At 37.6% G+C, this 72089-nt stretch overlaps 1 pseudogene; it reads left to right on the top strand.

Moving 5' to 3' along the window:
• Positions 1-26226: 26226 nt before the first annotated feature.
• LOC149148971 (pescadillo homolog pseudogene) lies at positions 26227-52569 on the top strand (annotated as a pseudogene).
• Positions 52570-72089: the final 19520 nt, after the last annotated feature.

The raw sequence follows: 72089 nt of genomic DNA, 5'->3' as shown, positions 1-72089 counted from the left end.
TTTAATAAAGTTTCACATGTATCCAATGAAATACCAAGCACCAATGCTTTCTTTATGAACTCCTGAGTAAACTCCTAAATAGTCTGCCCTTTACCTTGCCTCAAGTGTTACCAAGCAATAACAACTTGATGCATGTATCCTAAAGGATATAATTGTTTCCTAAGAGCTTTTAAAAACTTAGACCATGAAGAGATGACTTTACTTTTCCGCTTTACATCTATTTGAGTTTTACTTTCCCACCAAATTAAAGTTGTTCCCCCCATTCTAAGTGTAGCTAACTGAATTTTTGTTTTATCATCATAAATGTTCTGAATACGACTATTATGAAACTGACTCACAAAAAGATAGAAAATATAGATGAACACCTTAGAAATAAGCCTCTTCGAGGGGGAAACCTCCTTTACATTATACAAATGAACAATTCTTGGATGATACAAATGACAAGACCTCCTTTCTATATATATGAGTCTAAGGGGTCATAATATAATCAAAGCCGACATAACATAATAACATAAGGGCACAATAATAATAATAATGGGCTTCTATGGGGCACAATAGTAACAATATGGGGACTACATGGGTACAACAATATAATAAGGGGGTTGTACTAATAACAATAAGGGGTTACACTAGTAGTATAGGGGCCTAACATGCCCCTATCCTTTAAAAAGTGTTGTCCTCAACGCTTGAGTAGTTCTTGATGATTCTGTATAAAATTCTTGTCCTCCCATGTGGAACCTTCAGCAGGTAAGTTCTTCCACTTGATGAGATAGTCTGGAGTTGATCGATTTCGTAGCCATCAGGTTTTTGGTTTGGTGACTGCTCCAGGTTCCAATATGATTTTTCCTTCCTCTTCAAGTTCTGGCAATATTGTTTCAATTGGGATCTTCTGCAACTTTTGAATGAGTGGCCACACTTCTTCATCCTTCTTCCATTCATCCCTTTCTTCATTTATCCAATCTGGTTGGATAATAGAAATAACACAAAACAATGCTTCCACATCCTCATCCTTTCTTGAGAGTGCATCTGCAACAAAATTTTGCTTCCCTTTTTTATAGATGATGTGAAAGTCATAACCCAACATATTTGTGACCCATTTTTTCTATTCTTCTAAAGATAATATTTGTTCTAAAAGGTATTTAAGACTATCATGATCCATTTTTACCTTGAAGTGTCTTCCCATTGGGTAAGGTTGCCATTTCTTAAGTGCATGTAGTATTGCCAACATTTCCTTCTCATAAAAAGCTTGCTTGAGATGTAGCCGTAAAAATACATCAAAACATTTTTCACTGCGATGTTGATCTACCTGTTGTTTCATTCGATTCTTCACCAAAGTGGCATTATCCTTTACAAGTTGGAGAACTTGTTGTTGATGCTCGATGTGATCTTTCACCGCTTGAACCTTTTTATTCTTGATATGTCCTTCTATATTTAGAGTTTTAGGAGTGGTAATTTCTTCCAATGTTTTATAAGATATGGTAAGATTCATTTCTTGATGCTTGATGTGATCTTTCACTTCTTGAACATTTTGCTTCTTGATATGTCCTTCTATCTTGATAGTTTGAGGAGTGGTAATTCCGGCCAATGCATTACAAGATATGGTTGGATTCATTTCTTCTTTCTCGATGTGATATTTCACTTCTTGAACCTTTTTCTTCTTGATATGTCCTTCTATCTTGAGAGTTTGAGGAGTGGTAATTCTTGCCAATGCTTTACAAGATATGGTCAGATTCATTTCTTCTTTCTCTAGGGTTGGGTCCTGGCGTATATCCTCTTCTTTTGATGTTTCTTGATCTTTTTCTTCCTCCTCTTCATACTTTGTGTAAAATAATTTCTTCTCAACACACTTATGACCTTTAGTGCATTTGCTATCACAATTGTAACAAATCCCTCTTTCTCTTTTTTCTTCCAATTGTTGTGGTGTAACCTTGTGGGTTGTGGAAAGCTAGGAGAAACAAAAATTCCATCTTTATAGTTGTGAGGGGTAGAATTCCTTGTTGCCATAATTTTGCTTTCCACTTTGTAACAAAGCCCTTTGTTTCTTTTTTCTTCCAATTGTTGTGGCGTTGCTCTAAAGAAGGTGTTGCTCTTTGTATTCTCATAATGTGCTATAATTTCCTCCGCGAAAATTGACCACGTAACAAGTTTTTTTATGAGAACAAAGCCATTTATACCATAAAAATTGATCTTGTTCTAAATATGAAGATGCAATACATACCTTTTGTAATAGTGGTACACCATGTAGATCAAAATATTTCTCCATCTGTAGTATCCAATTTACCGGATCCTTGCCATCAAACTTCCTCATCTCACTTTTTCTTGATTTTAGAATCTCTATCTCGAAACGACTATAACTCTGTACTTTCGAATCTTTAAGTTCTGAAATTGCGACCTACAGTAGCCCTCTACGTCCTCTTTCCAATTCCACTAGTCTGATCGAATTTAGATTCTCCAAGAAATAATATGCACAATCTCCCAAGATGACCTAATTATATACCTTTTCAAAACAGTGAACTTGTATGAAGTGTCACGTGTCACTGTTTTAACCTTAGGATCTGAAAAATATACACAGGAAACTAAATTCGTCCTCTTTTTGTAACTTCTTATGAAAGTTCAATCTGATGCTCAAAACAAAAGTTATGACTATTTTCCCCAGGTCACCTGTTTGGAATGTAATTCGGGAGTCTACAAAAAGGCCAACTTCCTCAGATCATATCTCCGTAAATATAGCACGAAAAGCTCTAAAATTAGGACGCGAGGTTCATAACGATTTCAAATCAAATGGGTTTTTGTTTTAGCATCTGAAACGTCGCAGAAAAAAAGTTATAGCGAAAATTTCACGATGACCTGTTTGGAGCAGCGAAACCCTAGAATCCAAAGCTCTGATACCAAATGTTATGAAACCAGCTCACAGAAAGATAAAAAAGATAGATGATCGCCTTAGAAATAAGCCTCTTTGAGGGGGAAACCTCCTTTACATTACACAAATGAAAAATTCTTGGATGATACAAATGACAAGACATCCTTTCTATATATAGAAGTTTAAGGGACATAATATAATCAGAGCTGACATAACAATAATAATGTAAGGGCACAATAATAACAATAATGGGCTTCTATGGGGCACAATAGTAACAATATGGGGACTACATGGGTACAAAAATATAATAAGGGGGTTGTACTAATAACAATAAGAGGTTACACCAGTAGTATAGGGGCCTAACAACGACAATACACTTCCAACTGCATAATCTAGTTATCTAACTTTTCAGGATTCATTTCACCATCATAAATAGGTAACTCAAATTTTACATCAAGTTTTAAAAGAGATGTTTTCTTAGGTTTCTTTTCTGTTTCATATTCTGAACTAGAAGAAGAAGATGATGATGATGATGGAGATGATGGAGGAGAAGGAGGTTTATCAGCCTTGCCTTTACCCTTTTCCTTCTTCGATGTATTTGAAGAAGAAGTTGCATCTCTCGCCTTCTTATCTTCGTAGAGTTCTCCCAACATCTGCTGCATGCTTAAGAATGCCTTCTAAAATTGTTCCTCTCTCATCTTGGTTTCAAGAGTTTCACCTGCATCAGATCCTGTCATGGTCGATTTATGAGTGACTCTTTGCTTTCCAATCTCTGGATCAATCTCCTCGAGTGTTCCTTCTCCACGTTGCAACTTTGACCTGGTTAACATTCACTGGAAAAATTCTACAAACACAACCTACTCTGATACCAAATTATATGATCTGAAATGATCATATATTAAACTAAAGTAGAATTGATTAACGCCATCAGTGGACTGAATGTTAACTTAAGGTGCTTTAATCGTGAGAACTGAATGAAAAAGAATGACATTACAATGGAATCAAAACATAGGAAACATGAAAACAGAAGTAATAAGTAGCAAAAACACAATGATACCAGATAACAATATTGATTATGGAGTTCATCCTTGATGGACTACATCTCTGGGTCCACTTTCAAGATGGGCAAACACTTTATTAGGATTGAATTCGAGAAGGTTTGATTACACAACAAATTAACCAGACTAAATGTGCATGCAGGAACTTTTGGTCTCTTTCAACAGAAAGCTCTCTGAAATAGCTTTCAAACGCCTGTCATGGTTCCCAATTCTGACTCCCGATGCTCCTGTTACACTGAAAAAAATAACAACCTATGACCTCCAGAAACTGCAACAAACTTCCAAAACCACTCCTTCCTCCTTCAATGATCGAATTGAGGCTTTATAATGTTTTGGATGCATTCTAACTTCATATGCCCAAGATTGGCATGAACTCGCTAAAATTTGGGTTCATATCCTTCGGTCTTGTCATGAAATGACACCTAGGGATAAGCTTACATGGTGGTTGCAATAATAAACTGCATAAGACAAACAAAAAACCCAAATACCAAAGTTCAACCTCCGAACCATTTGTGGTCAATAACTAACACGCTAAACAAGCAATGATCATGTGACTAGGCTACATGCCATGACGGTTGACTGGCAGACTACCACCTACACGGTTACCCTCTGATGGTTCCAATCTATGGTTGGTGTGTTCATATGCGTTGTCACCATTATGGTTCCCATCCACCATGATTAGCATTGTAGCCTACGCCCGGTGAGCTCTTGTTCACATGCCCGCAATTACTGCTACCATAATCCTCCAGGGCTAGCTGTAACACCACCCGGTGAACTCTGTGTTCTTATTTTTGCAGTTCTAATGTGGTTTAAGCCAGCGGTTAGAGAACTGTGGGTTTGTTTTGTTATGTTTTTTATAAGTAATGTATTACCATGGCCCAAATGAGTTTTAGTGCTAGGGTTTAATGTTTAGGTTTTCACCTTAGCTTTTTAGGGCTAGGTCTTAGCATAGGTTTTATTATAATGATTTAGGTTTAGTCTTTTAGTGTCAAGAATTTACACTTTTACATAACCCTTTTATACATTTTTGTCACAAAGCAACATTAATCACTACATGATGAACGATTAACCAAAACACTGAATCAACCTTGCTTATGAAGACTGAATGCTACCCATGAACTGCATGCTGACGATGAACTGAACTTGTGCAACTAATCTGACAAGATCCTCCTGGATCAACACTGAAAAATATAACTCTTATATTTTCCATAACACAGTGCTCACAGATATTCAAATCAACCTTCTTCAAATTTGGAAATAATTTTTTTAAGTGGAGAATTTACATCCCCTTTTTGTTAATATTCCCAAGCCTATGATACCATAATGTTGTATCTTCTCCTGTAAAAGCTAGAGTAATAGAAGGTCAACATTATCAATGCATAAATACAATGTACATACCTTCTCCCCTTCTTCTATTATTAAATATCCTCTAGTGACCTTCCTTGAATTTACAGTCAATGTGACTATACAACATTTACTTCCCAACTACCCTAAGATTTATTCTTAAATCAAGAATGTGCATTACCTCTTTCAATAACCATTCCTTTCTCCATTCTATAATTTTATCCATACCTCACCATTTCCCAAAATTTTACATGGTTCATTATCAACCAAAATAAACATGCCCAAAATCACCTTGAACATAATCTTGAAAATCCTATGGGGTGTGGCATGAAATGAATCCCCCAAGCTGTCACCCAAGAATCAACATGCTATCTACTAAAATGATTAAACCATATTGTCACACATCACTAACTACATTTTCTTCCTTATTATTCTAATATTTTCGATCTTCTTTTTCTTCTTTTAGAGACCAACAATATTTATTCTTATGTCCTTTTTTGCCACAATGCCAGTGTTCTGGTCTCCCTCTATATTTGGATATGTCCTTCTTAGACTTCCATGATTACCTAGGCTCTTTCCTCTCTCCCTCTATCTTTCCCTGTTCTCTACAAGAAAATAATTACCTGACATCTCACCCATGAATTTTCATTGCATTCCTCACTAAGGATAATACCAACAACATCATAACCTTCAAAGTGGTTGAACCTAAGACAAAATTATTCACATCAATGACCAAGCCATTTCAACTTTCTAGCAATGAGCACAAAATCAATAGAGCCTTAACCTCGTCATCAAATTTTACTCGTATAAAACTTACTAAATTGGTTATTGTGTTAAATTTCTTTAAATGATCAGGTATGGACCCACCTTTTGACACATTCATATGAAATAAACACTTCATAATATATACTTTGTTGAAATTTGAGGGTTTTTCATATAATATATCCAATTCCGTTACCAAACCCTCTGTTGTCTTTATTTGCGAAATGTTGAAATTCACTATTGTTGTCAAGCATAGCCATATCATTCCCATTGCATTTATATCAATAATATATCATTCATCATCTTTCATAGTCATGTGGCACGTTTCAATAATTTTTGGTTATGTAGCTTTTGAACACATTCTAGAAGAATTGAGAAGGAAGATTGATGACATAAGTGAAAAAATTATAATTATTGGCTATTGAAAAACCTAAAGCATATATACTATACAATCATATTAGTAAGAAGTTTATAGTTAGAATGGATGGTAAATTCCAAGAAGACTAGTGATGAGATGATCAAGTTAATATTATAGTTGGAAGTCAAGTTCCTTTTCTACAAGAAAATGAACAAGTGGATTCTACGGGACAATAGAAACTAAGACTTCCAAGGTTACAGGTGGAAAAATCTTCAAGACAAGAAAGTCAGAGAATACATAATCTTGCTTCTAGTAGTGATTCATATCCCAAAGTAACCTCTCTAAGGAACTAGAAAATGAGAAGTTTGAGACAAATTTATGCACAAGTTGATGGTGAGGAAGCACACATTGTTGTATTATAAATTCACATAATGACCTTTGAAGAATTAGTTAAGGAAGAACTATGTGTTCAAGCTATGAATGAAGAAATTGATGCAATTGAGAATAAACACACATGGGATATTGATGCCTACCAACAAGGAAAGAAAGAACTGAGTTAAATGGGTTTACAAAACAAAATTTAATGAGAAAGGGTAAGTCGAAAAGCATAGAGCCAAACTTGTTGCAAAAGTGCTTTCTCAACAACAAGGTATTGATTATGGAGAAACATTTGTTCTCATAGCAATATTAGACATAGTTAGAGAAGTTTTAGCACTTGCAACCCAACTTTGTAGATCTATTTGAGCTATGGAGATCTCTATTGTGGTTGTGTTGGACATAGGGGAGGCTTTCATCCCATGTGCATGGATTCTTTGAGTTGTGCATGCACAAAATGTCCACGATCATCTTGTTGACGACCTCTATTTGGCCATCAGTTTGGGGGTGGAAGGGCATGGACTTAGTGAGCTTGGTATCCAACATCAACCAGAGGCTTAACCAACATGTACTTAGGAACCTGCGGTCCCAATCTAAGATAATGGACTATGGGATCCCAAAGTGTGCCCACACTCGATCAAATAATAGCTTAACAGTGGCTTCTACTATGATACTCTTCTTGCAGGCCGCCAGAATGACCATCTTAGAGAATCTTTGATGACCGCAAAAACACAGTTGTTGCCATGCTTAGTAGAAGGAAGGCCCGACATGTAATCCATGGAGATGGATTCCCAAGGCCAACTAGTAGTAGGAAGAGGAGTATATCGATAATATGGGATCTGATGTACTTCCCAACATCTTGTCGAAGGTTTGACCTGTTATCACTAGGAACTATAGTTCATGTATATAAGGTTGTCCATAAGTTTTTATAAAGTCTTGAAGTCTTGTAAATAGGTTTATTAGTATATGTCAATTTCAAATTTGAAATTCAAGAGTTATTGGTGTGAATTCGTGTAAAGGAAAAATCATTTGACACCCTCCATCATTGTTAGTTAAAGCATGTCATGTCTTTGGTACTTGCGCAGTTTCGTAGCGCGGGTGTGATTGGTCAGTTTAGCTACGAAATAATGTTTTCGTGTTTTCGCAGCGCGCTGTTTGTCAGCGATTTCGTAGCGCATCCTGTTAAATTTGAATTGCCCGCGCTACGAAATCGGGGTTTCAGGGTTTTTTTTTTTGCAGCGTTTTTCTCTGAATGTCAAATCCAAGAGTAGTGAGTCACAAGTCCGTTTATGATTGTCATTTCACACCCTCTCCATGTCATGATAAGCCATTATTTCGCCATAAGGTCCGAAGTCATGTAGTTGTGTGTCAGTTTAGGGGATGTTATAAGAGGTGGTCATTTCATAATGGGTTCTTCATATCATATGAACGTGTTTGCTATATGAAAAGCTCAAGTCTATATTTAAACGGACTACTGCAAGCGAGCCTGCTCTCCAAAGCTGAAGATTGTTTTCGTGCTACGAGCTACCATCAGTCCCTTGTGTAAAAATATTCAAAGAAGCATGGAAAGAAAGGAACACCGTTCTGGTAAATGTGTGAGAACAGAGCCGGAGGGGTTAGATGTTACTCTCGGGGATGAGGAGGTAGAAAAGGCATTTCGAAGTGCTGGCTGCTGGCGATTTTGCGAAAAATTGAAGGGAGGACATGCAGAAGTGACCAAGGCTTTCGCATTGAACTTCACTGGACTGAATTCGAAGGTGGCCATGTTGGAGTTTCCGGTGTCCCCTGAGGTTATTTCCACTGTCACAGAAATCCCAAGGGGTGGCCAAGAATGGTTCAAGAATTTCAAGTTTGACATGGGTCCATGCAAGGAGTTTTTGAAGGCACCTTATGCAGATGAAGATCTCACTAAAGCTGTCCCAAGGAGCTATCTAAAGGAGAATTATGCTATGCTATTGACATGTATCCAGAAGTATCTGACATGTGAGGGTAGGTACAATAAAGTTTACTCCTACCACTTCAAGCTTCTGCTACACTTCACTGGTAAGAGTTCAATAGACATACCTTTTTACTTGTTCAGGAGTATTAGCAAAATGTGTGATAAGATTCAGTTAAAGAAAGATGCTTATGAAACATCCCTTTTTCATCATGGTTTAGTAAAATTGTTGGTGTTGGATAGTTTACAAAAAATTGGTAAAGACTGGGATTCATTTGTGTTTATGGCCGGTTTCCCAAGTAAAACAGGCCTCACTCCATTACCTGTAAGAGAAAGAGAAGAAAGGAGTGAGGAAACTACTTTGGCTGAAATTAGGAGAGAAGTAACAGACCATAAGAAGCCCAAAGCTAAAATAAAGAAATCAGAGAGGTCTGTAGTAGTTAAAGAAACACCTGAAGCATCAATGAAGAAAACTCCTAAGCCAGCAGTTAAAGAGATACTTGAAGCATCAGTAGATAAAACTCCAAAATCATCTAGAGTATCTGAAAAGGAAACCCCTAAGTCATCTCCTAAGGAAACACCTCAGTCATCAAAACAGAAGACTCACAAAAGAAAAGATGAAGCTAAATCCAGTGAAGTTGAAAGGGTTTCAAGGGTGAGAACTAGAGGCCAACTAAGCAAAGAAAAAGGAAAGTCAGTCCCTGTGGAAGAAAGTCCTATTTCAAAGGGTAGTTTAAATGACTTACTTGAAGCCATTGAATTGGAACAAGATCATCCAATCCAAATTGAACCACTTGAACTTGAGCAAGATCAATTGGTACCACCAATGCATATTGATCTAACACAATCCTCACCTGAAAGTTCTAAAAGGTCAAGGGCTTCTAAAAGGTTAAAGTTTGAAGAACCAAGTGAAGAATATGCCTTTAAACCACACAGACCAGTGACTAGAAGGCAAATTAAAGAAGTGGAGAGAGCTCAGAAAGAGAAAGCACCTTCGGAAATGCCTAGGACAGAGGCACTTGAAATCTTCTCTGAAATAGTCCAAGCAGCTAAAAGCAAGAACAAGGATAATAAGGTTGTTATCAGTCAAAGTGGAAATGTGATTGCCATTAAGAAACAAGCTGGAGCATCAAAGGAAGTAATACCTCAGGTTCAAAATGTTTTTAAAGAAAAGGTAGTAAGATATACAAGTTACAAGAAAGCTGTAATGAAGGGTAAAACAAGTTTGATCAGTCAGGCTAGCTCGGTATCTGATGCATATGTATGGACAGTGCCAGCTCTAAAGCAGGCAAAGATTATGAAACAAATGAATGCAAGTTTAAGAGCAGAGAACAAGATGTTAAAAGAAGAAGTCATCAGCCTGAAAGGGAAGCTAGACAAACTAGCTAAATGATCCAAGGAGGAATGTGCTTCCCAAATTTTGATATATTTTGGTTATCATCTTTTTAAAGCTTTTTGAGACTTTTTGATGTCCTTGCACCTGTATAGAATGACTGAAGAAATCACAGACTTGAGTTATTGCTGCTGTAAGGTTCATGTGTTTAATTTTGATGACTTACAGCAGTTTCGTAGCGCACTACGAAACTGCTGTAGATGACTGTTTATATTGAAAACTTGAGTTTGAATGCTGAGGTCAGCAAATGTTTAAAGAGATGACTTAATGCCAGCATGGAGACTATAAAAAGTCAGTCAGATGTTTAAAAAAAGGATGCCAGGTGTAAGTATTCGAAGAAAAGGTGAAGTTTTATCTTTTGTTGAGAGTTTCACTTTATGTCCGAATTTTTAGGGTTATGATAGAGTTGCCGAGGTGTTAAATGGTACACCTGTCCAGTTATGGGATGACCAGATCATTAGTTTTCTTCAGTCACACGGGACTATCATGGGATTAAATGGCTTGAAATTGGATCATTAATGCATGAACATCAATGGGAGGCAAAAACCATGAATATAGGGTTCATATTCTTATTGGTTGATGAATCATCTGTGCATCAGGCATCCGAGGCTGTTCATCCATTGAATATGCTTTCAGTTTGGATTGGTTATTATTGTAATGCTACAGGTGGCAAGCTCCAAGAACGCAGCAAAGTATACGAGGAGATAGACTTAAAGTGCCAATGTGATGGAGTCCTCTGTTTTCGTAGCATCATATCTCTTGTAATTAATTAGCTTGTTTATGTTATAGTTAAGGTCATTAATGACAGAATTCCGAGCTCCCTTCATGCTTGTTGAGGAGTCTCAGGTACTAGTTTTCGATGGGCTATATATAGAAATAACTCATATGTAAAAAAGGTTGGATATTTTATAGAAAAACAGAGTTGTTTTGGGCCATTGTAAGACCTTTTTGACAGTAATAGTAAAACAGTGTTATTCTCTTCTCAAGATTCTCGATGGATTGTCATGTTCAAATATAATGATGGTGTTTTATACTTTATGTTATTTTATAGTCTTGTTGTAATGAAATCACTCAGAATTCATAATCATATGCTCTGACTTCCTGTGTATTCAGCAAGCTATGTTTTGGTGGAGTATGTTTGACATGTAATGCAAAGAGCCTTGATTTCCATGAGATGACCATGTTTTCCTTGTTTACTTAATATAATAGACTCCATAGCCCAATGAGAACCAGTTTGATGTGTTTCCAACCAGCTTTGCTTTCATGATTAAATAAGGAGTTAGCCATCCATTGTTTGAAGGATTTTATCAAGAGTTTGTGAGAGAGCCCTCTCTGATCAAAGAGGCTAATCTTTGGTCTAAAGATAGGTTGAAATAGTTACATGAAATCTCGCTTGGTTGCAGCCCTCAGTAGTGATTTTGTGATAACATTTTGGTGCGTCTGCCGGGAGCTTAAGATTGAATTTCTGAAGGTAGCAGGAGTTCAAATGATTTTCGAGGCTGCATTCTACCTTGGTGACTCCATTTGTTCTTTAAAAGTTTAAAGGTGGCTTCGAAAGGAAGGTACACAAGGAGTAACCCTGATCCAAATCCACCTAGTCCTATGGAAAATCCTAATATTATCTCAAGGAGTAAACAAAGATTCTCTGATATACCAGGTACTTCAAGTATTTCAAAGTCATTATTTACTGAGTTTTCTAGGAGTCCTGAGAATAAACTTGTTGATGATAAAGTTCAAGAGGTCATATTAAGGTCTGAAAATGAAGAAGAATTAATTGGTATTATTTTGGATCTACAAAAGAGAGGTATTGATACTTCTTCTTTAATTTCACATAAAGATAAAGAGGAGTTTTGGGAAATTGTTTCTTCTGAGCTATTATTAGAGAAAGAAGATTTAAAACAGCTCAAGGAGCTTGACCCTTTCGAAATTCTGCTCAACTCAAAGATTGGTTTACCTCTCCCAAATTGGAGTTCTTTTGTTAGTGGTTTACAAAGTCCTAATAGTCCTTTTCGTACTCATATTTTGTCCTCTGCCTCTGCAAGTCCAAATAGCCCTCAAGCCACATTTCATACTAGTTCTGGTCATAACATACCTATTGTCACTCTTCCTCCTTTCATTATGGCCGTACCTGCTAGGTATGCTCCTTTGGCTCTTCCTGCTGTTCTGCATGATTTACCAAATAAATATGCTGCTAGGATTCCAACATGGGGAGGAGATGAGGACATTACAGCTGAAGAGCATGTGGATAGATTCAATGACTTTATTGATAGGTATGAAGTGGATGATGAAGATGTCAAATTGAGATTGTTTGCTCAGTCTTTCATTGGAGAGGTCAGGAAATGGTTCAAGGCCTTGGGAGCTGGTAGCATTCACAGTTGGGCTGAGTTTGAAGATAGTTTTCTGAGGAAATGGGGAAATAGAACTAATCCAGTTCAGGCTCTCACTGAATACAATAATTTAAGAAGAACTCCAGATGAGACTATTCAAAATTTTTCTAAGAGGTTTAACAAGATTTATAATTCTATTCCAGCTCACTTGAAACCTCCTGGAGCTTTGGCACAATTAAGATATGCTGAGTCCTTTGATTCTGACTTCTCTCTTTTACTCAGAGAAAGAGAGTCTGCTACATTGGCTGACATGCAAAATGATGCTATCAAAGTAGAGGTGAATATACTTGCTGCTAAAAAGTCCAAGATGGCTAAGACTAAGATAAAGGAAGAGGAAAGACCTTCTACTTCTGCTCAAGAGGATAAATTTGAAACCATGATGAAGACTATGGAGAAATTGATGGACCAATTAGCACTTGGGAATACTGCTGCTCCTCAAGCACAACAAGAACCTCGGTTTAGAAATCCTCAGTTTAGAAGGCCACAAAATCAACAAAGGCCAAGGGAGAATAGAAATCAACAAGCTGATCCTCCTGTAAGACCTCCGTTTCAGCAAAATATGGTAGATGGAGAAGAAGAACCTGAGGAACCTGAAGAATCTATTCATTGTCTTGGAGAAGAAGATTCAGAGATCTTTCTAACAAAAGAGGAACATGATGAGTCTAGCCAACAAAAAGCCGAGGAAGAACCTTCAGATTTCTTAAAGGGTTATCAGCATGCCATATTTGAAATTCAAAAGCAATACAACCTCAGAAATAGAGATGTCCCCATTACAGCAAACAAGGGTCAGCCTAAGAAGAATGTTTCAAAAGCAGTGGAAGACAAAAAAGAAAAGCCAAAACAAGCTGAAGAAAAAGGTGATGCTCCTATTGAGAAGAAAGATAATCAAACTCTTGTTCTTCCTAAGGAAATTGAGAGGTCTACTCCTGGGTTCAATATAGAAAATGAGATTGCTAAAATCAAAATATCAGTCCCATTTAATGAAATTTTGAAGGTAAACAAGTATAGAAGTAAGATTGTGGAAATGCTTAATTCTCCCCCAGGAGGAGCTGATATTTTAAATTTGCAAGAAGACAATCCTATCATTTGTTTAGGCCCAAGGCTTGAAGATGAGCAGAATGATGAATTTCCTCCTTTTTATATAAGCATCAATATACATGAGATGACCCTTCATAATGCCATGTTGGACTCAGGAGCATCTCATAACCTTATGCCCAAAGTCATTATGGAAAGGTTAGGATTGGAAGTGACCAGACCTTATAAAGACTTATTTTCTTTTGATTCAAAGAGGGTTCATTGTATTGGGTTAATTAAGGATGTGGTTGTAGCACTCACACAAATCCCAGCTAAAACTACTGTCATGGATATTGTTGTGGCTGATGTTCCACCTAAATTTGGAATATTACTCTCAAGGTCATGGGCAGCCAAAATTAAAGGTACTATGCAAATGGATTTAACTTATGCTACTATTCCAGTATTTGGAGAGCAGAGAAGATTATACCGTGAAACAAGGATGGCATATATGGTGAGTAGCAAGGATAAACCACAGAATTTTCCCATTTATTCTTGTGACACAGGCTTGGGATCAGCTATTCTATTTAATGAATCAGTGGGAGAAGAATCACAGAAAGAAAGAGCAGAAAATCAGTGTGAAGAAATGCAGCAAAGTAATGAAGAAGACATTTCTGGTTGCTGGTCTTTGTATTTTGATGGAGCAGCAGGGAAGGAAGGTGCTGGCGCTGGAATTTGGATCATGAGTCCAGCTGATGAAAGTAAGTTTCTGTCTTATAAGCTCAATTTTGATTGCACAAATAACATGGCCGAGTATGAGTCCTTGGTTTTAGGCTTGGAAAATTTGATTGAGTTTAAGGCAAAGAACATTGCTGTGTATGGAGATTCTGAGCTAGTTATAAAGCAAGTTCAAGGTGCTTATCAAACAAAAGATGCAAGAATGAGAGCTTATAGGAACTTGGTGTTAGAATTGTTGGAGAAATTTCAATCATACACTTTCAATATCAAAACCAGAGAGCAGAATTCCATGGCAGATTCTCTTGCTGTAGCAGCTAGTCTTTTTGTCATTCCCAAACATGCTTCTGATAGTTATGAAGTCAAAGTCCGCCATAGGCCAGTAATCCCTGATAATATATTAAATTGGCAAGTCTTTGAAGATGACCAGCAGGTGAAAAGTTTCATAGAATTGAAAGGAGAATTTGAGCATTGTCAAATTGATCAGCAAAACATGTTAGTAGAAACAAAAGAAAAATCTGAGGTGTTACAGCTGCAAAATAATCTTATTCCTAAAGGTCTGATTCCACTTGAGAAGCTTTTTGATCAGAATGATGTTTTTAAGGCGCCAAGGTTGCAAGCAAATGAAGAGGAGATAGAGAACTGCAATCTAGGTGATTTAGTAGCGCCTAAATTGGTCAAAATTTCAAAATTTTTATCAGCTGATCTAAAGGTTAAATACATTGATCTAATGAAGAGGTTCATTGATGTGTTTGCATGGAATTATACTGATCTCAAACAATATGATTCCTCAGTTATACAACATACAATCCCCATCAAGCCAAATGAGAAACCTTTTAAGCAAAAATTGAGAAGAATAAATCCTCTGCTAATGCCATTAATCGAGAAAGAAGTCAAGAAGCTGTTTGATGCAAAGATTATTGTTCCTATCAGATTTTCAAATTGGTTAGCCAACTTGGTACCAGTTAGGAAAAAGAACGGAGAAATAAGGATTTGCATAGACTTTAGGAATTTGAACAAGGCTTCACTGAAAGACAATTATCCTCTTCCTAAAATGGATCTTATGTTGCAGAATATTGTTGGCTCTCAAAGAATGTCAATGTTAGATGGCTTCTCAGGATACAATCAGATCCTTGTTCATCCAGAAGATCAGGAGAAGACAGCCTTCACTACACCATGGGGCACCTTTATGTATGCTAAGATGCCTTTTGGCCTCATGAATGCAGGGGCGACTTTCCAAAGGGCCATGGACATTGCTTTTGCAGAGGAAAAAGATAAATCAGTAGTGGTATACCTTGATGATATCACAGTCTTTTCAAAGAGAGAGGAGGATCATTTAAAGCATCTGGAAAAGATATTATTGAAGTGTAGAAGGTTCGGCATTTCTTTGAATCCAACTAAAAGTATCTTTGCTTTGACTTCTGGTAAGTTGCTTGGGCATATCATTTCTCAAGAAGGCATTAAGATAGATCCAAATAGAGTTAGTGCTATTTCAAGGCTGGATTTGCCAAGGAGTAAGAAAGAAGTTCAGTCTTTTCTTGGTAAAGTTAATTTTGTTAGGAGGTTCATTCCCAACTTTGCAGAGGTGGTTAAGCACATCACAAAAATGCTAAAGAAGGGAGCAGACTTCAAGTGGACAGCTGAGGCAAGAAAGTCATTTGAAGAAATTAAAAAAGCACTCACTCAAGCGCCGGTTCTTATTAGCCCTGATTTCTCCAAGGAATTTTTAATATTCACCTATGCCTCTGAGGATACAATTGCTGGAGTTCTTTTACAGAAAGGAAATCAAGGTACTGAGCAGCCTATCTCATTCTTTAGTAAAACATTGGCAAATGCTGAATTAAAGTATAACATTTTAGAAAAGCAAGCATATGCTTTGGTAAAGGAAATCAAAGATTTTAGAATCTATGTGCTACATTCTCATATTATTGCATTTGTGCCAAGTGCTGTTATTAAAGAAATTCTCACACAAGCAGACCCGGATGGTAAAAGAGGGAAATGGATAGCCAAATTGCTGGAATATGATATTGAAATTAGGCCAACTAAATTAGTGAAGGGTCAAGGATTGGCAGAGCTGCTAACTCACTCAAATCTAGACTGCAGTGACATTAATTTTAATGCAGAAATATCAGAAATTTTTGAAGAAGAGGAAGAGTTGGTTCAAATTAATGAAAAATTTCTGATATCTGAATGGTATAAGGATGTCTCATTTGTTCTACAGCACAACAGAGCCCCTGACAATCTTTCCAAGTCTAGAGCTCGTTTCATCAAGCTGAAATCCCTTAGATACTTTGTTTATGAGCAGAATTTATTTTGGAAGGATGCTGGCGGAATTCTATTAAGTTGTTTGATTGAAGAGGAGGCTGATAGGGTGATTGAGGAATTTCATAAGGGAGATTGTGGAGGTCACCATTATTGGAAGGCTACTGCTAATAAAATATTGAGAGCTGGGTATTTTTGGCCCACCATGTTCAAAGATATTTATAAAAAGGTTGCAGCCTGTCATGAATGTCAGTTGTTTGAAGGTAAAAGGAAGCTCATGCCTATGCCTCTAGTTCCTATTTATGTAGAAGCGCCCTTTCAGCAGTGGGGGCTAGATTTTATAGGTGAGATACATCCCTCTTCATCAGGCCAACATCGGTGGATACTTACAGCTACTGATTATTTCACAAAGTGGATAGAGGCAGTACCAACTAGACAAGCTAATGATGCAGTCATTATTTCCTTCTTAGAGAACAATATTTTATCAAGGTTTGGATGTCCACTCAAGCTTATCACAAATAATGCTCAGGCTTTTAAGTCTAAGAGAATGATAAACTTTTGCCACCAATACCATATTTCTCTTGGTCACTCAACAGCCTATTATCCACAAGGCAACGGTCTAGCTGAAAGTTCAAATAAGAGTCTTGTGAGGATTATCAAAAAATTGCTGCAAGAAAACAAGAAAACTTGGCACTTGAAACTGAAGTATGCATTGTGGGCTGATCGCATATGCACTAAAAGATCTATTGGAACCTCACCTTATGAACTTGTGTATGGAGCAGAAGCTATTTTTCCAACGTCTCTTGGTGTCCCAGTTATGAAATTAATTCAAGGACTTGAGGAAGAGCCAAATGCTATACAGCGGAGGATTAATCAATTGATAGCATTACAAGAAAAAAGGAATGAAGTGGTTGAAGATTATCAACAAAATCAGAATAGAGTCAAGAGGGCTTTTGACAAGAAGATTAAAGATGTGACCTTTCAGATTGATGACAAGGTTTTGAAGTGGGAAGCCAAGATTGAAGAAAAGGGCAAACATGGCAAATTTGAGAATTTATGGAAGGGGCCATATTTGATCTCTGCTTTCCATGGAAACAATATTTATATTTTACAAGAAGTTGATGGATCACAGTATGCTGGTGGGCCTGTCAATGGCAGGTTCTTAAAGCATTATTATCAGTGAAAAATCTGCCAAGTAATCCATGATCATTGTAAATAATCATTGTTTTGGAAGTGTTGTGTGTTAGTAATAAGTGACAAGCTGAACTAGAAGACTTTAGCCCGAGGAGAAGGCCCACAAAGTTTGAAAGGAATGCTTGTCAGCCAGATGTGAGTGCAATAAATGGATAAGGCACTGGTACTACGTGTTCTTAGTGTACCGCAGGGGCACACTATCCCTAGTGGAGCCACTGTTATCACTAGGAACTATAGTTCATGTATATAAGGTTGTCCATAAGTTTTTATAAAGTCTTGAAGTCTTGTAAATAGGTTTATTAGTATATGTCAATTTCAAATTTGAAATTCAAGAGTTATTGGTGTGAATTCGTGTAAAGGAAAAATCATTTGACACCCTCCATCATTGTTAGTTAAAGCATGTCATGTCTTTGGTACTTGCGCAGTTTCGTAGCGCGGGTGTGATTGGTCAGTTTAGCTGCGAAATAATGTTTTCGTGTTTTCGCAGCGCTCTGTTTGTCAGCGATTTTGTAGCGCATCCTGTTAAATTTGAATTGCCCGCGCTACGAAATCAGGGTTTCAGGGTTTTTTTTTTTGCAGCGTTTTTCTCTGAATGTCAAATCCAAGAGTAGTGAGTCACAAGTCCGTTTATGATTGTCATTTCACACCCTCTCCATGTCATGATAAGCCATTATTTCGCCATAAGGTCTGAAGTCATGTAGTTGTGTGTCAGTTTAGGGGATGTTATAAGAGGTGGTCATTTCATAATGGGTTCTTCATATCATATGAACGTGTTTGCTATATGAAAAGCTCAAGTCTATATTTAAACGGACTACTGCAAGCGAGCCTGCTCTCCAAAGCTGAAGATTGTTTTCGTGCTACGAGCTACCATCAGTCCCTTGTGTAAAAATATTCAAAGAAGCATGGAAAGAAAGGAACACCGTTCTGGTAAATGTGTGAGAACAGAGCCGGAGGGGTTAGATGTTACTCTCGGGGATGAGAAGGTAGCAAAGGCATTTTGAAGTGCTGGCTGCTGGCGATTTTGCGAAAAATTGAAGGGAGGACATGCAGAAGTGACCAAGGCTTTCGCATTGAACTTCACTGGACTAAATTCGAAGGTGGCCATGTTGGAGTTTCCGGTGTCCCCTGAGGTTATTTCCACTGTCACAGAAATCCCAAGGGGTGGCCAAGAATGGTTCAAGAATTTCAAGTTTGACATGGGTCCATGCAAGGAGTTTTTGAAGGCACCTTATGCAGATGAAGATCTCACTAAAGTTGTCCCAAGGAGCTATCTAAAGGAGAATTATGCTATGCTATTGACATGTATCCAGAAGTATCTGACATGTGAGGGTAGGTACAATAAAGTTTACTCCTACCACTTCAAGCTTCTGCTACACTTCACTGGTAAGAGTTCAATAGACATACCTTTTTACTTGTTCAGGAGTATTAGCAAAATGTGTGATAAGATTCAGTTAAAGAAAGATGCTTATGAAACATCCCTTTTTCATCATGGTTTAGTAAAATTGTTGGTGTTGGATAGTTTACAAAAAATTGGTAAAGACTAGGATTCATTTGTGTTTATGGCCGGTTTCCCAAGTAAAACAGGCCTCACTCCATTACCTGTAAGAGAAAGAGAAGAAAGGAGTGAGGAAACTACTTTGGCTGAAATTAGGAGAGAAGTAACAAACCATAAGAAGCCCAAAGCTAAAATAAAGAAATCAGAGAGGTCTGTAGCAGTTAAAGAAACACCTGAAGCATCAATGAAGAAAACTCCTAAGCCAGCAGTTAAAGAGATACTTGAAGCATCAGTAGATAAAACTCCAAAATCATCTAGAGTATCTGAAAAGGAAACCCCTAAGTCATCTCCTAAGGAAACACCTCAGTCATCAAAACAGAAGACTCACAAAAGAAAAGATGAAGCTAAATCCAGTGAAGTTGAAAGGGTTTCAAGGGTGAGAACTAGAGGCCAACTAAGCAAAGAAAAAGGAAAGTCAGTCCCTGTGGAAGAAAGTCCTATTTCAAAGGGTAGTTTAAATGACTTACTTGAAGCCATTGAATTGGAACAAGATCATCCAATCCAAATTGAACCACTTGAACTTGAGCAAGATCAATTGGTACCACCAATGCATATTGATCTAACACAATCCTCACTTGAAAGTTCTAAAAGGTCAAGGGCTTCTAAAAGGTTAAAGTTTGAAGAACCAAGTGAAGAATATGCCTTTAAACCACGCAGACCAGTGACTAGAAGGCAAATTAAAGAAGTGGAGAGAGCTCAGAAAGAGAAAGCACCTTCGGAAATGCCTAGGACAGTGGCACTTGAAATCTTCTCTGAAACAGTCCAAGTAGCTAAAAGCAAGAACAAGGATAATAAGGTTGTTATCAGTCAAAGTGGAAATGTGATTGCCATTAAGAAATAAGCTGGAGCATCAAAGGAAGTAATACCTCAGGTTCAAAATGTTTTTAAAGAAAAGGTAGTAAGATATACAAGTTACAAGAAAGCTGTAATGAAGGGTAAAACAAGTTTGATCAGTCAGGCTAGCTCGGTATCTGATGCATATGTATGGATAGTGCCAGCTCTAAAGCAGGCAAAGATTATGAAACAAATGAATGCAAGTTTAAGAGCAGAGAACAAGATGTTAAAAGAAGAAGTCATCAGCCTGAAAGGGAAGCTAGACAAACTAGCTAAATGATCCAAGGAGGAATGTGCTTCCCAAATTTTGATATATTTTGGTTATCATCTTTTTAAAGCTTTTTGAGACTTTTTGATGTCCTTGCACCTGTATAGAATGACTGAAGAAATCACAGACTTGAGTTATTGTTGCTGTAAGGTTCATGTGTTTAATTTTGATGACTTACAGCAGTTTCGTAGCGCGCTACGAAACTGCTGTAGATGACTGTTTATATTAAAAACTTGAGTTTGAATGCTGAGGTCAGCAAATGTTTAAAGAGATGACTTAATGCCAGCATGGAGACTATAAAAAGTCAGTCGGATGTTTAAAAAAATGATGCCAGGTGTAAGTATTCGAAGAAAAGGTGAAGTTTTATCTTTTGTTGAGAGTTTCACTTTATGTCCGAATTTTTAGGGTTATGATAGAGCTGCCGAGGTGTTAAATGGTACACCTGTCCAGTTATGGGATGACCAGATCATTAGTTTTCTTCAGTCACACGGGACTATCATGGGATTAAATGGCTTGAAATTGGATCATTAATGCATGAACATCAATGGGAGGCAAAAACCGTGAATATAGGGTTCATATTCTTATTGGTTGATGAATCATCTGTGCATCAGGCATCCGAGGCTGTTCATCCATTGAATATGCTTTCAGTTTGGATTGGTTATTATTGTAATGCTATAGGTGGCAAGCTCCAAGAACGCAGCAAAGTATACGAGGAGATAGACTTAAAGTGCCAATGTGATGGAGTCCTCTGTTTTCGTAGCATCATATCTCTTGTAATTAATTAGCTTGTTTATGTTATAGTTAAGGTCATTAATGACAGAATTCCGAGCTCCCTTCATGCTTGTTGAGGAGTCTCAGGTACTAGTTTTTGATGGGATATATATAGAAATAACTCATATGTAAAAAAGGTTGGATATTTTATAGAAAAACAGAGTTGTTTTGGGCCATTGTAAGACCTTTTTGACAGTAATAGTAAAACAATGTTATTCTCTTCTCAAGGTTCTCGATGGATTGTCATGTTCAAATATAATGATGGTGTTTTATACTTTATGTTATTTTATAGTCTTGTTGTAATGCAATCACTCAGAATTCATAATCATATGCTCTGACTTCCTGTGTATTCAGCAAGCTATGTTTTGGTGGAGTATGTTTGACATGTAATGCAAAGAGCCTTGATTTCCATGAGATGACCATGTTTTCCTTGTTTACTTAATATAATAGACTCCATAGCCCAATGAGAACCAGTTTGATGTGTTTCCAACCAGCTTTGCTTTCATGATTAAATAAGGAGTTAGCTATCCATTGTTTGAAGGATTTTATCAAGAGTTTGTGAGAGAGCCCTCTCTGATCAAAGAGGCTAATCTTTGGTCTAAAGATAGGTTGAAATAGTTACATGAAATCTCGCTTGGTTGCAGCCCTCAGTAGTGATTTTGTGATAACATGACCAATAAAAATACTTATGCACACTACCATTTTTTTCTCTACTCCAAAATGTCCAACGACCTCACTATAGTGTGCCTCCCAAATCATCTTTACACACTCACTTGAAGGAACCAAGAGGTGTCCTAGGTGGCATGACAGTGGGCCCTCAAGGTGAAAATATGGAACTTGCTTGCCTTCCAGGAGCATTTGGTATGTGTTGTCTCTAGATCAGTCTTGTAAATATGCGGCCAACCCAAAGTCTCATGTCCACAAGAATCGAGCACAGTGGTCAGAGCCATAATCGGTGGTCGATTGAGATAATCCGCAACATTATTGGTGTTTCCCTTCATGTACTTGATGTTCAAATGGAACTATTGCACATATGTGAACCATTTCTGATGTCGATCGTTCTGCAACTTTCCTTGTGTTTGTATATTGAACTATAGGGATCGATGGTCTGTGTGGATGATTGTTTCCTTCCCCATAATGTAATGCTTCCATTGTTGACAGGCTTGCACAATGGATTACATCTCTTTGTCATAAGTGGGATACTTTCGAGTTGTATATGAAAGTGTCTCACTGTGATATTCCACTGGATTCCCTTGTTGGGTAAGAACTACACCAATAGCATAGTCGAAGGCGTCTGTCTCAATTTCAAATGGTTTTGTGGGTCTGATAATGTGAGTATGGATGCATAGTAGAGGTGATGCTTCAACTCAACAAACACCTTCTATTGGGATTCAAACCAAAATAAATTTGCTTTCGCTCCACCCTTGGTGACTTGATTCAAAGGCCAAGTGATATGAGAGAATTCCAACACGAACCTACGATTGAAATTGGCAATACCCAGAAAGTTGTGGAGCTCTATTAGGGTGTTTGGGACTGACCAATAATGAATAAATTGTAGCTTTGTTGGGTCCACATGCACACCCCACTCATTAATGATGTCCCCCATATATTGAACCTCGTTCATCCCAAAAGTGCATTTATCTAAATTGGCACACAATCTATGTTGTCGGAAGGTTTGGAGGACCTATCGAATATGGTGTATGTGCTCTTCCTAACTCTGGCTGAATATCAGGATGTCATCCAGGTACACTACCATGAACGAGTTGGTGAAGGGCCACAATATTCATCCATTAGCCGCATGAAATTTTCGGGGGCATCCATCAACCCAAAATGAATGACCAACCATTCAAAAAGGCCCTCCTTGGATTTGAAGGTTGTCTTCCACACCTAGGAGGGTTCAATTGGTACCATAATTAATCTGTGGGATTGGATACCTATTTCGAACAGTGATCATATTCAACTCCTAATAGTCAATACAAAGCCTCTAGGTACCAACACGGTCGTGCTTCCACAAGGTGATGAACTTGGCCTGATGTTCCCTTTCTGCAAAATCTCCTAAATCTACCTCCTGATCTCATTATTCTCTAGAACATAGTGTCAGTAGAATTTTCCCCTGGGTAGTGATGCACCCAGGGTCAGATCCATAGAGTGCTTGAATTAATAGTGTAGGGTTACCACTATGGGTGAGGTGAATATGTCCCTGTACTCCTCCATGATATTTTCCATCTATTGTTGTCATGTGGAGAAGCCCTGTCTAGAGGTCGCAGAGATGGACACAGTCTTCTTCTTCTTGCCCTGAGGGAGAATCATAAGGAATACAAATTTCCCAATCTGGGAAATGATATTACTACATTTCTTCACAGAGATCAAAGAGATGGCGGTGGGCAGTGCTACCTCCGATATCCTGTATAACTTATTTCCTAGAGTAATAATAACAGTGTGAGACCTAGACTCATACACAACATGATGCTTCCACAAGTATGGTTAGCCTAATAATACATCACAAACTTCAAGCAGAGAAACATCACATAGTACCTCATCTGTGAAGGGCTTGATATTGTAGGGAAGGTGGCACTACTAGTTGACGTGAAACTCTCATCCTTAGTGAAGCCACCCAATGGTTTATGGCTGTAGGTGTGGTGTCATCAGTAGGCTTAGTTGCTTCACGACCTCAGATGAAATGAAGTTCTTTTGGCTCCCATTGTCAACAATGAACTAGAGAGGAGAACCCTTCACCCACATTTGTGAGTGGAAGAGGTGCTCCCCCTCCTCTCGATATTTAGGTTCAATCTTCTGGATCTTGGCGGTGGAAATGGTGGCACTGGGATCTGTGCAATAATTTTCTTCCCTTTGCCATTGTCCTTGTCGGGTTCTGACTCAGAGTTGGAACATGCATCTGATTCGGAAGCCTTCAACTCGACCATCAATGACTACTTGGCTCGACACTCACTCGTGTTGTGAGTGGGGATCTTATGGAACTCACACCATTTTATTGTGTCCTTATTTTCTTCGTGGCATTGTTCTTTGCTTGCAGCTTCGACTAGTTGTCATGTGTCACCCCGCCTTGGCTTTGTCCTTTGTTCTGTGTTATGAATATAATTCATAACAAATAAAATAAATTTAAATAATAAATAATCAAAGTAGTCATTATTTTAATAGCCATTAGTTTAATGAAAAGGCATGTCTAAAAAGACATGGCTAGTCACCAAGGGGCACCTGCCTAGGTATATATGCGGGCCTTCATTGTAACATTCAATCATCTCTTGTACACTCAACTTATTAATAAAATATTATTTACAAATACCCTTGTGTATTTTACATTTAAAGTCATCAAGCTACAATTTTGTTTCTTCAGTGGTATGAGAGCCATCCGAGCCTTTGGACGTTATCCATTGCACAATATGCCATTAAGTTTATGTCTTGAATTCATTGAACATTTAAGTGAAACTCAAGAATTGTTTCAGCAATTAGAAAAAGCATTTCCAGAATATACAGCATGTCTAAAGGAAGAAAATATTGACATGAATGGAACTAACATTAAAGAAATTTCTAAACAAGAAAATGATGTTGAACATGTTGAATTGGGATATTCTCAAGTTGACATAAATAAGGTTGATAATCAAAGTGGATATATCACAATCGAATATGAAGAAGCTAAAAATGAGGTTGCTGGCAATAATATTGTTGGAAAATATGAAATTTCGAGCTTGCAAGTTTATAATGTGAAACAATGAATATTTGAACCTATAGAAAAAGGGGATGTAGGACAAAATGATGAAAAGGAAGTTAAATCTTATGATAACAAGCAAAATAATTAATATAACCAAAATACAAATAAAGAAAACTCGTTATCTTTTGTTAATCTACAGGAGCATAGCATAATATGCAAGCCAGTTTCAAACCCAGTTAAACAAGTTCAAGGTTCTTTGAGGAAAGGAACATGTAGAGATTCTGGTAGTGACTTGGGTCTTGTTACAAAGGCAAGTCATTCAGCTCAGAGGTTGATGTTCAACCCAACTCCTTTGACTTGTGTAAAGGTTCTTGAATGCTTCTGTTTCATTGCTAAGGAATTTGGGAAGGAAAGTCAAGACAGGAAGAGGGCACACATAAAGTATCTTCTTGTAGCAGTAGAACTGTATGCCATTTTCAAAGACCTTGCTTCAAATACTGTGAATCCCCTTTAGGATTATTTTGTTGAACCAAGTCAAGAGATTGTTCCTAGTGAATATGAGATAAATAATCTAGAGAAAAAAGGGAAAAGATTGGAAAAATCACAGGCAAGGTTGGCATTACTTCATCATCGACTATCATCGATGGAAAAAGAAAGAGCTATGGCTAATTATCTGTAACAAGAAGACACAACAATTCAAAATAAAGAGTAATATGATGATGAGGAAGATGAAGATGAAGAGAAGAAAGTCTACAGGACTCTCTTCAAGGATTTGAAATTCTTCTTAGGCAGGGAGGTTCCAAGAGAGTCATTATTATTTTTTATTCAAGCTTTTGGCGGAGTTGTTTCATGGGACGGTGATGGGGCCCCTTTCAAAGAGATGGATGAAGACATTACCCACTAGATAGTGGATCGGCGAACCCAGGGCCATAAATTTTTGTCTAGGGGCCATGTTCAACCTCAATGGGTTTAATACTATGTGAACTCTCATCTTATCTTGCTTATTGGTGATTACATGGTTGGAAGGGTTCCTCCACCTCATCTATCACATTTTTTTTATGAGGAAGCAGAAGGCTACATTCAAGAGTATGCTAAGACTAGTGGATCTAGGATTAGGATATCAATGGTTCCCAAAACATACTTCCAGATGTTATTTCCTATCGAAATGAAGCCAATACAACAATAGAAAAGGGTGTAGAGGAAATGGCCATTGAAAGGTCATATCAAGAAGAGCTGACAAAGGAAATTGAAGGCATTCCATATTCTTCATCATTATCAAGAAAGATAATACATGAATCGCCAGAAGCTTCTCAAGATGAAAATAAGTATCTAAGCACAGGTTTTGAACCGAAAAATGATGCAGGTGACTTGAAGTTGTCACAGGTTATGATGTCCCAGAAAAGAAGAAAATTGTATGAAGCCATGTAGATTGGAAAATCAAAAATGAGAGAAAATGTTGAACTCCTCGAAGAAAGGAAAAGAAAAGAAAACAAATACCCTTCTTCAACTCAAATTTCCAGAGTTTCGACAACTCTGCTTTGTGAAGGGGACTTTTCCATGAGAGCCAAAGAAAAATATTGACGGAAATAACAAGACCTACTATCATATCAAAGATATTTTGTTTCTTTCCCATAACCCTTTGCTCGATAAAAGAAGGCAAATTAAGGCTTTTAACAAGAAGGTAAAAAAAGCTTTGGAAAAGAAGAACAAAAATTTGGCCTCTCGTTTGGAGAATAATAGGCCTTCATATACTCTTGACCATGTTGTGAGGTAGAGGTATCTAACCTTTATTGATGCTCTTTTTGACCTGGATGATGCTCTCATAATGATGCATATTTTTGCAGCTTTGCCCATACACAAGACACATGACATTCATGCTGAGTGTGTCCACAACTGTCAAAGATTAAGTTTGGAGTAGCAGGCCTAAATTTCCAGAACACATTCTTTGTGTAAGACATTTCTTTCTGTCAAGGGCATCTACTACCAGGAAGAAGTCGAGGGTCAAAACATTACGTGGCTCACACACATGTTTTGCAACAAGTTCTCCCCAGGAATGTTGATTTTTATGTTATGCTGGCATTTGTAGAATTTTATTAGGCTCTTACAAGATTTGTGAATTTCAAACTTTATTATTCTATATCTTTAGAGTATCCACCAATACTTGATCCAAGATAGAGGATAGTGGTATTTCTATGCAATATAAGTGTAATTCAAACCTGAAAAGGAATGTACCGAGCATCATGAAATATGGTTTACTGCAATGATTCATTCTACTTCATGGGGCGAACCTGTGAGGCACCTTTGAGCTAAGTGAAGAAGCCATGATAATCAAAGAACTGACAAATACTTCCGGAAGAGTTAGACTCGATTTTCATGAGACAAGGTCCATATAGATAATTGGAGTTCTACCAATGTGTCGCTAATGTTGTAGCGGCTACAACCACCCTCCAAATTTTTTGCTATGCTTCAATTTTGGAGCCCTCCTTCTTAACCACAACATCTCAATTTGCATTGATCCACATATTTGTGCTTCGACTAAGACTTCTCTTTTCATTTTCGCTTGTGTTTTCTTACTTAGTTTATTTTTCTAAGTCACAAGTTGATCTCCCAACTTGGTCTTACAACAGTTCTGGGCTTGCCTCTAGAAACTTTGCAATCCTTGAAGGTAAGTAGCGTTGATGATGGGACTTGTGCAGTCCTGACTGTCGGTGAGACTTGAGCTCAAAAAACGTGCAGTCATGAGGGGGAAGCCCAACACTAAGCCCAGAAATTGTGTAACCCTCACTCAGCAGAGAAATTGTGTAGTGCATTGAGCCAGAAATTTTCCCAATTCAATCTTTCATGGTAGTGTGCACGGAAAGTTTCCCAGAAAAAGAAAAAAAAAGCATCCCTAAAAAATAGGGATCTTTTTACTATCTCGAAGGAGGCACTTTCATTATTTTTAGAAACTTCCTCCAAGTGTCACTTTTTCCTTGATTTTAGGCATGTCCGTTATAAACCCCAATTTATCCAAATCTATTTAATCAATGCTTCTAGAGCTCATTTGCACACTCGATCTTGGAGCTCTAGCATTCTCAAGCAGATCAAGTAACCTTCAGTGTGATCATTGTCACTTTTCCGGGTGAGCTTTTGTATTGTCGTCTTTTTCTAATTTTTATGTCACTTTTTATTGTATGGCTTGTGTGAGTATTGTTTCACTCCTTTCCCTTCATGGTTGCTAGCTTTTTAAATTGTATAAGTGTTGTTTTAAGTTTTAGATTTCCTTTCCCAAGTGTTGCATTAGTTTTCCTATTTTTGAACCAATGGTCGTCGTTGCAGCAACTCTCCTCACTTACTTCATTTTCCTTATGTTTGATCAATTGCTACACTTGATTCACATGCATTCATCTACACTTAGTCATATTTTCACTCAGCTTAACACTATCTCTCAAATTTTCTTTTTTTTCACACTTCCCTTAGGCAGATCTAGGTTTCCCTTGGTCGAATTTCACTTTGCATAGTTGGCACTATGCAATCTGAATGATCAAACCAAAATCTTGGCCTTTAGAATTATGAAGTGTGCAGTTTTAGCTGGCTCCAACTATGCACTATGCATTTCCAGGACCTAGTCTCTCAGCTTGGTCACTGAGACTGCGGAATACGTAGTCTCTCCCAAGCCCCTACCTAGGTTGAGCTATGAATTGTGCAGTTTCAACCATCAGGCTTCCACCTTGGTTTTTAGGACTACATAGTGCACAGTTCCCATAGGTAGCAAGTCCCCCCTGTCAAAAAAAATTGTGCACTCCTTCCTATCTAGTGTCGTATTTTCTTCTTGAACTTGCCTTGTAAGTTGTTTTTCTTTAAACTACCATTTGCTTTCCATGAGTTTCCTTTCTAGCCCACAGGTACAACAGTTGTTGAGCACCTCTCCATCAGTCACTATTATCATGGCATGTAAGAGAGTTGCATCAAAGGAAACCACCGAGAGCAGTATTATGGAAGCAATTGAGTAGACATCAGTTGATTTTCCAGTGTATGTAGATACTTAGTTGTTTATAGATAAGGGATCAACACTAACATGGCAACAGATTAAAGACACTTTTGCAAAGGACTTTGAGGCATATTTAGAGTACCAACATGTTTATCTTAGCATATGGCAGTTAGGGATATACAAGGTTGCATGAAAGTATCCCACCTTCCCATGTGCAGACATCATTAGCTAGATTGTCTCATATATGGATGAAAATACAATGACATTGAAAATTTCCAACAAGCATAGGTTTGCCACCTTCTGGGAAGAATATTCTGAGAAGATGTATCACTTGCCCATGGTAGTAGACCACATGGAGAGAAGAAGAAGCTGGAAGAAGAATAAAGGTAAGGCGCAATGACAGAGGAAACAACGTTGATACAGGTTGAGGAACAGGAACAACCAGCAGCTGAGGAGGAAGGTGAATAGATGTAGGATTGGGAGATTTCTTAGAAGATTGATAAATTGATTGAAGTGAGAGACATGGAGTTGGAACAAGAGCCATAGCATGAAGATGTTGATTTGATTCTGAGAGCACCAGAAGTCATCCCTCAGTCTCCACCACCTCCAGCAGCAGATCTAGCCCCGAGAGAGCAAGGAGATGTTGTTCTCCCTGATGATGATCCAGTCATGGATGTGTACAATCTATCATTCAATGAGTTCCAAAAGAGGATTGTACAAGTGCGAACGAAGCACTTTCTGGATGTTCATGCATCACCTACATTCATAAGAGAAATGGTGATAATTTCAAACACCAGGAAGAATCCAAATGTCATTGTCAAAGCCAGTTTGGCCTATGCAGGAGCAACAAGATCAAATGTTCAGTATCTGACAGCCTAGAATGAGAAACTGGCATAAAACTTGTAGACTGCTAGGAAAGAGGCAGAACAACTTCGAGCAGCAGCGCAGAATGCAGTTTCCACATTGGGGGAGATGTGAGTAGCGATACTTGCTAAGGTATCAACACTTGGAGAAAACATGTGGAAGCTCTATGATGGGTTTTCCACTGTACATAAATAAGTTTTATGTTTTCATGGCTTACAACAACAGAGAAAAGCATTTTTTAAATCTTTCAAAAACATACAAGCTACCATGGCCTATGTACAAGAATGGACAATATGGTTCAAAGAAATAAATACAACCACAGATAGAGCTGGAGAAAGTGAAGGTTCAAATTTTGATTCAAAATAGCAAGCATATCGCCTCATTCATTCACAATGTACAAGCCTCATATGTGTGTTTGTACTATAGTTTGTATGCCTTGGTGAGAACATAATCAATCCCATCAATCGGTTCCCTCACCAAAGCTAAACCAAGAACCAAGTATGGCAGGAGGTCGAAGAGTACTTGAAGCAGCTAAGACAAGAAGCCACCAGGAAAGACTTGGAGCTGAACACTAACAACCTGTAGAAGTTCATCAGTGGTCGTATCAAAGTCAAAAAAATGTTGCTCATGCTTTAGAACGAGTTGGACACAAGTTCCAAGATAGTTTACCTAGATGCCATGGAGGCTAGAGTCTGCTTCCAGCAAGACATCATTAAGCAATTTGGGGACACATCACACAATACCAAGCTTGACACCAATATGTGACCGAGAAGCAACAAGTGGAGGTTGATGAGCTAGATTTCTCCCAAACTCCAGCATCATAGTGTTGTGTCTTATTAGGGTGTCAAGTTATCTCTACCCTATTTTGTCTCATATGGGTACGAGTGGAAAATGTAATATTATTTATAATTATGTTATAACTTAAATTCCAAGTGTCAATATTGGAATATGAAATGACATCATGTAATGTAATGTGTTATTTTGTGAAGAACTTGAAGAGTCATGAGGGTAGTCCAAAGTTCACAAAGGGTAGTTGAAGATCCACCCCCTCTTGTTATAAATAGAACCTCATAACTCATGTAATAGGCTTTTGGGAGCCAAGATTTTGGCTAGGATTAGGCTTAGGAAGAGCTTAGGAGTATTGTGAAGAGCCTTGGCTTCTCCATAATGTAGATCGAGTATACTTCTTTGGAGGAGAAAGTGTTCTTAACTGTAATTTTCCACTAATTGGGCTAGTCGTCTTCAATGGTGTATGTATGGATGGAAATTTCACTTATAATAATAAAATCAGAGCTAGCATGCTTTCATGCATATGTTGTTAATATAATAGGGTTATTATTGTTGTATTGGAAATGTATTTTATTTAACTTACGCATATGCTTACGAAGTATTTTGTTTTCATTTGTACGAATATTGTTGAATGTGTGTTGTTGGATTAACTAATCGCTTTAACTTGTGGACTATTCCGCATCTTATCTTGTGATGTCATTTTGCTAATGTGTTCCTTTCAAGATACATGCTATTATAGGCTTCTAAGTGGAACACTTCCTTTTCCCTTTGTATGTTGGAACCTTCATGCATCGCACTTGACTCTTTGCAGGGTCGCATAGTTACTCTTGCCTAAATTTATCATACTTTCCTTTGTGTGTTTCTGCAGTCAAGGCATAACACTACCACTCACTGTTGGGACTCCCACTCCAAATGGTATGAGGTCTAGTTGGGACTTCATATTGGGGATATCACCTGAATGTTGGCGGGTCCAACACTGTCGACAAACTTGTTGACGAAAATCAGGGTAGAACTGTTCGCCAATCTAGCAATGATGAATAGGATTGTCCTCAAAGGAAAATGGATCACATCATTTGTATCTATTTTCCCATCCTTGGTTGGTTGGTATCGAGGTCTACAATGTGTACAATCCTTGACAGTCTCTCCACCCCTACTCAAACCAGATAATGAGATAGGGACGCCTCTCCTCAATAAGCCTATTAGGAAATATATGTCCTCCACATGTATACTAAGCATGTGTGCTCCGATATTGAAATATTGTGCATGAACATCCCATGCTCGAACAAGATACTCTAACAACTCCATATGTTGCCTCATCCCAGGAAGCTAGAAGAATTTCAGAAGCTCACGATATCTCAATGGCTGGATAGTGGTTGGATCATTAGATGCATTCATATATTATTCTTTGTGCTCTCTTTCTTGCCATATCAGAGCCATTTTGTTATGATGGAAAACTAAAACATGACAAGAAGAATCATTAGATTGAATCTCATGCAAAAAATTGGGAAACTTTTGAGTGAAAAAGGCAAAACAAATTTGTGAAATGTTCCCAACACACCCTACCAAAGGGAGCCATTGTGTTGTAGCACTCTAGATAGTTCAAATTTTTCCTTCCTAACACACCTTTCGACACTGTTGGGGTGTGTTGTAGCTAGGGCGAAAAATTGAATCCTTAGGTCACCCAAAACTAGAAAAAAATTGCATGAAATGTAAAAACGAAACCGTAGAAAGTAAGAGGAAGTTGAGATCTCCTACTTGGAAGTGACCACACTCGAAATTATCCACTAGATTGGTCGTAATCAGCTATAGAAGATTGGGGATAGAAAATACCTCAGAACTCACTCACCAAAAGGCAAAAATGTGAAATGGTAAAAATGAATTACTTTTTTGTTATTTATGGTCATTTGTATGATAATTTTATTAATATTTAAATATTTTGACCTAAATATGACCTAATTTTATGTTGAATCAGGTATTTTTAAATTTTTGGTGATGTTCTAAGTAGGTTAATAATAGTTTGATGAATTTGATGATGTTTGAATTGAAACAGATCATTTTGACCAAAGAGCATACTTTTATCAATTTTTTGAGCTCTGTAAACTTATGAAAAAGGAACCCCCTAGAGTCCTCTTTCATCTCTTTTCAGACTCCCAAAATATGAAAATATTATCGAGCACTTATCTTTTCGAATTTGTTGAAGTAAATGAAAATATGTATGCTCAATATAAGTTTAACCATTTTCCAAACTGAGATAGACTATTTATGAAAAAGGAATACCTTAGTCGAACATGGCTAAGAGGTTATCCTGAGTATCATTTTATGCCATTTTGGACTTAAGAGACTATTTACAAAAAGGAACCTTTTGAGTTTTCTTTTTTACCTCTTTTCAAACTCTCTAAACATGAAAAAGGATTCAAGTTAGACCTTCACTAGACTCGTAAAAACATCAAACAATGATGGATTCGTCGAACATGACGGGACCGAACCACTCCTTGTCAAGGTTTGTTAAAGATACTCAGAGGGATTCATCTAAAGGATAAACTTACATATCAATAATATGTCAACCTCCTCAATATTGTTAAAAAATAAAGACGTATTGACCATAAATGGTTGGGGAAATTGGGAAAACAAGGTACTATGTCTACTAATGGCAGCAATTTGCTCTTGAACATGACACTCTCCCACTTCATCTTCATGGTTGTTAGGTTGGGGAATATTCTTTTCTCTTAGGTTCATCAAACAATATCAAATCCACTTTGGGTTTTGGGTCAATGTTTCCAACTCCATTCGGTGTCGCCAATATGTTCAAGAGAAGTCATTTAGTTGATATATGCTACAATACTCTTAAGCATCCATTCATGTTTGTCATTCATGAACCAGTTCCACATCAACATCATTCTGTATCAAATCTTGATACCCATTTCATGTCATTGATGGGGGATACATCAAGGCCCTCCTACAATGGGTCGCTTCTTGTCAACATCAGCTCATTATCTAGGAAGTTGACTTAGAAACTCTCCCTTTGGTACCTTAGGGCTTGCATACATCAATGGAAAGTTCCCTTGTTCTCGACAATAGGTTTTCATCATTTGCCTTTAACCGAAACATTTTGTGTGGTGTTCAAGTTCAACTCATTCATTCACACCATACAGATTGTATTGTTGTACCTTGAGATCCATTAACATCATCGGTGGTTTCTCTTGTGTCTATTAACAGCTTACATCATTAGACGGTAATCATATGGTGTCTACCATGTTCAACTCCAACTCCTTTATTCGCATGGTTAGACTCATACAATAGACGATCAAGTGAATGAGATAGAAGACCCCAAATCTAGTTCCATCCATATGGGTTGTGATTTAACTATTAATGCAAGATTACAAAGCATGATGGATATAATCATACAAGACAACCATCTAAGCATGGGTCCACTCTTTTTCATCAGTGTATGTGACTTTTTTATCATCGTACATGTGATGTTAGCTTATGTGTTGAGTATGGGTATGCCTCTCTCAGCAGAGATATCATGATAAAATGTACTGTAACAGATGATGATATCGGTCAGTTATTCTTGATCAAAACTTGTCACAACGTAAATCACTTCAGTCATTGGTCATGGTTTCTAACTTTTCACTTTAGGGGCGAATTTGCTATAGGCCATTTTTTCTCATCTGATCAATAGGCATACAAACTAGATCAATCCACATTTGTGAACATGTTGTCATCATCCCTACATAAAGCCCTAAGTATGACCTTTCCAAATGACTAAGATTCTAGGACTAACTGCTAAAAAATAGTTCTTTGAAGCCCTAGTGCACCCTGCCCCTTTAGATACCTGCATTTAGCATCAGTTTCTTCCTTTTGCACCAGTGCTAGTTAGCAGCATCTTGCTCCTTGTTGGGGGCATGTTGATTCTAGAAATTCAGGAAAATTAAAAATATTTCCGAAGTTTCTAGGGGTTGTTTTAACCATTTAACTTGGATAAGAAGATTGAGTCTTATCTAATCCTCCCATATTAAGTGGATCTAAAGCCTAGATTAGTAAATGGATAAGAACTCCTAAACTACCATCCCTCTCCTATAAATTTACTGCCATCTATAACATCAAGGTTGGATTTTGGAGACTTATTGTGCCCTCATACTGCTACCTTGAATCTAAGAGAGTCATTATCTTCATGCATTCATGTGACATTGAGGTTTGATTGGTCACAAGGAAGGAAAATTCAACTTGGGGAGGTCTCTACAAGATCGGCTACTATTTTTGGTTGTAAACTCTCTCATATGTCTATTTTTTCTTATATTTGTTATGTTGCATTTACATTCATGTATTTCAATGCCTTCCTGATTCATTGAATAGAGTAATTGAATTATGCTACACAGATGTCATGCACCCTTGGCTTGTTTTGACTATATGTGCAAGTTCTAGTTATAGCGATAAGAGATACGATTGGAGCATACAAGTCGGGAGTAAAGTAAATCTTCTAACGGATTCCAGGTAAGCCTCTTTCCCATTCTTCAATTTCTCTAAGGGAAACTCTATATTCTTTGTTTTATATTGTTCTAGACCATTCCACTAGGTCTAGGGAAGATAATGTTTTCCGCAATCGTAAATTACACACACACATATATACCTTTTTTATTTTTTTGTAACCTAGAGGAATCAACAACTGGGTCAATATTGTACTCACGTGATATGGGTTAATTATTGTTGCTACCACTATACCTCTAGGGTTCTATGACCTATCCTCCTCTCCATATACTAGGCCATGACCAGGGGTTTGAACCTTTGATCTCTTGGTTTGCACGATTTCACATCATTTCGATCACCAATTGAGATGCCACTAGGACTAAAGGAATTACATATCTTTTTAATATTAAAAAGTAAATTAATTTTTTTCTTTACTTTGAATTTCTTTATATCTATATAAAGTGGATGCAAAATTAAGGTGGAAATTGAAATATTTTATTACTTTCAATTACTTTTTCTACAACTAATCTTTGTACATGACCTTCTTAGATTGAACACCACATCTATACTCCTAATGATTTTGTGATTTTCATTATCCCAGAAGTGATAGCCAAAATCATTAATTCCATGTCCAATCAAAGTACACATCTTGGATTTTTCCTCAGGCTTTGTTCTATTTTTTCGATCAATATGGAAAAATTATTCACAACCAAAAATCTTCAGAAATCATTTATCTACCTTTTCACATGTCCATTCCTCTTCTAGAATGTAACCATCCAAGGAACTCGAATGGCCTCTATTAATTAAGTAAACAACAATACCCACAACATCTACACAAAATTGTAAGGGAAGTCTTGCATACAAACTCACACTCCTTTCATGTGTCATGAGTGTCTTATTCATCCTTTTTGGTACACGATTCTCTTGTGGTGATCTTGGAACCATCTTCTCTCTAAAAATCCCATTATTTGAAAAGTAATTATCAAACTCCTCGCTGTAATATTCACCTTGATTATCTCATCTGAGACACTTCATCTTATTTCCTATCTCATTCTCAACCAAAACTTTCAATTTCTTAAAGCATCAAAGACATTATGTTTGGTTTTGATGCAAGATACCCAAGTTTTCCTAGTTGGATCATTAACAAATGTAACATAATAATAAGAGCCACAAATATATGATAACTAAGTTGGTCTCCATAAATTTTATTGCAAAAGCCAAAAAAAATCACTCTTCTTTCCCTTCTCAACTCTTGATCTGAAATGATCGTATATTAAACTGAAGTAGAATTGATTAATTCCATCAGCGAACTGAATTTTAACTTAAGGTGCTTTAACCGTGAGAACTTAATGAAAAAGAATGACTTTTCGACGGAACCGAAACATAAGACGCATGCAAAAAAAAGTAATAAGTAGCAAAAACACATCGATATCAGACAACGATATTGATTACGAAGTTTGTCCTTGATGGACGACGTCTCTGGGTTCGCTTTCAAGACGGGAGACCACTTTATTAGGATTGAATCCGAGAAGGTTTGATTACACAACAAATGAACTAGAATGAATGTGCAGGCAGGCACTTCTAGTCTCTGTCAACATAAACATCTCTAAAATAGCTTTCCAATGCCTGTCACTGTTCCCAATTCCGACTCTCGATGTTCTCGTTACACTGAAAACAATACCAACCTATGACCTCTAGAAACTGCAACAAACTTCCAAAACCACTCCTTCCTCCTTCATTGATCAAATTGAGTCTTTATAATGTTTTGGATGCATTCTAACTTCATATTCCCAAGATTGGCATGAAGTCGTTGAAATTTGGGTTCATATCCTTTGGTCTTGTCATGAAATGACACCTAGGGATAAGCTTACATTGTGGTTGCAATAATAAACTGCATAAAACAAACAAAAAACCTAAAATACCAAATTTCAACCTCTGAACCATTGGTAGTCAATAACTGGCACGCTGAACAAGCAATGGTCATGTGACTAGGTTGCATGCCCTGACGGTCGAGTGGAAGAATTCCACCTGTGCGGTTACCCTCTGACGGTTCTGGTCTGCGGTTGGTGAGTTCACATGGACTGTCACCGTTATGGTTCCCATCTGCCATGGTTAGCATGGTAACCTTCACCCGGTGAGCTCTTGTTCACATGCCCACAGTTACTGCTACCATAATCTGCCACCGTTAGCTGTAACACCACCTGGTGAACTCTATGTTCATATGTCTGCGGTTCCGACGCAGTTTAAGCTGGCGGTTAGAGATCTGTGGGTTTGTTTTGTTACGGTTTTTTTTTATGTAATGTATTACCATGACCCGAATGGGTTTTAGTGGGTTTAATGTTTAGGTTTGCACCTTAGCTTTTTAGGGCTAGGTCTTAGCATAGGTTTTAGTATAATGATTTAGGTTTAGTCTTTTAGTGTCAATAATTTATACTTTTACATAACCCTTTTATACATTTTTGTCACAAAGTGACATTAATCACTACATGACGAGCCACGAACCAAAACACTGAATCAACCCTGCATATGAAGATTGAACGCTACCCATGAACTGCATGCTGACGATGAACTTAACATGTGCAACTGATCTGATGAGATCCTCCTAGATCAATCCTCTCCACTTGAAATATTTTGGACTACAAAATTTTTTACTAGGCAGATAACAGGTGAGGGTAGAGCTCCCTCACTCTCCACCTTGCCTTGATGATGTACCAACACATTCGATCAACAACCTAAAAGTCATGACCCTGATGATGCCGATCATGGTGCATTTGGAATCTGTGAATTGTTCCATCCATCTGTAGTATGCACAACTTGCGAAGATGTTTAAACAACCTGTTATAAACATGAAAATGACTTCTTTCCACGGAGTACCATGAAATAGTGAAAACAGTCTCTGCAGGATATTGTTCAATACTATTGACATGTACTAACAATCTATTTTTGGAATAACTGAAACATTCAAAGACATTCTTGACATCATATCAACTACTTGACTTGATGTACTTTCCTAATTCCTGATTACTAAGTGAACTTGCTACAATAAACCCATCAAACTGTAATGTGACAACTGCTACAACTTAGTTTGATTTTGAAAGTATTGAAGTGGTTTTTTATTTGTTTGAATCACTGTTTCCTCACCCATTAAATGATGTCTCCATTGATTAACACTTTCCCTTAATGCATAAGTTTCCCTTTTATGTACTAGATACTTTAACACTTCTTTAGAAAAGGTTTTGACATGAAAACAAATAGGCTTCCTCTCCACTTGAAAAGAGGCTTCAATACTATTTTAAACATGAAATGGTGATACAATACAAGAGAAATGTAACATTGAATTTCCCCAATACTGACCTGCATCCCTGTAATTTATAACTCCCAAACTTGGATTGAAATGATACATTATGACATTAGGAAGAGGAGCTTTAGACATCAACTGTAACTCATGTTGTATTCCCTGCTTATGAGTAAGATGTTTGGGTTCTTTAAATAGAACTCGAAAAGTTTCTACCTTCTTGACCAAACTATCTTTAAACTAAGACTCACAACCTGAACAAGTATCCCTTAGATCCTTATGTTGTTCTTTTACACACGAGTACAAATCTCTTATTTGAACTTTTTAATCGCTTCATCTGAATAGCAATAACTGAATCCAAGTGAGTTTTAGTTTTATGTGCCCTAACAATAAATTCAACCCCATCTTTCTTAAGGTGATATTTATGCTCTCTCCTATAAAAAACTACATCGCGATCATAAAGATAAGGACTTCCTAAGACAACTCCACATATGTCTACTAAAACCACATCTAATTCCACTTCATCAGTGTAATTAGTTGTAATGGAAAATTTTAACTGACACTGCTTTGTGAAATTTATCTAAGTTGATTTATTCATCCAACCTAATGGGTATGGTCTTGAATGATTCCGTGTCTCCAAACCCAATTTCTTAACTAAATATTCAGATATCAAATTTTCCTATGATACACTGTCAAACATTGTATCAGTATCTTTATGTGTTTATAAATTATCCTTATAAGAAATAGTTCAACTCTTTTATTCTCATCCAAATTATTTATGTTTGAAGAAGATGTAGAAGTATTAGAACTTGAACTAGTGTCATAAATTTTACTTGTCGAAACAATGGCAGTTATCCTCCATTCATCACCTGAATCGAAGCCTAGATCTTGTTCGATTGTTGCATTTGCTTTTATTTCATCCTTCTCCTTAAGGAAATTCTTTGGCTTAATTTCGGGATGAAGTTTCCAACATCTATATTCATCATGGCCGACTCTTTGGCAATGAGAAAAAGTAGGTCTTTCCTTCTGAGCTGTCACTAATTTCTTTCCCTTTGAATTGTTCTTCCTCTTGCTATCATTGGAATCCTTGGTTGCTAACTCTTTGGATGATTGTGGTGAAAACTTGAATGGTCTACCACCTGATTCAATATGTATGGCTTGAACACACACTTCATCAAAGTTATCAAGATTAAACATCAATAATGTATGCTACAAATATGAATGTAAATTTCCGATATACTTTAATAATGTTTCACATGTATCCAATGAAATACCAAGCACCAATGCTTTCTTTATGAACTCCTGAGTAAACTCCTAAACAGTCTACCCTTTACCTTGACTCAAGTGTTGCCAATCAATAACAACTTGATGCATGTATCCTAAAGGACATAATTGTTTCATAAGAGCTTTTAAAAACTTAGACCATGAAGAGATGACTTTACCTTTCCGCTTTACATCTATTTGAGTTTTACTTTCCCACCAAATTAAATTTGTTCCCCCCATTCTAAGTGTATCTAACTGAATTTTTGTTTTATCATCAGAAATGTTCTCAATACGACAATACACTTCCAACTGCTTAATCTAGTTATCTTACTTTTCAGGATTCATTTCACCATCATCAATAGGTAACTCAAATTTTACCTCAAGTTTTAAAAGAGATGTTTTCTTAGGTTTCTTTTCTGTTTCAGATTCTGAACTAGAAGAAGAAGATGATGATGATGATGGAGATGATGGAGGAGAAGGAGGTTTATCATCCTTGCCTTTACCCTTGTCCTTCTTCGATGTATTTGAAGAAGAAGTTGCATCTCTCGCCTTCTTATCTTCGTAGAGTTCTCCCCACATCTGTTGCATGCTTAAGAATTCCTTCTGAAACTGTTCCTCTCTCATATTGGTTTCAGGAGTTTCACCTGCATCAGATCCTGTCATGGTTGATTTATGAGCGACTCTTTGGTTTCCAATCTCTGGATCAATCTCCTCGAGTGTTCGTTCTCCACATTGCAACTTTGACTTGGTGAACATTCACTAGCAAAATTCTACAAACACAACCTTCTCTGATACCAAATTATATGATCTAAAATGATCGTATATTAAACTAAAGTAGAATTGATTAACACCATCAGTGGACTGAATATTAACTTAAAGTGCTTTAACCATGAGAACTGAATGAAAAAGAATGACTTTACGATGGAATAGAAGCATGCAAACAGAAGTAATAAGTAGAAAAAGCATAATGATACTAGATAACGATATTGATTACGGAGTTCATCCTTGATGGACTACGTCTCTAGGTCCACTTTCAAGATGGGCGAAAATTTTATTATGATTGAATTCTAGAAGGTTTGATTACACAAAACATGAACCAGACTAAATGTGCATGCAGGCACTTTTGGTCTCTTTCAACAGAAAGCTCTCTGAAATAGCTTTCGAACGACTGCCACGGTTCCTAATTCTGACTCCCGGTGCTCTTGTTACGTTGAAAACAATAACAGCCTATGACCTCCAAAAACTGCAACAAACTTCCAAAACCACTCCTTCCTCCTTCACTGATCGAATTAAGGCTTTATAATGTTTTGGATGCATTCTAACTTCATATGCCCAAGATTGGCATGAACTTGCTGAAATTTGGGTTCATATCCTTCGGTATTGTCATGAAATGACACCTAGGGATAAGCTTACATGGTGGTTGCAATAATAAACTACATAAAGCAAACAAAAAACCAAAATACCAAAGTTCAACCTCCGAACCATTGGTGGTCAATAACTAGCATGCTGAACAAACAATGGTCATGTGACTAGGCTACATGCCCTGACGGTCAACTGGCAGACTGCCACCTACGCAGTTACCCTCTGATGGTTCCAGTCTATGGTTGGTGTGTTCATATGCGTTGTCACCATTATGGTTCCCATCTACCACGATTAGCATTGTAGCATCCGCCCGGTGAGCTCTTGTTCACATGCTTGCGGTTACTGCTACCATAATCCTCCATGGTTAGCTGTAGCACCGCCCAGTGAACTCTGTGTTCATATTTTTATGGTTCTGACACGGTTTAAGCGAGCGGTTAGAGACCTGTGTGTTTGCTTTGTTATGTTTCTTTTTTTTTGTATAAGTAATGTATTACCATGGCCCAAATGGGTTTTAGTGCTAGGGCTTAATTTTTGGGTTTTGCACCTTAGCTTTTCAGGGCTAGGTCTTAGCATAGGTTTTATTATAATGATTTAGGTTTAGTCTTTTAGTGTCAAGAATTTACACTTTTACATAACCCTTTTATACATTTTTGTCACAAAGCGACATTAATCACTACATGGTGAACCATTAACCAAAACACTGAATCAACCTTGCTTATGAAGACTGAATGCTACCCATGAACTGCATGATGTCGATGCACTGAACCTGTGCAACTAATCTGACGAGATCCTCCTAGATCAACACTGAAAAATATAACTCTTTTATATTCCATAACACAGTGCTCATAGATATTCAAATCAACCTTCTTCAAATTTGGAAATAATTTTTTTGAGTGGAGAATCTACATCCCCTTTTTGCTAATATTCCCAAGCCTATGATGCCCTAATGTTGTATCTTCTCCTGTAAAAGCTAAAGTAATAGAAGGTCAACATTATCAATGCATAAATACAATGTACATACCTTCTCCCCTTCTTCTATTATTAAATATCCTCTAGTGACCTTCCTTGAAATTACAGTCAATGTGGCTATACAACATTTACTTCCCAACTACCCTAAGATTTATTCTTAAATGGAGAATGTGCATTACCTCTTTCAATAACCATTCCTTTCTCCATTCTATAATTTTATCTATACCTTACCATTTCCCAAAATTTTACATGGTTCATCATCAACCAAAATAAACATGCCCAAAATCATCTTGAACATAATCTTGAAAATCCTATGGGGTGTGGCATGAAATGAATCCCTTCAGCTGTCACCCAAGAATCAACATGTTATCTACTAAAATGATTAAACCATATTGTCACAAATCACTTACTACATTTTATTCCTTATTATTCTCATATTTTCGATCTTCTTCTTATTCTTTTAGAGACCAACAATATTTATTCTTATGTCCTTTTTTCCCACAATGCCAGTGTTCTGGTCTCCCTCTATATTTGGATATGTCCTTCTTAAACTTCCATGATTCCCTAGGCTCTTTCCTCTCTCCCTTTATCTTTCCTGTTCTCTACAAGAAAATAATTACCTGACATCTCACCCATGATTTTTCATTGCATTCCTAACTAAGGATAATACCAACAACATCATAACCTTCAAAGTGGTTGAACCTAAGACAAAATTATTCACATCAATGACCAATCCATTACAACTTTCTAGCAATGAGCACAAAATCAATAGAGCCTTAACCTCGTCATCAAATTTTACTCGTATAAAACTTACTCAATTGGTTATTGTGTTAAATTTCTTTAAATGATCAGGTATGGACCCACCTTTTTACACATTCATATTAAATAAACACTTCATAATATATACCTTATTGAAATTTGAGGGTTTTTCATAAAATATATCCAATTCTGTTACCAAACCCTCTGTTGTCTTTATTTGCGAAATGTTGAAATTCACTATTGTTGTCAAGCATAGCCATATCATTCCCATTGCATTTATATGAATAATATATCATTCATCATCTTTCATAGTCATGTGGCACGTTTCAAAATTTTTGGTTATGTAGCTTTTGAACACATTCTAAAATAATTGAGAAGGAAGCTTGATGACATAAGTGAAAAAATTATAATTATTGGCTATTGTGAAAAACCTAAAGCATATATACTATACAATCATATTAGTAAGAAGTTTATAGTTAGAATGGATGTTAAATTCCAAGAAGACTAGTGATGAGATGATCAAGTTATATGATAGTTGGAAGTCAAGTTCCTTTTCTACAAGAAAATGAACAAGTGGATTCTACGGGACAATAATAACTAAGACTTCCAAGGTTACAGGTGGAAAAATCTTCAAGACAAGAAAGTCAGAGAATACATAATCTTGCTTCTAGTAGTGGTTCATATCCCAAAGTAACCTCTCTAAGGAACTAGAAAATGAGAAGTTTGAGACAAATTTATGCACAAGTTGATGGTGAGGAAGCACACATTGTTGTATTATAAATTCACGTAATGACCTTTGAAGAATTACTTAAGGAAGAACTATGTGTTCAAGCTATGAATGAATAAATTGATGCAATTGAGAATAAGCACACATGTGATATTGATGCCTACCAACAAGGAAAGAAAGAATTGAGTTAAATGGGTTTACAAAACAAAATTTAGTGAGAAAGGGTAGGTCGAAAAGCATAGAGCCAAACTTGTTGCAAAAGTGCTTTCTCAACAACAAGGTATTGATTATGGAGAAACATTTGTTCTTGTAGCAATATTAGACATAGTTAGAGAAGTTTAGCACTTGCAACCCAACTTTGTAGATCTATTGAAGAATCTAATGTGGTTGAATCCATATGGTCTGTTGACCCAGATACAACTCTGGGTCCGGATGGGTTCTCCATACGATTTTGCAGATCCTTTTGAAGACTTATTAAAAGGGACTTGATAAGAATTCCAAACTTAGCTAGGTCAAAAGGAAAGTCAGGAGCGAGCACAAATTCATCCTTCTGGCACTTACTCCTAAGGAAACCAACCCCACTTCCTCCTCTTGTTTTCGCATGATTTCATTATAAAAATTAGCTTATAAGATCTTGATGAATATTATGGCCAATAGAAAATGCAGGATCCTCCCATCAATCATCTCAGAAAATCAAGGTGGTGTAAGAAGAATAGACAGATATTGGATAATGTGATTCTCATCCAAGAAGCAATTAATTCCAGCAAGAAAAGTGGTGAATCAGGTATGGTAGTAAAATTGGATATGTCGAACGCATTTGATCTAGTTTGTTGCTCATTTGTATATTCAGTCTTGGAAATGTTGGGATTTTGTAAAGAATTCATTATTTGGGTTAAAGCGTCCATCTGAAACCTGTGTATTTCCCCTCTAATAAATGGACATCTGGGTGATTTTTTCACCTCTTCGAGAGGACTGAGACAGAGATGCCCTCTCTCTACTCTCTTATATATTATTTTTGCTAAAAGCCTCAATAGAAATATGGAGATGGATAGGGTCGACGGGAAGTTAAGAGGATTAAGCATAACAAAAAATGTTAAGCATGTCAACCATTCACAATTCATCAATGACATGTTATTCTTGGGAACTGCATCCAACTAAATTGCTAAAAGATTCAATGAATTATGTATTATTATTTGGAACTCTTAGGAGGGCTTGTGAACAAAAGGAAGTGGATGATATATGGATGGAATATCTTCGAGAAAATTTCATTGAAATTGAAAAGATTATGGGGTTTCTGATGGAATCAAGCATCAACTTATTCAAATATTTGGGAACTCCAATTTCTATCAGTGGCACCAATTCTGAGTGTTGATCGGAAATTCTTTCCAAATTCATGAAAATAATTCAATTGTGCAATGCATAGTGGTTAGTCGTTGCTGCAGAGTTACCCTTGTGAAATTTGTTCTCTCCTCTCTTCTAATATATCTATGTGTTGAACTATTGGCTCCAAAAATCGTGCTTAAGGAAATGGGTATCGTGATTCAAAAATTTATCGGGCAAGGTGGAAAAAGCAACAAGAGGAAATTTCATCTTGTGCATTGGTAAGAGATCACTTATATATGAATTTAGCTCTTCGTGTTAAAATTATTTGGAAAATTATATTGGAGTAAAAATATTTGTGGTAGACGAAATTCATAAGAAAATATTTTAATAAACCATGCTTGTTCAGGATCGAAATTGTCACATGCTCTAGTCCAGTATCCAAAATTTGGAGGCTTTGCACTAAGGTGACTCCACTTATTATCGACAATCTAAGCTGGTGATCCAGAATTATACAGGAACGCGAAACAATACAGATATAAACATAAACACAGAGATACAGCAGAAATAAAACTTCATTTCATTAATATCAAAGAACTGAAATATGCTTACACATAGAATGGAAATAAACTAGCTCAGGCAATAGTAGCTTTACCTATGAGAAGAGATGTGGCGAATACATGCCTCTGAACTATGTTACAATGAGGCTCAAAGGCCTATTTATTATTTAGAAACAATGGAAAACCCTAAACATCCAAAAACCTAACCCTAGGAGATGAAGTGCCAAAATTGTGGGCCACGTTTGGGTAAATTGGTACATCAACTTCCTGGGGTCGTAACTTTGGCATACAAACTCTGTTTGATGTGAAAAATACCTCATTAGAAATATCTATCTGAGAATTATAACTTTCAACTCGAATAGTGTTTTCCCATTTCCCAAAAAAATGACATTTAGGGCCTCAAAACGGCTTCGAAAGTTTAGGACCCAAAAAACTACCAAAAATAATAAATTGTGCTACAATTAAGGAAACTAAAAAAGTAAAAGAAACAATGGTGGGGTCCAAGTGGAATAGGTGGGTGGCCACCAATATCCACCTGGATCAGTCCCTCCCCCTTAGTAATCAATGGTCCCCATTGCGTTGATTGCCTCCATGAGATGGGGAAACTTTTGCTGAACTTTGTCCCTGGTGAGCCACTTGTCTTGTTGCAGGAGTTGGCCAGCTTTGACAACCCAATACAGTTGAATCTTATGCTAGTGATTGTTCTTGATCTACATGTCCATGGTCCAATAAGTTGTGGCATGTTCCTTGCAATCTAGGTTTAACTTTGTTGGTGTGAATTGTTCTACAATATCTAATGTGTCTAGTAATGCTAGAAATTATGGTCAAAGGAAGCCCACATTGAACATTGGGTGCAAATCAAGGAATGGTGTAATGTTGAGCTTGAAATCATTGTCTCCTGCAACCTTAGTGATGATGTAAGGCCCATATCGAAGCCCGTGAAGCTTGCATTGGGGCCCAATGAGGTGCTCCTTCTGCAAATGTAACCAAACTTTTTCGCTTACCTAGAACTTGTGTGGCACCCGATGTTGATCATGAGGTTGCTTGTACTTATCAGTTTCTTTGTCCAATATAGCATGGACCTATTGGCGAATGTGTTGAATTCACTCAATGAAGTTGTTAGCACTATCATCTTCGGACTGGACATGATCTGAATCTACCTGAGTAGTTGCAAATGGTATGGCCACATCAATGTGACATAGTGGCTAGAATCCCAACCCCGCCTGAAATGGGTTGTGGCTAGTTGAGCTATGGAGATCTCTATTGTGGTTGTGTTGGACATAGGGGAGGCTTTCATCCCATATGCATGGATGCTTTGAGTTGTGCATGTGCAAAATGTGCACGATCATCTTGTTGACGACCTCTATTTGGCCATTAGTTTGGGGGTGGAAGGCCATGGACTTAGTGAGCTTGGTATCCATCATCAACCAGAGGCTTAACCAACATTTACTCAGGAACCTGCGGTCCCAATCTAAGATAATGGACTGTGGGATCCCAAAGTGTACCCACACTCGATCAAAGAATAGCTTAAAAGTGGCTTCTTCTATGATACTCTTCTTGCATGCCACCAAAATGGCAATCTTAGAGAATCTTTGATGACCACAAAAACACAGTCGTTGCCATGCTTAGTAGAAGGAAGGCCCAACATGTAACCCATGGAGATAGATTCCCAAGGCCAACTAGTAGTAGGAAGAGGAGTATATAGGCAGTATGGGATCTGATGTACTTCCAAACATCCTATCGAAGGTTCGACCAACAAAAATACTTATGCGCACTGTCATTATTTTCTCTACTCCGAAATGTCCAGCGACTTGACTATAGTGTGCCTCCCAAATCATCTTCACACACTCACTTGAAGGAAACAAGAGATGTCCTAGGTGGCATGACAGTGGGTGCTCGAGGTGAAAATATGGAACTTGCTTGCCTTCCAAGAGCATTTGGCATGCGTTGTCGAATTCTAGATCAGTCTTGTAAAGATGCAGCCACCCCAAAGTCTCATGTCCACAAGAATCGAGCACAGTGATCAGCGCCATAATCGATGGTCGACTAAGATAACCTGCAGCATTATTGGTGTTTCCCTTCATGTATTTGATGTTCAAATGGAACTGTTGCACATATGTGGACCATTTCTGCTGGTGATCGTTCTGCAACTTTCCTTGTGTTTGTATAGTGAACTGTAGGGGTCGATGGTTTCTATGGGGTAAAATGCATGGGGTGAAAACTACCCTCAAAGGTCTTCCCGGGACCTTCGACAGACCATAAGATTATCTACAATAGCTACCAAGTTACACACATGTTCATCTATCAAACATAAATTGACAGGGTATGGAAAGAGGATTACCTTTAGCTCCTTCTAGATTTGCTTGGGGATCTCTATGCGGCAAGAAGAACTCCTTCAAGGCCGGCTCCAAGACAATTCCTGCACAAAGGACAAGGCAAACCAATCACAGCATACGCTTCTGAAAACTAATGTAAGAATGCACAATAAACATGTATTAGTGTATAACTTAACTACTCATCTCGACAAGCATCAGAATGAACAAATAAATGAACAACATTACTGACACTATGGAGTAGGGAACACAACCGCAGTTCTATATTCAGAATGAAAGGGTTCCTCTCTCTCTCCCTCTTTCAGCTAGCTTCTTCAAGAATATGACAGTTCACAACAACTCTATGTGCTATCCTTCCAAATGCTTTGATCCCCATCACAATGGCCCTCTCAATGCTTATATAGCAATTGAACTAGGGCTACCAATTTTCTCCTAGAGTTCATTAGGGAAAAATCCATGAACCTTCCCTGTTTACAAGCTTTTTCCCACTTGCCTTCATTCTTAAATTGGAATTTCTCCAAATATCTTGATTTTTGGAGTTTCCTTGCTTTTCTTGAGCAAATTTAGGGATTTAATATCTAGATATTTATGAGCAGATTCGTTGGCTTGAATCATTGAAATTCTCTTAGGTTCACTAACGCTCCCCCTGGTCTAACAACATGAGTTAGCAGGGTGACTAACGCTCCTTTATGCTTGGTAACAAGCTTTATAAAGCAGGTTGACAGTGTATAGAGAGCGTTAGTGTGGATTCCAAGCCTGCAATTGTGGTCTTTGCTTCAGTCATCTTGTCTTTCACCTCTGAGTTGATGAGGAGGTCAATTTGTCCTATAACAATGGTTTGTGTGGATGATTGTTTCCTTCCCCATAATGTAATGCTTCCATTGTTGACAGGCTTGCACAATGGATTACATCTCTTTGTCATAAGTGGGATACTTTTGAACTGTATATGAAAGTGTCTCACTGCGATATTCCACCGAATTCCCTTGTTGGGTAAGAACTACACCAATATCATAGTCGAAGGCATTTGTCTCAATTTCAAATGGTTTTTGTAGGTCTGGTAATGTGAGTACGGATGCAGAGTAGAGGTGATGCTTCAACTCAACAAACACCTTCTATTGGGATTCAAACCAAAAGAAATTTGCTTTCACTCCGCCCTTGGTGACTTGATTCAAAGGCCAAGTGATATGAGAGAATCCCAACACGAACCTACAATAGAAATTGGCAAGACCCAGAAAGTTGTGGTTCTCTGTTAGGGTTGTTGGGACTGGCCAATAATGAATAACTTGTAGCTTTGTTGGGTCCACATGCACACCCCGCTCATCAATGATGTGCCCCATGTATTGAACCTCGGTCATCACAAAAGTGCATTTATCTAAATTGGCACACAATCTGTGTTGTCGAAAGGTTTGGAGGACCTATCGAATATGGTGTATGTGCTCTTCCTAACTCTGGCTGAATATCAAAATATCATCCAGGTACACTATCTTGAACGAGTTGGTTAAGGGCCACAATATTCATCCATTAGCCACATGAAATTTTCGAGGGCATTCGTCAACCCAAAATGCATGACCAACCATTCGAAAAGGTCCTCCTTGGATTTGAAGGTTGTCTTCCACACATCGAAGGGTTCAATTGGTACCATAATTAATTTGTGGGATTGGATACCTATTTCAAACAATGATCGTATTCAACTCCTAATAGTTAATACAAAGCCTCTAGGTACCAACACAGTCGTGCTCCCACAAGGTGATGAACATGGCCTGATGTTCCCTTTTTGCAACATCTCCTGAATCTACCTCTTGATCTCATTATTCTCTAGAACAAAGTGTCAATGGAATTTTCCCCTGGGTAGTGACGCACCCAGGGTCAGATCCATAGAGTGATTGAATTAATAGTGTAGGGGTACCACTTTGGGTGAGGTGAATATGTCCATGTACTCCTCCATGATATTGCCCATCTATTGTTGCTGTGTGGAGGAGCCCTGTCTAGAGGTCGCATAGATAGACACAATATTCTTCTTCTTGACCTGAGGGAGAATCATAAGGAATAAAAATTTCCCAATCTGGGAAATGATATTACTACATTTCTTCACAGAGATCAAAGAGATGGTAGTGGGCAGTGCTACCTCCGATATCCTGTATAACTTATTTCCTACAGTAATAATAACAGTGTGAGACCTAGACTCATACACAACATGACGCTTCCACAAGTATGGTTAGCCTAATAATACATCACAAACTTCAAGAGGAGCAACATCACATAGTACCTCATTTGTGAAGGGCTTGATATTGTAGGGAAGGTGGCACTTCTAGTTGACTTGAAACTCTCATCCTTAGTGAAGCCACCCATCAACTTCAAGAGGAGCAACATCACATAGTACCTCATTTGTGAAGGGCTTGATATTGTAGGGAAGGTGGCACTTCTAGTTGACTTGAAACTCTCATCCTTAGTGAAGCCACCCGATGGTTTATGGTTGTAGGTGTGGTGTGGTCAGTAGGATTAGTTGCTTCACGACCTCTGATGAAATGAAGTTCTTTTGGCTCCCGTTGTCGACAATGAACTACAGAGGAGAACCCTTCACCCACATTTGTGAGTGGAAGAGGTGCTCCCCCTCCTCTGGATATTTAGGCTCAATCTTTTGGATCTTGGTGGTGGAAATGGTGGCATTGGGATCTATGCAATAATTTTCTTCCCTTTGCCATTGTCCTTGTCATGTTTTGACTCAGAGTTGGAACATGCATTTGATTCGGAAGCCTTCAGCTCGACCATCAGTGACTGCTTGGCTCAACACTCACTCGTGTTGTGAGTGGGGATCTTATGGAACTCACACCATTTTATTGTGTCCTTATTTTCTTCGTGGTGTTGTTCTTTGCTTGCAGCTTCGACTGGTTGTCATGTGTCACCTCGCCTTGGCTTTGTCCTTTGTTCTATGTTATGAATATAATTCATAACAATAAAATAAATGTAAATAATAAATAATCAAAGTAGTCGTTATTTTAATAGTCATTAGTTTAATGAAAAGGCATGTCTAAAAAGACATGGCCAGTCACCAAGGGACACCTGCCTAGGTATATATGCGGGCCTTCATTGTAACATTCAATCATCTCTTGTACTTTCATCTTATTAATAAAATATTATTTACAAATACCCTTGTGTATTTTACAATTAAAGTCATCAAGCTACAATTTTGTTGCTTCAGTGGTATTAAAGCCATGCGAGCCTTTGTACGTTATCCATTGCACAATATGCCATTAAGTTTATGTCTTGAATTCATTGAACATTTAAGTGAAACTCGAGAATTGTTTCAGCGATTAGAAAAATCATTTCCAGAATATACAGCATGTCTAAAGGAAGAAAGTATTGACATGAATGGAACTAACATTAAAGAATGTTCTAATCAAGAAAATGATGTTGAAAATGTTGAATTGGGATATTCTCAAGTTGACATAAATAAGGTTGATAATCAAAGTGGATATATCACAATCGAAGATGAAGAAGCTAAAAATGAGGTTTCCGGCAATAATATTGTTGGAAAATATGAAATTTCGAGCTTGCAAGTTTATAATGTGAAACAACGAATATTTGAACCTATAGAAAAAGGGGATGTAGGACAAAATGATGAAAAGGAAGTTAAATCTTATGATAGCAAGCAAAAGAATTAATATAACCAAAATACAAATAAAGCAAACTCATTATCTTTTGTTAATCTACGGGAGCAGAGCACAATATGCAAGCCAGTTTCAAACCCAGTTAAACAAGTTGAAGGTTCTTCAAGGAAAGGAACATGTAGCGATTCTGGTAGTGACTTGGGTCTTGTTACAAAGGCAAGTCATTCAGCTCAGAGGTTGATGTTCAACCCAACTCCTTTAACTTGTGTAAAGGTTCTTGAATGCTTCCATTTCATTGCTAAGGAATTTGGGAAGGAAAGTCAAGACAGGAAGAGGGCACACATAAAGTATCTTCTTGTAGCAGCAAAAATATATGCCATTTTCAAAGACCTTGCTTCAAATACTGTGAACCCCCTTTAGGATTATTTTGTTCAACCAAGTCAGGAGAATGTTCCTAGTGAATATGAGATAAATAATCCAGAACAAAAAGAGAAAAGATTGGAAAAATCACAGGCAAAGTTGGCATTACTTCATCATCGAATTTCATCGATGGACAAAGAAAGAGTTATGGCTAATGATCTGCAACAAGAAAACACAACAATTCAAAATAAAGAGTAATATGATGACGAGGAAGATGAAGATGAAGAGAAGAAAGTATGCAGGACTCTCTTCAACGATTTGAAATTCTTCTTGGGCAGGGAGGTTCCAAGAGAGTCATTATTATTTTTTATTCAAGCTTTTGGTGGAGTTGTTTCATGGAACGGTGATGGGGCCCCTTTCAAAGAGACGAATGAAGACATTACCCACTAGATATTGGATCGACGAACCTAGGGCCATAAATTTTTGCCTAGGGGCCATGTTCAACCTCAATGGGTTTATGACTATGTGAACTCTCATCTTATATTGCTTATTGGTGATTACATGGTTGGAATGGTTCCTCCACCTCATCTATCACATTTTTTTATGAGTAAGTAGAAGGCTACATTCGAGAGTATGCTAAGACTAGTGGATCGAGGATCGGGATATCAATGGTTCCCAAAACATACTTCCAGATGTTATTGCCTATCAAAATGAAGCCAATACAACAACATAAAAGGGTGCAAAGGAAATTGCCATTGAAAGGTCATATCAAGAAGAGCTGGAAAAGGAACTTGAAGGCATTCCATATTCTGCATCATTGTCAAGAAAGATAATACAGGAATCGCTAGAAGATTCTCAAGATGAAAATAAGTATCTAACCACATGTTTTGAACCGAAAAATGATGTAGGTGACTTGAAGTTTTCACAGGTTATGATGTCCCAGAAAAGAAGAAAATTGTATGAAGCCATGCAGATTGGAAAATCGAAAAAGAGAGAAAATGTTGAACTCCTCGAAGAAAGGAAAAGAAAGGAAAACAAGGCTCTTACCCTTCTTCAACTCAAATTTCCAAAGTTTCGACGACTCTGCTTTGTGAAGGGGATTTTTCCACGAGAGCCAAAGAAAAAGATTGAAAGAAATAACAAGACCTAATATCATATCAAAGATATTTTGTTTCTTTCCCATAACCCTTTGCTTGATAAAAGAAGTCAAATTAAGGCTTTTAACAAGAAGGTAAAAAAATCTTTGGAAAAGAAGAACAAAAATTTGGCCTCTCGTTTGGAGAATAATAAGCCTTCATATACTCTTGACCATATTGTGAGGCAGAGGTATCTGGCCTTTATTGATGCTCTTTATGACCTGGATGATTCTCTCACAATGATGCATATTTTTGCAGCTTTGCCCATACACAAGACACATGACATTCATGCTGAGTATGTCCACAATTGTCAAAGATTAAGTTTGGAGTGGCAGGCCTAAATTTCCAAAACACATTCTTTGTGTAAGACATTTTTTTCTGTCAAGGGCATCTACTACCAGGAAGAAGTCGAGGGTCAAAACATTACATGGCTCACACACATGTTTTGCAACAAGTTCTCCCCAGGGATGTTGATTTTTATGTTATGATGGCATTTGTAGAATTTTATTAGGCTCTTACAGGATTTGTGACTTTCAAACTTTATTATTCTATATCGTTAGAGTATCCACCAATACTTGATCCAAGATAGAGGATACCGGTATTTCTACGCAATATAAGTGTAATTCAAACCTGACAAGGAATGTACCGAGCATCATGCAATATGGTTTACTACAATGATTCATTCTACTTCATGGTGCGAACCTGTGAGGCACCTTTGAGCATTGTGGGTTTCACAATCCCATTGAACAGAACTAGAGAAAATAGTTGTCAGTTTCCCATGCTTCTTGCAACCTTCCTATAACTAGCACTTCAACAGGGAACTGTTGTGTTATGGACTCAGTTTCTCACCTGTGGTGCATGGATACTATTCATTGCAACACTACACTTGCACTTGCAACTGGACCAACTTAACCTAGATGATGACGATGATGAACATGAGTAAGATTATTTGCAACAATTTGGTCGTATTATTATATCGGAGTTTCATAATGATCACCATCACCTCCTCCTCTCCCCATCATCATCTTGGGCATGGAAGGATATTGCAAGGATGCCTACATCTCTACGTCAGGAATTTAAGAGTAGAATTTCCTAAAAATTCCAATGCTTCAACTGCGTAGGAATAGGGGAGAATATTTTCTTCAAACAAGATTCCAACATACGCGGTTACATTACATAAAACATAGATGTGCTTGTTTATAATCTAAGGTAATGCTCGTGGACTTGGCTTCCCAAAATTCTTAACTGTTTTACAACACGCATCTCCACAAGCCATTAGCACATTGAGTCTATGAACGTGACCGTACAAATCCGTATGGTGGGTATAAAAAAATAAAAATAAAAATATAATAAGTAACCTTAACAACTTTAATTAGTAAAGTAACTTTATAAAGTTTTTATAAAGTCATTTATTAAATTATTAAGTTACTTTATAAAAAACAATTGTGAAGTTATTTCTTAAAAACATTATATATATATAACAAAATAAAAATCAATAAATTAATTAATTAATTAAAAAAAAAGGAGGAAAATGGATTAAGTTCAATAGTACCACTTACACATGCCGGAATGAGTAGGCAAAGTGAAGGAAATTGTCGGCAATTAAGCTTTGAGGACAAAGCTTTTTGAAGAAAGGGGCAATGTTATGAATATAATTCATAACAAATAAAATAAATAAAAATAAATGTAAATAATAAATAATCAAAGTAGTAATTTTTAATAGTCATTAGTTTAATGAAAAGGCATGTCTAAAAAGACATGGCTAGTCATCAAGGGGCACATGCCCAGGTATATATGCAAGCCCTCATTGTAACATTCAATAATCTCTTGTACATTCATCTTATTAATAAAATATTATTTACAAATACCCTTGTGTATTTTACATCTAAATCCATTAATCTATAGTTTTGTTGCTTCATTCTGCGATTTGGGGGTGCCTTCCTCTACTTTGGATTCATAGATCCAAAGTCTCACTTCTTCTGTTTAAATTTCAGCTCGATCTTGACAGCGTATCAATAGGCAGTGCAGAGCGAGGAGATGTCCAGGAACTCCATCTCATCCTAGATGTACCAGTTTAGACAGACGTTGTATTTGAGTACCAAATGTTGTTCAAAATCCTTGATACCCAACTTCATGCGAAGGGAATGAAAAATATTTGTGAACTCAGGCACATCTTGGTCTCTTCCTTACTGTAGCATGGTCCACTTCATGTATTTATCTTCATACCTCCCAACGGGGTAATATTGCTCCTTAATGGCGTCTCGAAAATAATTCCAAGTGGGTGTGGTTGAAAATAGGAGGGTTCCCTCTCGTCCCTATTCTCATAGTAAGTTTCCCACCAGCCCTTGACATGGGGGGAAACTTTGAGGAGTGAAAAAGTAATATTTTCCCGATTGGAAAAATCATGAACTGAAAATATCCTTCTAACATACTTAACCATTTATCTACAACATTTGCATCTATCTGGCCTTCAAATATGGGGATGTCAAAGTTGACTTGTACTTTAAAGGGAGTGGTGACTCTAGAGTGGTTTTTGGATGAAGATGTGTCATGTGTGGGTAGTCGTCGAAGGACCTGGGCAAAGTTGTCCATCATCTTGTTTCTTTGTCACTTGACGACTTCTTTGAGAAATATTTTGAAGGGATCTCCTACTATCTCATCTTTATTTTCTTCCACCATGGAGGTCATTGAGGTTTGTGAGGATGATCTTGCAAAGTTTCAACCAGTTCGAGCCCTAACACCTTATACCCTAACCTCGTTGGGTACATGCATAGAAAAATAGAGAAAGAGCAGACCCTCTGATACCATTAGTCCAGACTTATATAGGAACGCAACAAATACAGATATAAACATAAACATAGAGATGCAATAGAAATAAAACTTCATTTCATTAATATCAAAGAACTGGAATATGCTTACATACAGAATGGAAAATAAACTAGCTCAGATGATGGTAGCTTTACCTCTAAGAAGAGATGTGGCGACTACATGCCTCTAAACTGTGTTATAATGAGGCTCAACGGCCTATTTATTATTGAGAAACAATGGAAAAGCCTAAACATCCAAAAAACTAACCCTAGGAGATGAAGCATCAAAATTGTGGGCCCCGTTTGGGTAAATTGGTACATCAACTTCCCATGGTCATAACATTGGCATACGATCTTCATTTGACAAACACAATACCTCACTAGAAATATATATCCAAGGAATAAAACTCTCAACTATAAAAGTGAGTCAATGAGTCCCTTAATCACATTTGATCGTTTTATAAAAAACGTTGTTTAGGACCTCAAAACAGCTTCGGAAGTTCAGGACCCAAAAAACTACCAAAAATAATAAACTATACTACAATTAATGAAACTAAAAAATTTAAAGAAATAATGGTCAGGGTCCAAGTGGAATAGGAGGATGGCCAACAATATCCACCTGGATCAGCTGGTGGTTGGGAAATGGAACTAGAATTAAAATTTAGAAAGATATTTTTTCTCATAATGGTCCTTTCGAAAGATCAGTGCAACTTCATGAATTTTCCAATCGGATGCAACAAAAAGGGATGTATAAATTAAAATATATTTCCCTCTGGGATGATCGAGACCACTAGAAGGGATGGGACAAGCCTAATATTCCACCTCACCTCAAGTCACAATGGGACATTTTGATCAACACTTTAAAGGGCTTGGCTCCTATCTCTTCGATTATGCAGGACACCCAAACATGCAATTTAATCCACAACAAAGGTACTCAATGAAGTTGGGATATGCTCGCTTGATTAAGCAACTCTCCCATCCCCCTCCTCTTATACTATGGTCAAAAATATGGCATAATGAAAACTTTCCTAAATTCAATCTTGGACTTTAGCTCATCAAAAAATTCTCACGGAAGAAGACCTGAGAAAAAGGATCATATCTAGGCCATCTCGTTGTGCCTTATTCTCCAAGTCAGAGGAAAGTATACCACAATTATGCATGCAATGCCATTTCAATTTGGAGACACAGCGTGTTGTTTTTGGCCTAGTTTTTCACATTGATCAAATCACAGAATCATGGGAGGAGATTTTTGAAGCAGGGAAAATACATTACCCTTGGAGTCGTAACACATCCTCCTGTTGGATCCCATAATTGTCCTCATTTTTACACCTTTTCCCTTTTCTTTTCACTTATTCCATATATATTTTTGCTACATTTACAAGTTATAATGTCATCTAGGTCATCCTCAACCATAACATAAGGTATCATTCATTCATAACTTGTAATCCGCTATTTCTTTATGAAATTGATTGAAAAATTGCTATGGCTATCGAAATGTTCTTTTTTTGTAGCTGATCATAATTTCTGTAGCCAAGTCCAAGGTTGAACAAGTTCTCGAGAGTTTGAAGACAAATAATATACATGGATAAGCACCAAATATCCAGTACAAGGATATCCACCTATCAATATTACTTGGAAGATCATAGAATTCGAAAATTTGTTTGGTCAAAGAAAACGTCAAGCCTGGTATGTTTTCACGCAAGGCTTCAAGGGAAACAATTTCATCATCAAATAAGTGTGGAATCAAGTGAGTGAGTTTCAGTATCTCAAGATGATGACGTGTTTATATATGTTAATTGAGAACCTTCATGATTTTCTCTCCTCGTAGCAAATAATGAATAATAGCCTTTCTTTTTTAATTAGGAAACTTAAGTGTCAATGGAGGAACTTGCCTCTCGGCATTGCTTTCTTAGAAACTGTTAGCTAAAGAATAGTATAAATTGCTTCAATCTTAAGAAAATACAATCAATTTTTAAGCTCTATAATTAGTGTTACTCTTTGAGATTTTAATTTGGCACTGAATGCAATTACTTTGTTCCTCTACAAATGTGTTGGTGATCTTATTTGTTGATTTGATTTTTCACACCTCGCACTTACAACGAGGGCCGCCAAACAAGTTGTGAGATAGTCTAGGATTGTTTGATTTCATTCTTTCAGTAGGTATTCCAAATTGTATTTCAATTGCTTCGATGCCTTTTATTTTGGTTGATGCTTTGTTTCATGCATAATTTACTCATTATCATTCTAATTGCAACAACTTGAGTGCTCAACATTAAAGACAAAAACACCAAAACATTTCTTTCATTAGTTTTCTTATTTCAACTTCTTGCTTCGTCTCATATTTAATTTGATCATTGAATTGGTTCTCATTGAAGTTGTGCACACTAATAAATTGTAAAGACTTTTAGTTTATATCACTACTTTTTAATTCAATTACTGCCTTTCAAGATAGTTAGGTTTCCTTATGCGTTCTTGGAATAAGATTGCTTTCAAAGAAATTAAAGTAGTTTCATTACAATTCAAGCATAATATATTTATTTTTAGTTGAATAACATACACTTTCAATTACATTCAATAGAATAGCCTTCAATTCAGCTTAATGGCATAGATTCTCAATTCTACTCAATATAATAGCTTTTCAATTCCTTCCCATAGAATAGTTTTCTTTGATTATTTGGATTTTAGCATAAGTTGTTTTCTCAAGGTCTTGTGGAAAGAACATGTGTGTATGTCTAATAAGAATTAGTCTTGAATAGATTAAGATTTGCAAATCACATTTAGATTTCATATTTTGATTAAAAACAAAATCCTAGCATATATTGTGCACACACACTTCACAAGTACACAAACCCTGGTAGATAATTTAATGACGTAATTTAATCAAAAATTAAATTACCCAAAACCTCCCTCCTTATCAAATCATTGGGAGCTCTTCCTAAATTATTGTGTTGGTTTATGTGGATCACAAGAAACATAGTTATATTTAATAATGAAAAGCTAAATTCACAGTTTGTCGCACACAATGTCACCTTACTACTCTTTGAGGCTATCTCCTCTAGAGGATTCAATTCCAAGGATGTGGAAGATTTAAACCCCAAAGAGAAGGAATTGATTTAGGTTGACAGGAAATATTCAATTCAAAGCCAACAATTGTCTCAACCTTGACAAATCATGTTTCCCAACCTAGGAACTATTACTTCAAAATTTGTACAGTGGAGAAAAGCTAAAAGTTAGTATATATTATTTGTAGATGGATCTTTGATTTGAAACCTAGGGGAAGTAGGAGCGGGAGGGGCTCTAATCAACCCTGAGGAATAAGTAGTGTTCCAATTTGTCTGGGTCCTTGGATTTTTCACCAACAACCAAGCTAATTTTTTAGCGTTATGGAAAGGGCTTGAACTATCATTGGCGAGGAAATTTTCAAAATTCATGGTTTGTGGTGACTCATTTCTTGTTATGCACCAAGTATTTGGTGGGGGGGACAGTGATATTCCTCTTATTTTTAATGGATATCATTACTTACTTCTTGGTTTGAGAAACTGGAGTTTTTCCATGTATACGCCTCTAAATGAGATAGTAGACAAGCTGGAAAAAATGGGCTCTTCCCTAGGCCAAGGGAAAATCATTATAAATTTGAAAAACACAAAATACCACCGCATCCCTTAAACATGGATAGACCTCAATGGTATGCAATCACTAGCAAGGTAATATATGGCTCCTAGGACCAAGTACTCACATTAAGAATTATAGCCTTATCCTGGATCGAATTCATAAGTTTATGGGATTGATGGCCCATTTGTTAATCTCCCCTCAGTTTAGAAATTTAAATTTCTCTTCTAGTGGCACATCCTTTGCCAAAAGTGGCAGTTGATCATAAATTCTATTAGTTTGATATAATATGACCATTCATCCAACCATCAGCTAGAGTGGGTGGAAATTTATTTGAATGCACTACAACATTCCCTTAGCATTGAATTTAAGTTAATAGCAACTTTGGCTTCCCATGCTTCTGAGGATTTTGTCTCTACGATGGATTTTTTGTATCAATAGAGTTTGTGGCTCAATGGTGAGTGTTATTTAATGGTATGTTGGGAATTAGTTGGCAAAAATGAAGTCTTGTTCATTCCCGAAGAGCGTTGCAAGGGTGGTGAGTTTGATTTAGGTTCTCTATGGATGACCTCCACTATGGTAAAGCAACAAAATTTCAGTGACCTTGGCTCCGAGATTAGCGCCCTAGATTATGTTTTTGATGTTTCAAAACCCTTACTTGATGCTCGCCAAAGGCATGACAACATGGTTGATAAACAACAACAATCATTTCAAATATTAATGGAGGAAAAACTTCTTCACCACCTCAACCATATGGAAATGTCTATTAATTTCTTACGCGACAAGATTATAGCTCTCAATTCTCGAGTTGCTACACTAGAAGATATTATTGATGGTAATTCTAAGTTTGGAACAAATGGTACTGGCTCTGGCTCTACTCCCATGAAGAAGACTCGATGACTGCGTGGGGAATATTACCCTAGAAATGAACACAATTTTTGATGGATAATTTAGAGGTCTTTTTTTGTTCATCACATATATCTCTTTGTATAAATGTTACCATGCAAGTTTTGTTTGATCCTGGGGACCTTTTATAGAATGTATAGTAGTAATGAGTTTAGAATATGTAAGAATGACAACAATTTAATGCCTTTTCGAAATAATTGTCATCAGAAAATACCAATGAACAAAATGCAGTAAGCCTTTATAAGGATTCTGGCCCAAATTCTAGCCTTTAGCAATGCAAATTAAAGTTGTCTTTAAATAAATAAATAAATTGATAATTTGTTGAAATAATTTAGAGAAAACTCAATATCAAATCTTCCCAATACAAAATTTTCCATTTTTTTAAGAATGTGATATATTAAATATGATGTTGCAATATCCATGGTTTACCAACTCTCTCTTTTTTTCCCTAATGTTTTTACACTTGTATACACAAATATTTTAAAATGTTGCATTGATATATATATACATATCTATATATATATATATATATATATATATATATATATATATATATATATTATTCCATCGAAAAAATTCAATTTTGAGCCATGTGTGTTTATAACTGCATGATTTTTGACAAAATTGACCAATTATGTGTGTTTCGATGTTTTATCAAGTTAATGAAAAAACCAATCGTGCTTGTAAACTTGTCAAAAATGTGCAAACAATTTAATTGAGTGTGGGAGGTCTGATCCTGGGAGGGCTTGTGAAGTTGACCTCATTGCTAATGGCATTTGTGTTCTACTCCTATCTTGTGTGTGAAGAGTTTGGTCTAGCATTTGAAAAGTTTTTTAGTGTGGCAAGGGCCTGTCAAGGCAGGGGGAATTTGTAGGATACTATATTTATTGGCAAAGGCAAGTGGTTTTTGTCACACACATCCAATTATGGTTTGACGGTTCAAGCCTAGTTTTCTTTGGCATTTCTCCTTTATTATATAATTATTTCTAGTTAAGTGATTCTTAGTCTCGTCGGTATGTCAATCGATATTAGTTCGTTGGGATCTGGGATTGCTATGGTGGTTTTCGATCTCAACTATGGTTATTCCTAGTTAGGGAATTGAATAATATTGTCTAGTTGGTGGGTGTTGAAAGTTATGTTTGGCTTCTCCTCGTTGGTTCATGTAGCTCTATTTTCTTGTTGTAAAAAAGAGGGTTATCACTGGGGCATGTCTCTTCTCTAGTTTTTTCTATGGCTTTGTATTAACACTCAAAGAACTAAAAGCTTTAAGGGTGGAGAATATTATTGCCCCTATGACCATGGCAAGGGTGGCTTACTCCTTGGCTCAAGTCGGTGTCAATTGTTTAGTGTTGGTAATTACCTTACTAGCAATTAGTGTTATGTTAAAGTTTATGCTCTTGGGTTGATCACTCCACAGAGCCCTGGCTGTAGGTGTACTTGTGGACATTTTAAGAGAAGACCTCTCTTGAATGCCATGCTTCCCGAGAAAATGTAAGAACAATAGGAGGGGGCCGGCAACAATAATTCTCAAGGTAAATGCAAGGCCCATTTATTTTCTCAGGAATATGTCGAGGCATACTTCAACATTGTTCCTCCATAAACTAGGTGAGAAATTCGAAAATTGGAAACTATGGTGGGTGCTAAGAGGCATTCTTATTCTTACTGACATTTTGGAAGAAGTCTCCTATTGGATTCTTGACCCTAGTCACACAAAAGGACAAAGGAAAAAAATACCTCAATCCAATTACACTACACTGGAAAATCATGACCCTACTTGGTATGGTACTAAAGGATAAGAAAGTGGAAATCTATAATGTGTTTTCTTCGCTGGAGGATATCAAAAGAATTGTGAGAAATCAACAATTCTCCATGGATAGGATTGATGCAAGATTGGCTCAAGTTGAACAGCATCTTCAATGTGCTTCTGATACTCCTACTCCTCCCAGGTCGAGTGTAAAGGACCCAACTCCTATTCTTCCTCGAACTCTTAATGGTTTGTAGATCTGCTGACTTATCTAGTCTTAGTTTATGTTTTGTAATGCCTAGATATAACCAGAATGTTTGGCTTTATTTTTTGAGTCTTTGTGTAAAGGTTAGATGGGTGACTCTTTTGGCACCACTAGAGTTAGTAAGAGTCCTTCTACATGAAAATAAGAATCACCATTATATGGTTGCGCTATGTAATCTAGTTTAGAAAACATGCTGAGGAAATAAAGTTTTACATTTACAAAAAAAAAACCAATAAATACAAATTTTTAATGAGGAGTTATAAACTCTACACCATATTTACATAGTACTTATTTTCTAAACATATCTTTTATAAAGTTCCAACATAGTTATTAACTATGAATATGTATTTTCGTGTTTTTTTTTGTGACTAGAGGAATTGGCAATTAGGATGGTTTTCTACTAATCTAACATGGTTAAATTTCAATGGTTATCATTGTAATATGTAGAGAGGTTACATAACACTTCATTTTCACTACCATAGCCAATTAAGTTGCCTGGGGACTTATGAATATGTATTTTTTTAAATGGGATGGGTGGAAAACAACAGAGATCCTAAGATACATGATATTGTACTTCCTCTTTTTAATGAAATGAAGTGTTTTTTTCACTAAAAAAAAATATGCATTTTCACAATAAAATATTTTTACATTTATATTCAATTTACCCTTGGAGAGGAGTGAATTGATTTTAAAATAAATATTTTATTATTATTTTTTAAGAATTATATATTATTTTTCATCAATTTAATTAAAAGAAACAAACAAACAAACAAACAATAATGAGTAACAATTTTATAAAATTTGTGCCCCAAACGCAGCAAAAACTAGCAGAATTACAACAATTTGAAGTCCAGATTCTATGACAGTAGAAAATTTGTTTGGATTTTTTGCTTCCTCTTCAGAAAACAAGATAGTACAAACTTCCTATTAGCTTATTTACAAATGATATATCCTGCCAAAATGGCGACACAGAAACAGAGTTGTACAAAACTTGTTCATTCACTATCAGGGGAATCCACTGACATTGCATCCTCCAATTCAACATTTACAGTTCCTTCTACTAGTCATGGTCTCGTTGTTGGCCTTATCCTCTACATATTCTCCACTTGACGATAGAGAGCATTGATTTCATCATTTTGATGATCCATCTGTTTTTGAAGGGCTAGCATCTTGTAAGATTGGTACGCTACCTAGAGGGAGAGTTGTTGAATGAGTTGCAAAAAAAAGTGACAGTGAATGTTGTTGATGAAAGGGGATTAGAGTAGAGAGGGCACCCTAGAGGGCCTTCTCCTTCATTATGATTCTATAGAAATTTTGAATAATATGACACTTATTCAGAGATATTATCCTGATTATACACTATTTGCGGAATGCATGCATAATACATAACCTCCTCTACCATTGATCATCAATTTTGCGGAATTAAAAAACAATCGCATGCACACATTGAAACATCAATCACACATATCAACACAGTATGTACCGGGGAATGCATACAGCTGAAAACCCCAAACTATCTGTATATTAAAATGATAGAGAACATGTAACAATACATAGTACAATACTCCTCACAAGTACTCAGTACTATCTCCACATGCTACACACAAACTAGCTCAGATCTGAACAAGTCACGGGTTCAAATCTCCTCCACTGTTTGCCTGCCTCTACTGCGCAATCCAAGTTGAGAATAGATCTGATCCAAGTTCGAATTCCCTTGGTTTGTACTGCGCAATCCTCATTGGAAATATCAATCAATGATTGTGCAAATCTCATGCACAGCGATAGTCACAACTGATAGTAGTCTCACCCTTTCACCCACCTCTAACACTTGTCTCCACTGAACTGTCCATGCACTGAGTTAACTGATGTATTCTTTAGTTTATGAGTTAATAATTAGTGAATTAATTAATAATTAATTCACATCACTCATCACTAGTGTATTTGGCAGTTAGACTAAATACAACTAGTTCAACGAAGTCAAACTGAACACAACTCCATCAACTCCTCAATCAACTCCACCAAACTCAATCACTTGAGTTCTAACTGAAGTCCATCATGCAATAGCTCAACTAACCCATAGGAAAAGCGTATTTCCTTCTGGTAGTTGCATGTGCCACATCCGTAGCTCGAACTGAAGCGCTACAAGAGGATAAGATAATGTTTATAGTCCAAATATTAATAAGAGCTAATAATATTCGACTTTTCTATTTTTTGACTGGAAGTCTAAAAATAGACTCCACCCATATGTCTAAAAATAGAGGTCCATCTATTTTTACCAACATGACCAATCATCCATAAATAGCATCCTGCAACTCATAGACCATGATCCATATGTCTAAAAATAGACTTTGCGCCAAAAATAGCCCGCGGACCCACTTAGTGAAGGCGACTTCTTTTCACTAAGCTCCATCATCTTGTTGCATTTTCAACACTCCCTCTCAACAAGATATGGATTATCTGCAACCCCTATCCTACCTCTGTGGTATTCGAATTTGCTCCTGGTGAGCACCTTCGTCAAGATATCAACATCCTGATCCTCCGTGGGAATGTATGAAAGTAACATGATTCTCCGCTGCACACAATCTCTGATATGATGGTACCTGATGTCGATGTGCTTGGATCTATCATGAAATACTGGATTAGCCGAGAGTTTAATGCAACTCTAGTTATCACAATAAATCACAGTAGGCTCCAAGTGTGACCCGAACAACTCGACCAGGATCTTCCTCATCCATATAGCCTCGCATGCAGCCAAACTTGCTGCCATATACTCGGCCTCTGCTGAACTGAGTGCCACGGATCTCTGCTTCCTGCTGTACCAAGAAACTGTTGTCGACCCAATACTGAAGATCCCTCCAGATGTGCTCTTTCTGTCCGTTGGGCTCCTTGCCCAATCTGCATCCGTGAAGCCACATAGCTTCACCTCATCCTCCTATTTGTACCACAATCCATATCCCGATGTGCCTCTGAGATAACGCAATACATGCTTGCCTACCTTCCAGAAGAGCTTGGTTGGCTTAACCATAGCTTGTGAAAGCTGGTTAACAGCATAGCATATATCGGGTCGTGTATTGACCAGATACATAAGCAACCCCACCAACTGTCGATAAACAGTGGCATCCACTACCTCCGCTGAAGTAGCATCCTCCTTCCTCCAACCTCCAGGAAGAGGAGTATCAACAGGCTTGTAGCCATGCATGTTGAACTTCTCCAGTATCTCCCGGGCATACTTACCCTGAGAAACAAATAGTCCATCACTGCGCTGCCAAATTTCCAATCCCAGGAAATAATGAAGGAGGCCCAAGTCCTTCATCTCAAACTCTCTAGCAAGATCCTCCTTGCATGAAAGTATCAACAGCTCATCTCCCGTCAAAATCAAATCATCTACATAAAGTACAATGATCAGCAACTTACCCTCCACCACAATCTGGTATAGGTTAGGATCCACCTCACTCTTGGAGAATCCAAGTCTAGTGAAGTAACTATCTATTCGTGTGTACCAAGCACGAGGTACACTCCTGTCAGCTGCCTGCTTCACTTTGTAGATCCATCTTGAACCCACCACTGATTTCCCCTCCGGTCTTGGGAAAATCTCCCATGCACTGTTTCTAACAATCGAATCATACTCTTCCACCATGGCATCTACCCATGCGGGATCCTCCATAGCTTCCTCGAAAGAGGATGGCCATGTATCCAATGTACCAATCAGGTGACTGTCTCTATCTGTGTTGTGCTGTAGGTGGTCCTACAACCTTCTCTGCATCTTGAGCCAGTCGCTCAGCTTCTGTAGTGCGCTTTCTCCCTCTGATGGTTGGCGCTGCATGAGTGGTCTCTTCCACTCCATGAACTTCATCTTGTGGCTGATCCACATCCTGAAGCTCATCCTTAGGGACTAATAGCTCCTCATCTGCATGCAAGTCTGGTTCTCTCTCAAGCGAACACTTCATGGCTTTCTCCTCCTGAAATTTGATATCCCGTCACACAACAGTCTTGCGACTGTCTGACAAATACACACGATAGTTGTGGGGCGTATCAGTGTGCCCCAAAAATATCTCAACCTCTGCGATCGGCTCCAGCTTCTTCCTGGCATCCTTCGTCACATGCATGTAAACAGGAGAACCAAAAATCCTCAAACGGGAAATATCAGGCCTCTTACTAGAATAAGCCTCCTCGGGTGTACTCATGCCAAGTATCTTGTGAGGACAACAGTTCTGCACATATACTGCAGTATTGCATGCCTCCACCCACAAGTGAAGGGGTAGGCCCTAATCATGCAACATCGCCCGTGTAGCACCCACGATCGTTCTGTTCTTCCGCTCAGCAACCCCGTTCTGCTGTGGGTTATGGGGAGCTATGAGCTCTCTTCAAATCCCTTCTGCGCTGCAGAAGTCCTTGAACTCGCCAGAGATGAATTCACCACCATTGTCGCTCCTAAGAGCCTTCACCTTCTTCCCCGATTCCTTCTCGACCAGTGCTTTGAACTCACAGAACTTTGAGTATGTCTCGCTCTTCTTCTGCATGAAGAAGATCCATCACTTTCAAGAGAAATCATCAACAAAGATCACATAGTACTTGTGCTTTGCTGTCGAAGCTACTGAGAAAGGTCCACACATGTCTGTGTGAATTCTCTCAAGGATCGTCGTGGCACGACTATCCTTCTCGTGAAAGGTGGCTTTCACAAATTTTCCCAAAGTACACCCCTTGCACTGATCTGACTGCGCAAGAGTGCCTTTAGGAAGCCCAGTAGAAATCTGCTGCAGTATCTTCAAGGCTCCATGGTGAAGGTGGCCCAATCTCTGGTGCCACAGCTCGCCATCATCCCAGCTCACCAATCCTTCTGCCTTGCATGCCATTGCTGTGCAGCCATCTACATGTAATTGATACAGGTTCTTGACTCGAACCCCTATCTTCCGGGTTTCTCCAGTTGTCTTACTACGCAGGAAAGCCTTTCCCTCGCTGAAGACAACATCATATCCCTTGTCTTCTAACATCGCCACAGAGATAAGATTCTTCTTCAATCCTGGAACATGCATCACTTCCTTCAATACGAAGGGTTTACCAAAATCCCTCTCAAAGGAAATGGTACCGATACCGGTCGCACTGTATCTACCATCATCGCCCATCTCGATGTGCATTCCAAGATCTTTCTCATCCAGATCAGAAAACAAATCTCGATCTCCTGTCATATGAAAATACGCACCACTGTCCAAGAACCATACCGATCCCATCACACTTGACACCAAGCATGCGATCAGCAAAAAATCCAGCTCAAACTGCGAGGCTAAGGCCTCTCCCGTTGCAGATCTAGCAGCTTTCTTATTTTTCTTCTTCTGCGAACAATTTGTGGCATAATGTCCATGCTGGTGACAGTGAAAGCACTTCACCTTGGACATGTCCTGCTTCTTTCCTTTCGCACCAGAATGAGAAGCTTTCTTGTTCTTCCCCTTCTTTGCTTTGGCAGCCAAAGCGCAATTTTCTTCATCAGATGCCTTTGATGAAGATTCGTCCCTAGTATTCCGCCTGATCTCCTCTTGCACAAGATCAGACCAAAGTCTCTCCCATCCTGGCAATTTCTCCCGACCATTGACAGAGTCCTGATAGGAATGCCAACTCTTCAAAAGACCATGGAGAGCCAATCTCACCAAGTCCTCATCATCAACGGTCACCCCCACACTTCCCAGCTCATCCCGGCATTGGGTGAACTTCGTGAGATACTTGGGCATACTGTGTCCTTTCTCACACTTAATGTTTCTGAGTTTATCCTTGAGCGCCAACTTCCTCTGGTCGCTCTTGCTTTGGAATAAATCTATCAATGCTTTCCACATCAAATATGGAGAAGCCTTTCGATGCAGGCTGGGTATAATGTGATCCTTCACGCCCTCCAACAGAATCCTTCGACACTTTGTTGTCTTCTTTTGCCAAGCCTCAACTTGAGCAGCATCAATAGGCTTTGGGACCTCAGCATCTATGAACTCCTTCAACCAATTGTCATCTAACATCGCCTCCATCCTATTTTTCCATGCAATATAATTCGAGCTGCCTTCAAGGGCATACTCCAATCGCAATCTGTTGAAAGGCATTTCAACTTCAACACCAAGAAACCACTGCTGCAAATTCGAATTCCACCAGCTCAAAACTCAACCGCTTCTGATCTAAAATTCGTGAGAACAAAGTATTTCTTGTACAGAGATTGACTGTATGGGCATTTACCGGATATCTCACCTTCCAAAAGAAGGATGAATCCAGAGGCTACCTGACCCGATTACAGACTCTGCCTGAAGAAATAAAATGTAATCACTTTCTGAATAATAGATCTGATGATCAACTTCGCTCCGATACCATGTAGAACTTTTTCTACAAATTAGCTAGCTCTGATACCATGTAGAAATTTTGAATAATATGACACTTATTCATAGAGATTATCCTGATTATAAACTATTTGCAGAATGCATGCATAATACATAACCTCCTCTACCATTGATCATCAATTTTGCGGAATTAAAAAACAATCGCATGCGCAAATTGAAACATCAATCACACATATCAACATAGTATGTACCGGGAAAAGCATACAGCTGAAAACCCCCAAATATCTATATATTATAATGATAGAGAACATGTAACAATACATAGTACAATACTCCTCATAAGTACTCAGTACTATCTCCACATGCTACACACAAACTAGCTCAGATCTGAACAAGTCACGGGTTCAAATATCCTCCATTGTTTGGCTGCCTCTACTGCGCAATCCAAGTTGAGAATAGATCTGATCCAAGTTCGAATTCCCTTGGTTTGTACTGCGCAATCCTCATTGGCAATCTCAATCAATGATTGTGCAAATCTCATGCACAACTATAGTCACAACTGATAGTAGTCTCACCCTTTCACCCACCTCTAACACTTGTCTCCACTGAACTGTCCATGCACTGAGTTAACTAATGTATTCTTTAGTTGATTTATGAATTAATAATTAGTGAATTAATTCACATCACTCATCACTAGTGTATTTGGCAGTTAGACTAAATACAACTAGTTCAACTAAGTCAAACTGAACACAACTCCATCAACTCCACCAAATTCAATCACTTGAGTTCTAACTGAAGTCCATCATACAATAGCTCAACTAACCCATAGGAAAAGCATATTTCCTTCTGGAAGTTGCATGTGCCACATCCGTAGCTCAAACTGAAGTGCTGCAAGAGGATAAGATAATGTTTATAGTCCAAATATTATTAAGAGCTAATAATATTCGACTTTTCTATTTTTTGACTGGCAGTCTAAAAATAGACTCCGCCATTATGTCTAAAAATAGAGGTCCATCTATTTTTACCAACATGACCAATCATCCATAAATAGCATCCTACAACTCATAGACCATGATCCATATGTCTAAAAATAGACTTTGCGCCAAAAATAGCCTGCGGACCCACTTAGTGAATGCGACTTCTTTTCACTAAGCTCCATCATCTTGTTGCATTTTCAACAGATTCATGCGGGAGTCCATTAGGCCCTTGTTCCAATTCCAGAGTCTATCTCCTTGCAACACTAAGTCAAAGTTCTTAAAGAAATGACACCACAGATACAGAGGGAAAACACCTATTAATGAGCTTGAAAATAGGACAAGAAACTTATTCTGAGCGTGGAAAAAGAAGTTTACAAAATTTAAATCCAATTGAAAAAATAATTATTGTGAGCCGATCGCTTTGTTTCTTTCCTTGCGCTCGGTTTTTTGGGTGCACAATTTGTCCTTTCCTTTTGTAGAAAATCTGTGATAGGTTAACCCGATAATGCACTGTAAATCAAAGCAGAATACTGTAACCTACTTCTACTATCAATTTGTGGAAGCTTAAAGATGAGCTAAACAATATAACTAGAAGAAGAATTAATGGCACAATACTCATGAAAATACTTTGGGGAAAGTCTTAGATAAAAAACCCCACAATATTGTATTATCATACATGGTGGAAATACATAGGAATTATACAAAGCCTTAGCTCTCACAGCTAGCCAGCTCTCAGTACAATCCTCACAGATGATCATAGGAAATCTTGGCTTCTCTCCAGCCTTCCTCTATGCCCTCCAAGCTCCTATTTCCTTGCGTTGATCCTTGTGGATGATTAGCCTATTACCAAGTGGAAAACCAAGCCTTCAAAACTACGCAATCCTCAAGGATGAATCCTTGACTGCATGCATGATTTTTCTCCATGAGAAAACACATGCAACTGATAGTACATTGTCCTTGAACATTAATTTCAACTAGGTCTTTCTCATAATAGACATGCATGAGTTTCTGATGAGGGAATCTTCAGTTAACTAGAGTAGCACTAGTTGAGTGCATTAATGCATCAACTGAATGTTAACTCACTATTAGTTCCTTAAACAGTTTGGAACTAATTTAACTAGACTTAACTCAGTAAAATAATTACAACTCAAATATAACTCAATCTTATCTCCTTAATTTAAGGGATAACTCTTGCATGACTTCAGAAAGACTTCTAACTTGAATTTCTCCAACTAATTAATTTAAAATAAATTAATTAATTATTTCCAAGTAGTTGTTAAGATTAAATTCAATTATAATTCACAATTTAATTCAAGGACAAATTTAATTGGAATATTCTTGTTGCCATATTTCAACACTCCCTCTCAACAAGAAAGGGATTATCTGCCACCCCAATCCTGTCTCTATGGAACTCGAATTTACACTTTGACAATGCCTTTATCAAAATGTTAGCATCTTGCTCCTCTGTAAAAATATACTGTAGCAACATGATCCTCCTCGCTACACTTTCTCTGAGATGACAATACTGGACTTCGATGTGATTGGACATATCATGAAATACTGGATTCTCAGAGAGTTTGATACAACTCTGATTATCACAATAGATCACAGTTGGATCCATCCGCTGATCAAACAAACCAACTAGGATTTTCCGCATCCAGATGGCCTCACATGTTGCCTGACTTGCAACCATGTATTCTGCCTCTACCGAGGTTAGTGTAACTGACCTTTGTTTACTACTATACCAAGAAACTGTCGCTGACCCAAGGTTGAAAATCCGTCCCAATGTTCTCTTCCGATCTGATGGACTCCCTACCCAATCTACATCAATGAAGCCCTGTAGCTTCACTCCCTTTGTCTGTTTGTACCATAATCCTTACTGAGATGTGCCTCTGAGGTATCTCAATACATGCTTTGCCGCCTTCCAAAACATCTTGGTAGGCTGAACCATCGCTTGACTCAGCTGGTTCACCACATAGCACAAATATGTTCATTAAGTACACCAATGAACCCACAAGTTGCTTGTACACAGTAGCCTCTACCACTTCCCTTGAAGTAGCAACCTCCTTCATCTAGTTACCTACTAGAGGAGTCTGCATGGGCTTGCACTTCTCCATGTGGAATTTCCTGAGTATCTCATTGGTGTACTTGCCCTGAGACACAAACATCTCCCCATCCTTCTGCCACACTTCCATGCCAAGGAAGTAATGCATGATACCCATGTCTTTCAACTCGAATTCTCTTGCAAGGTCCTCCTTGCAAGACATGATCCTTGCAAGACACGATCAACTGATCATCACCAGTCAATATGAGATCATCGACATAAAGTATGATGATCAACAACTTACCTTTCACCACGATGTGGTACAAGTTCGCATTCACTTCACTCTTTGTGAAGCTCAACCCGGTGAAGTAGTTGTCTATCCTGGTGTACCAAGCACAAGGTGCTTGCTTCAAAACGTACAACGCTCTCTTGAGTCGGCACACATGCGACTCACGATCGAAGGTCTCAAAACCTTCTGGCTGTTCTATGTACACCTCTTCCTCAATCTGGTCATTGAGGAATACAATCTTCACATCCATTTGATGGATCTTCCAACCCATCTGTGCTGATAGTGCCATCATAGATATGATAGATGAGTACCTTGTGACAGGAGAAAAAGTCTCATCATAGTCAATCCCCTCGACCTGTGAAAAGCCACGAGCAACAAATCTTGCCTTATGCTTCTCCACACTACCACCAACATCTTGCTTTACCTTTTAAAGCCAACGGGAACTCACAACTAACTTGTTCTCTGGTCTCGGAACCACATCCCAAACACTATTATGAACTATGGAGTCATACTCCTCCACCATAGCATCAACCCAAATTGGCTGCTGCACTCTTTCCTCAAAGGAAGATGGCTCAGTCTCAACAC

This window comes from Pinus tabuliformis, chromosome 9 (genome assembly GCF_031772625.1).
Source record: "Pinus tabuliformis cultivar Carrire ecotype Pingquan chromosome 9, CPIR1, whole genome shotgun sequence".
Classification (NCBI taxonomy): domain Eukaryota; kingdom Viridiplantae; phylum Streptophyta; class Pinopsida; order Pinales; family Pinaceae; genus Pinus; species Pinus tabuliformis.
This window is presented reverse-complemented; position numbering and strand designations above follow the sequence as displayed.